Source organism: Eupeodes corollae, chromosome 2 (assembly GCF_945859685.1).
Source record: "Eupeodes corollae chromosome 2, idEupCoro1.1, whole genome shotgun sequence".
Lineage (NCBI taxonomy): Eukaryota > Metazoa > Arthropoda > Insecta > Diptera > Syrphidae > Eupeodes > Eupeodes corollae.
In genome coordinates, this window is record NC_079148.1 from 82,507,815 (window position 1) to 82,579,903 (window position 72,089).

At 34.5% G+C, this 72,089-nt stretch overlaps 2 protein-coding genes across 3 annotated transcripts; both read right to left on the reverse strand.

Annotated features, from left to right (window-relative positions):
• Positions 1 to 37,521: 37,521 nt before the first annotated feature.
• Positions 37,522 to 39,803, reverse strand: LOC129944603 (putative nuclease HARBI1). Its single transcript, XM_056054147.1, has 4 exons — positions 38,501 to 39,803; positions 38,278 to 38,447; positions 37,998 to 38,211; positions 37,522 to 37,931 (listed from the first exon to the last, which is right to left on the reverse strand). The coding sequence occupies exons 1-3, from the start codon at positions 38,815 to 38,817 to the stop codon at positions 38,045 to 38,047; spliced, it is 654 nt and encodes a 217-aa protein (XP_055910122.1). The 5' UTR covers positions 38,818 to 39,803; the 3' UTR covers positions 37,522 to 37,931; positions 37,998 to 38,044.
• Positions 39,804 to 69,212: 29,409 nt separating this feature from the next.
• LOC129944602 (piggyBac transposable element-derived protein 4-like) lies at positions 69,213 to 71,962 on the reverse strand. 2 transcript variants are annotated; one of them, XM_056054145.1, is made up of 2 exons: positions 71,228 to 71,962; positions 69,213 to 71,164 (listed from the first exon to the last, which is right to left on the reverse strand). In XM_056054145.1, exon 2 carries the CDS (start codon positions 70,529 to 70,531, stop codon positions 69,653 to 69,655), a length of 879 nt encoding a protein of 292 aa, XP_055910120.1. In that variant the 5' UTR covers positions 70,532 to 71,164; positions 71,228 to 71,962; the 3' UTR covers positions 69,213 to 69,652. The 2 variants fall into 2 exon arrangements, with proteins under 2 accessions (XP_055910120.1, XP_055910121.1); XM_056054146.1 differs by having other exon boundaries at positions 70,258 to 71,164.
• Positions 71,963 to 72,089: the final 127 nt, after the last annotated feature.

A 72,089-nucleotide genomic window follows, 5' to 3' on the forward strand; every position in this document is an offset into this window, starting at 1 on the left:
ACAATGGGCTCTCAACAGTTTCAAACCATTTAAATCTGCAGGACCAGATGGAATAATACCAGCCGAATTACAAAAGACTTCTGATATAATTGCACCAATCCTTGAGGCAATTTTAACGAGCTGTCGTTACCTGGTCCATGTTCCCTCGGCATAGAGAGAAGTAAAAGTTGTTTTTATACCTAAAGCAATTAAATGCTCCCAAGTCAATCCTTAAGAGCTACGACCTATAAGTCTATCTTCATTCCTTCTTATGACCTTGGAAAGATTGATTGATATCCATTTAAGGGCACGTATCGAAACAGGACTTCTGTCTTCGTCTCAACATGCCTACTGTAAAGGTTAATCGGTGGAAACAGCGTTACACACTTTATTACGCACCATCGAATATTCCTTCCATCATAAAGAGTTCACTATGATTGACATCGAAGGTGCCTTTAACAACGTTGACACATCTGAAATCACATCTGCACTAACATCTCTAAATGTAGAGAGTTCGCTTCGGGAGTTAATTCATTTGATGCTTACTAGCAGAATAATTAACTCAAAACTGTTAAACTCTTCTAGTAGACGATTCGTTATTCGTTAGTAGAGGGACACCGCAAGGTGGTGTTCTATCCCCTCTCCTTTTGTACCTAGTGGTAAATGAAATCCTAACTGGTCTGGATGCGGAGGGTTTCAGAGTAATATCATATGCGGACGACGTTTTGCTATAGCAGTTTCAGGAAAGCATCTTAACATCCTAAAAGAACTCTTACAAAATGCCTAGGACAGACTAATACTTTGGGCTGATCGGTGTGGACTGGGTATTAACCCACATAAAACTGATCTGGTCTTATTTTCGAGGAGATACAAAATTCCATTTGTCAACCCTCCCTATATTAAAGGAGGCTTAATACCTGGATCTTCTGTTCGACAAAAAACTAAATTGGAAACGCAACGTACAGGAAAGAGTCAAAAAAGCTACTGTAGCTCTCTTTTCTTGCAAAAAAGCTATTGGTAATAATGGGGGTTAACAACCCAGAATCGCACATAAGCTATACACATCGGTAATCAGACCGATTTTAACGTACGGTGTGCCAGTATGGTGGACTGCTTTATAGAAAGGTATAAACAGGGATAAGCTAAATAAAGTCCAACGCTCAGCCTGCCTATGTATACGCGGATCGCTTCGCACGACCCTGTCTGCGGCACTGGACACCTTGCTCTTACTTACACCTCTTGACATATTTAGCAAACAAATAGCTGCAAGCTCTGCTATTCGCCTCAATGCTTCGTCGCAGTGGACTAACAACAACATTGGCCACTCCGTAATTCTAAGGTACTTAGAATCAATTCCAAAGCATACAGACTACACCATCCCCGAACTACAATTCGACAGAAATTTCCAGATTTCTATACCTACCAGATCTTTTTGGGAGGATATGACGTTCTTGGAGGATGAGTCAATCCATTTTTACACAGATGGGTCAAAAACAAAAGAAGGGGTTGGTGGAGGTGTGTACTAAGAACGACTGAAATTAAGTCTCTCATTCCGACTTCTCAATCATTGAACCGTGTTCCAGGCGGAACTTTTGGCGATAAAAGAAGTCTTGTCTTGGCTCAAAGAAAACGTTATTGATATCCGTATTTTCTCTGGACTCTATCTCTACAAACTCTATAACAGTCCATAGCTGTGGATCATCTCTAATAGAGATGGCGCAACAGTTTAATATTCACCTTTGCTGGGTGCCGGGCCATAGAGACATTACATTTAACTGTAAGGCAGATGAACTCGCCAGGAAAGGTACAGTACAGCCCATCCTACCACGTTTGGCAAGTACTAGCAAACTGGTGCTAATTCAAGACGCTATGAGGAGGGCAGGCACCAGGTGGAACAACATCACCACGTGTCAAGTCACAAAAAAACTTCTGGCTAACACTGGATTTAAAACGTTCAAGGTGCTTGCTCTCTCTAAGCAGATCGCATATAAGCTCGATAAAAGGTGTCATAACCGGACTCTGTCTAATAGGAAAGCACGCCGCGAGGACCGCTAAACAGCCCAAAGGACCGCTAAACATTCCTTTTCGGTCGTAGAGTAGTTCCTTTCATTCCTATTCAATGACCGACTTAAATAACAAATGGCTTTTTCGCCATCCTCAAACTCCTGAGATAATACGGCCCCGATGCCATAGTCCGACGTATCTGTTTGTACAACAAACGGCCTTGAAAAATCCGGACATGTCAGAATCGGTGCCGTAACCAAACACTCTTTGGCTTTCCTAAAACTCTCCTCACATTCTTTTGTCCACTCAAATTTCTTACCTTTCTTTAAGAGATCGGTAAGAGGCCTAACCAAAATTGCAAAATTTGGTACAAACCTACGGTACCACGAAATTTTCCCTACAAAACTCCTAATTTCCTTCACGTTTTTCGGTGCAGGAATCCTAATCATGCTTTCCACTTTTTCCGGGTCAACATGAAGCCCGTTCCTATCAATTACATACCCTAGAAATTTTAAAGAAGGCCTACAAAAATTACACTTTTCCCTACCTACTTTTAAACCTGCTTCTCCTAACCTTTTAAAAACTTCTTTTAAAATTTCTAGGTGCCTATCAAAAGAATCGGTGACGATGATAATGTCATCCAAGTACACAAAGACGAACGGTTCTAAGTCAGGACCTAAAACGTCGTCAATAAACCTCTGCCAAGTTGCCGGGGAATTGTGCAAACCGAAAGGCATCCTCAAAATTGATACAGGCCACGCCCTGGCACGGTAAAGGCTGTGTACTTGCGCGATTCTTTCTCCATTGGGATCTGCCAATAAGCAGATTTAATATCTAAAAAAGACAAGTACTTCGCGTATCGAAGCTTGTCTAAAATCGCTGAAATAAATGGTAGTGGATAAGCATCCCTATCAGTAACCTCATTCAATTTCCTATAGTCAACGCAGAACCGATAACTGCCATCTTTCTTTTTAACTAGAAGAATCGGCGATGCTCAAGGACTCTTCGACTTCTCGATCACTTCAGCCTCCAACATCTCCTGGAGTTCCTGATCGATATGTCTCTGAATCACTGGCGAAACAGGATAATATCTTTGCTTTATCGGTTCCGCAGACGTCCTTATCTTGTGCTCAACTAAGTTGGTGCACCCTAAACCTTCGGTCATTGATTTAACAAGTTCTTCTAACACTAATTCTAACTCCCTATTTTCAGAATCGTTCAAATCCGATTTTTCCCTAATCGCTACCATGTCTGTCATCGAAGCCAATCTCTCTTGGCTCGAAAAATTCCACACACCTGATCTCAAATCCGGGATTATGCCCGATAGTGCCCAAAAATCGGCACCCAAGATCAACTGGTGTGGAAGATTCGGAATGACCAGACATTCTATCAAAAAGGATTTGTTCTCAACCTCCACTGGTAGAGAAACAGATCCAGCTACACCTACACCTGCTCCATCTGCTAACGCTACTGACCCAACACTACTCTTTCCTAACCTAAGCCCTAACTCTTTAAAAATTTTCCACCCGTCACCACCCACAATGGTACGGGAGGCTCCTGAATCAAGAAGTCCTAAAAACTTGATTCCATAAACCCTAACTCCTAAATATGGTCTAGTGTCCCTACCATTTGCCGCTAACGTGAAACTCAAATGAACTCCTACCCGCTGATCGTCAGCAGACGACCTTCCTAACGTCGACGAACTCCTTGTCCTGCTGACACAAGGGCCCGATTCCCATTTCCCGAACACCTACAATCTCTTCGAAACACTCCTACAGCTCCACAACCGAAGCAACGTTTCTGAAAATTACAAGCCAATGAAATTTAAATCAAACAAAGAAAATAACTCACAAAAGAAAATGGGTTCTTAATACCGGACGCGTCTCAAAAATAAATATATCTCTACTAAAAGAACAAATAAACAACAGAAACGAACTACTTATCTCTTGTTTCTATGTATCCTCTTATTCCCGATCCTCACACCTCGAATCTCAATTTCCTTCCTTTTTTTTTTTAAATCCTCGAACTTTAAATTTGTCTCCTTAACGATTTTTGTTTCTATGATTCCTCGACCTTTTTCCTTCTCTCAACTTGTCGCTTGCAAGGCTCTATCTAGAGTGCCTTCCAAGCTAATTTAAAAACTTATTCTTCCTCCCTCGACCATTCCAGACACACACACATTCATACAACACAAGCATCCGTTTTCGTGATTGTCGGTCACGGTATCGCGGCTTCCTGGAAGCTTTACGCTCATCAGGAAAGCCACCGTTGTTGACTCTCAGCGAAACTTTACTTCCACACACACAATCACGGTTTCAACAAGTTGTTGGATGAGTTTCCAAAACTTGCCGAAACATAATGGCGAGTTCAGACCCCTTCCCAACTATTCTTATTTCTCGAGAAAGTTCAAAGAAAAACAAAAATCGAGAAGAAGTCTAAACTAGGCATTTTCCTATTACAATTAATATTACACGCGAGATTCGAGGTGTGAGTTTTGTACCAAAAATGAAATTAAGCGACTTTAAAAACGCGGCGTTAAAAACCTATTTCTTTTTACAAAATATTAAATGTTAATTATTGATTCTACGTTAAGAATTGTAAATGTTAAATTAAAATGTTGTTGTTATTGTTGTCTAAGTAAGGGTCCGCCTGACCTCACACTTCTTCGGCTCATCCGCCGGCATTTTCGACCTTGTCGAAAGAACTCGTTCTCGAATCCGATCACCTGCTTTTGTTGCTTTTGCAAAATAACGGCAAGGTACACCTGTGGCTGATGAGACCATGGTTGCCCTCAACTTTGCCGATATTTTGCAGCCACAACGGGAAAAAGAAAACAGCCTAAGGCTGCTTTTTGTTGCGGTAAAATTTAACGTATCACTTTCTTAGTCCAAAGAAACAGCGGTTAGCAAAAGTTATTCTGCTTTTGATCTCAGCGCTGGTGTTGTTTTCTGCGTTTACAGCGGAGCAAAGGTAGACGAAGTCCTTCAAAGTTACATCTGTCGATTGCGACGTTTTGACCAAGAGGTCGGTGTTGTATGTCCTTTCTAGACGACAGCATGTACTTTGTTTTGCCCTCATTAACCGTTAAACCCATTTTTGCCGCCTCTGCCTCAATACTCACAAAAGCCCCATTGACATCACACTGAGTTCTTCCGATTATGTCAATGTCATCAGCATATGCCAGTTATTGGAAGATAGTGCCTCTAGTATTGACGTGTGAGCTCTGCACTCTTCGTTAGAGCACGATGTTAAAAAAATCGCATGAAAGCGCATCACCTTGTCTAAAACTTTTTTTGACATCGAAAGGTTCTGTTAAGTTGTTTCCAACCTTTATGGAGCAGCGTGAATTCTCCATGGTCATCCTGCAAAAACGGACTAGTCTGGCAGGGATGCCAAAACTAGACATGGCTCTGTACAGCTCGTGCCTGTAGATGCTGTCATATGCGGCCTTGAAGTCGATGAAAAGATGGTGGGTGTTGGTTTGGTGTTCTTGGGTCAACTGTGGACTTTTCTGGTCTAAAACCACACTGATAAGGACCTATCAGGTTGTTGACGATGGGTTTTAGACGTTCACATATTACGGCAGAGAAAATTTTATAGGCGATGTTAAGTAGACTGATTCCTCTATAGTTGGTGGGTCTCCTTTTTTCAGGATCGGGCAAACAATACTGAGGTTCCATTCATCGGGCATGCTTTCCTCCGACCATATCTTATAGATAAGTTGGTGCATGCTCTTAACCAACTTATCTCCAGCTGCTTTAAAGAACTTGGCATTCAAGCCATCCGTTTTTAGTTTAGTTTCAACTTTCGAACTTCATTCCTGCTTTTTAACCTCTCAACATCTTCGACTGCACGCTTCTCATGCCCTCTCTTTTTCCTTCTGAGAAGTCGGTGTTCCTCTCGATTCTTCTGCTTAAAGAGTTAATGAGCAGCTCTTGTTTTTTTATGCAGCTTTGCGTGTCTGTTGTTTGGCTGCATTTGCCTGTCGACATTCCTCATCAAACCAGGGGTTCCTTGTTGGTGGCTGTTTGAAACCCAGCACATCAGAGGCGGCTTCTTTGATTGCATCTTGGCACTGTTGCCACTGGTTTTCGATACATTGTGTTGGCGGCAGAGAACTTCGAGAGAGGTTACTTGTAACTCGGTCGGAAAAGGATTTGGCGATCTCTGGCGATTGTAGCCGTTCGACGTTGTACCTTCTCCCAGCACCTCCCTGTTTTGCCTTGGGTATGGAAATCCGAAATGCTACCTTGGCTACAACGAGGTAGTGGTCCGATTCGATGTTATCTCCTCGGAAAGTTCATACATCCATAATGCTGGAAGCGTGTCTGGCGTCGATCGCAATATGGTCAATCTGGTTGACGGTAGATTGATTTGGAGAACTCCAAGTTCCTTTGTGGATGTTGAGGTGTGGAACGCGTACTAGCTACCATGACGTTTCGCCCCGCATCAAAATCTATAACTTGAATCCATTGTGGGAAGTGTTGTCGTGCATGCTGTTCTTCCGGATTATTCCACCAAAGATGTCTTCCCTTCCTACCTTGGCATTTAAATCGCCCAGGACTATTTTAATATCGTAGCTAGGGCAGTGCTCATATGTTTTGTCTAGGAGCTCGAAAAACATATCTTTGGTGTTGTCCTCCGTATCTGAGGCTTGTTGGTGCTTCACAACTATGAAAGCTTTTACGGGGCCAGGAAGTCACCCCGACGGCACAACCCCCAACCTGGAGAGCCAGATCCTAAGTATAACTGCAAGGATGGGGAGCCAGATAAAACCGCTCCTTATAGGCCTGGGCTCCGAATAAGTCGAAGAAGCCCTATAAGGTGTTCACTAAGTAGTTCAACCTTACTGGAACTGTAGACGCCACCGTTGATTCCATCTCGCGAATTCCTCCGCTGCCGTCTGGATAAGGAGTGATGCCTTAGTGGAAACACCTCTCCCCACCTCTCTCGTTTGCTGCCCCAAACAACTCTCCACTGGGTTAGGAACCCAATCTCCAGTTGAGGTACTAGGCACCCGATGTTCACCACGGGGAGGTGAGAGTAGGAGTTGATAGACAGAGGTTGGTTGTCTACCATTTGAACATCCCGAGCATCGGATTCTAAATTTTAAAACGTGGAAGATATCTTCTTCGAAGTATCTTTACGTTCTTTGAATCTAGCCTTTACTTAAAATATTTTTCGATGGTGTGCTAATTGCACCGTTAAAAATTCTTGTCCGAGCTTTCTCATATTCCTGAAGACGGACATGTAGCGGTTTAATTCCATACAACTTTCTTTCTCTCACTTCATTTTTTATAATTTCTCGCTTTAAAATTTGCATTTTTATCTTACCCTCTTGCAAGAGAGGGGTTTCCATAACTCCATCATCGGAGGTGGAATTTTTAAAACCTATAAAATGAATAAAACCAACAACAAAAATAAAAAACAATTCAGACCTGTATCTCTTCAGGACCACAGAGAAGGGTTAGATGAAGTTTGGCCAGGTGCGAAGCTCGAGGTTGTCGCTGTGAAAGACATTCCTAGCAGATCTAAAGCCCGCATTTGGATACCTATCGAACCTGCTGGTATCGAGGACATTCTCGAGAAAAAGTCAAAAGTCGTAGACAGTCGATCCTGAATCGAGACTGAGGACGACATTAACATGATCCTTTTGAGCGACGACAAACTCTTGGGTTCATCCTCAGACTCAGAGGATCAGAACAAAACCGTGGTGGATATTAATCTGCCTAATTGTAGTTAAAATGCTGCAGTTAGTAAAGTTTAATCTCCAATACTCCATAAAGGCCTCGGCTTCACTTCTTCTCCGTCTGGCTAGTTACGGGGAAGACATTGTCCTGATCCAAGGCCATGGATTGTGGGATCCGTTGTTTGAAGACTCAGGACTCCTGGGTACTACACACTTTGTGTGACAGATGAAGGTGAACCTAGATCTTGCATACTAGTGAAACGTAGCATTAATTTATTTTTACTCCATCGTTTCAGTGACAAAGATACCACCGTAGCTAGGCTGGAAACAGCCAAAAGAAGTTTCTGGCTAGTGTCGGCGTATCTTGGCCATGACCACCTTGGCCCTCTTCCTGGAAAAACCCTGGAGAAAGTCGTCGCTGAAGCGGAATGGCAAAGGATCCGCCTAATTATTGGGAGCGATGCTAACGCTCATCCTACTGTATAGGGCAGTACGAATATCAACGCCAGAAGTGAGTCTCTTTTTGATTATATTCTTAGTATATCTCTTAGTAAGTAATGTTGGAAATGCACCAACCTTCATAACTAAAACTCGACAAGAAGTCTAAGACAAAACTCTTGTCTCCGATACTATACACTAAATGTACTTCTATCTGTGGCACGTTAGAAGAAACTTCTGAAGCCTCTAGGTTACGGAAAATTCTTTCAACTAGTCCAGCTATGCCAAGCTGCTTGAAAAATGCAGACGGCTCGTGAACAAATTGAAGTAATAAATCGCTGAATTTACTATGGGACACTCACTTTCCTAGTAGTTCTCTTACCGAGACTTGCAACAGTTATATACGTTCAAGTTCAAATACAACATACCCACAAGGTCTGATCACAAGGGATAAGCTACAATGGGCTCTCAACAGTTTCAAACCATTTAAATCTGCAGGACCAGATGGAATAATACCAGCCGAATTACAAAAGACTTCTGATATAGTTGCACCAATCCTTGAGGCAATTTTTACGAGCTGTCGTTACCTGGTCCATGTTCCCTCGGCATAGAGAGAAGTAAAAGTTGTTTTTATACCTAAAGCAATTAAATGCTCCCAAGTCAATCCTTAAGAGCTACGACCTATAAGTCTATCATCATTCCTTCTTATGACCTTGGAAAGATTGATTGATATCCATTTAAGGGCACGTATCGAAACAGGACTTCTGTCTTCGTCTCAACATGCCTACTGTAAAGGTTAATCGGTGGAAACAGCGTTACACACTTTATTACGCACCATCGAATATTCCTTCCATCATAAAGAGTTCACTATGATTGACATCGAAGGTGCCTTTAACAACGTTGACACATCTGAAATCACATCTGCACTAACATCTCTAAATGTAGAGAGTTCGCTTCGGGAGTTAATTCATTTGATGCTTACTAGCAGAATAATTAACTCAAAACTGTTAAACTCTTCTAGTAGACGATTCGTTATTCGTTAGTAGAGGGACACCGCAAGGTGGTGTTCTATCCCCTCTCCTTTTGTACCTAGTGGTAAATGAAATCCTAACTGGTCTGGATGCGGAGGGTTTCAGAGTAATATCATATGCGGACGACGTTTTGCTATAGCAGTTTCAGGAAAGCATCTTAACATCCTAAAAGAACTCTTACAAAATGCCTAGGACAGACTAATACTTTGGGCTGATCGGTGTGGACTGGGTATTAACCCACATAAAACTGATCTGGTCTTATTTTCGAGGAGATACAAAATTCCATTTGTCAACCCTCCCTATATTAAAGGAGGCTTAATACCTGGATCTTCTGTTAGACAAAAAACTAAATTGGAAACGCAACGTACAGGAAAGAGTCAAAAAAGCTACTGTAGCTCTCTTTTCTTGCAAAAAAGCTATTGGTAATAATGGGGGTTAACAACCCAGAATCGCACATAAGCTATACACATCGGTAATCAGACCGATTTTAACGTACGGTGTGCCAGTATGGTGGACTGCTTTAGAGAAAGGTATAAACAGGGATAAGCTAAATAAAGTCCAACGCTCAGCCTGCCTATGTATACGCGGATCGCTTCGCACGACCCTGTCTGCGGCACTGGACACCTTGCTCTTACTTACACCTCTTGACATATTTAGCAAACAAATAGCTGCAAGCTCTGCTATTCGCCTCAATGCTTCGTCGCAGTGGACTAACAACAACATTGGCCACTCCGTAATTCTAAGGTACTTAGAATCAATTCCAAAGCATACAGACTACACCATCCCCGAACTACAATTCGACAGAAATTTCCAGATTTCTATACCTATACCTAGGATGAGTCAATCCATTTTTACACAGATGGGTCAAAAACAAAAGAAGAGGTTGGTGGAGGTGTGTACTCAGAACGACTGAAATTAAGTCTATCATTCCGCCTTCCCAATCATTGAACCGTGTTTCAGGCGAAACTTTTGGCGATAAAAGAAGTCTTGTCTTAGCTCAAAGAAAACGTGATATCCACATCTGATATCCGTATTTTCTCTGATAGCCAGGCCGCTATCAAATCTCTGGACTCTGTCTCTACAAATTCTATAACAGTCCATAGCTGTGGATCATCTCTAATAGAGATGGCGCAACAGTTTAATATTCACCTTTGCTGGGTGCCGGGTCATAGACATTCCATTTAACTGTAACGCAGATGAACTCGCCAGGAAAGGTACAGTACAGCCCATCCTACCACGTTTGGCAAGTACTAGCAAACTGGTGTTAATGCAAGACGCTATGAGGAGGGCAGGCACCAGGTGGAACAACATCACCACGTGTCAAGTCACAAAAAAACTTCTGGCTAACACTGGATTTAAAACGTTCAAGGTGCTTGCTCTCTCTAAGCAGATCGCATATAAGCTCGATAATAGGTGTCATAACCGGACTCTGTCTAATAGGAAAGCACGCCGCGAGACTAGGCGCATTCTCAAATGACTTTTGCAGAAGCTGTATGGACGAGGAAGAGGAAGAAACGGTTGTTCATCTTCTCTGCACATGCCCTGCTCTAGCTCGAATACGCAAGAATTACCTCGGAGAATTCTTCTTTAACGATCTAAATGATCTAAATAATATTGTTATAATCAGCCTCTCACGTTTCGTAAGGGACTCAAGCTGGTTCCATTGAGCTTAGGAGAAAGCCTTAAGATTCATGTGGTATCACAATGGGCCATTAAACTGGCCTAAGTGTGTCCGTTTCCACCTTGGACAGCCACTTTAACATTAAATTACCTTACCTCTGTCCATGCACATCTATGCTTGTTCCGCTTGATCTCAACCCGAAGAACAAAATCCTCAGCGGTCATAGTCGTTGGTTGGCCATCGTACTTGAAGCCCCATCTATCCAATCTTATTGGATGTTGGGGTCTCGGATGCTGAGTTGGGCCGTAGTACTCCGGTTGGTAGCCGTATGGGTTAGGAATTCGCATGGGGGAAAAACATAGAGATCTGACGGGATTTCATCATGCATAGCGGGAAGATTACCTCTATCTTGATGTCTTCTCGTCGAGTCAGGTATTCGGCGACTTGGTTGATTAACAGGGACAAACGTGCTTCCACCTGGATCAACTGGAGGATACCGCTGCGGTGGTGGCTGGGTCGTCGGCACGGGTCTAGGCATCTGATCGGTAGAACTTGTCGGGTAGTAGACAATCCTTCTACCATGGCTAAGTTAATGTAAGCTTTTATGTCTTCTGGTAATAATCTTTTTTCCTTTGATTTTGTTACAGAAGGAGGTGGTCTTTGAGCTATGCTCTCAAAGATGTCTCTGGAATTACCAGAGCCAACTGCCTGGACTGATACTGGTCTATTACTAGTATCAGGCACAAAACCTATCGCTGGTTGCACAGTTTCGTTTATCGATCCGATTCTTTCCCTACTATGCACATTCTCCTCTCCCATCCCACTAAGATGACTTAACTGGGGAGGAAAAATTGAATCGACTGTGCTAAACGTTTTATAGCGAGCCAGATGTATACTTGCCCTAGCTGGTTGGTTTGATTCAGCTCGGATTTTCATATCAGAAATAAGAGGAGAATACATCATCTGCTGTCTAGAGGTATGGTCTAACCCTTGACTTGCCGACCTGGTTAATCTTGGTTGATTTATTTCAGCATTCCTTATAAGGCGGCTTATGCGATTTTCCTCTTCTTTATTGGAATAAGCCATCGTTACTCTGTTCAACAATCAGCGAGACCAATATAGCAAAACGAAAACAACAAAACCAAAAGTGGTGAGTTTGCAAAAAAAATATTATTATTTAAGCTAGTAAATCTTATTCCCTCACTAGTACAAACAAAATTCAACTATTTACGAAAACACCTATTTGTAATAAAAATGTATACAACTAACCTTACGAAAACAAAAATGTCAAAAAAATAAATAAATAATGTAACGCTGAAAAAAATGTAAACTTAACGTAACGGAATAAGAAAAAATGAAACAAATAATGTATACAACTAACCTTACGAAAATATCAAAAAAAAATAAATAAATAATGTATCGATGAAAAAATGTAAACTTAACGTAACTGAAATAGAAAAAATGAAAAAGATAAATTGAAAAAAAAATAAATTAAGAAAAATAAATTAATCAAAAAAAAAGAAGATATAAAAACTGTTAACTGTAAACTTGAACCAAACAAACCTATCATTGGAACAAAAAGATATATAAATAACAAAAAGTTTAATAAATAACCACAAAAAAAGTAATAAATAACTAAGAAATGTTTAATAAATAACGAAAACTAGTAAATAAATAATGTAAACGAAAAAAGCAAAGAAAAATGTTGTAAATAAATATTGAATTTCTCAAAAACCGTACTTACACTTACAAAAAAACTGTAACTATATCACTGTAAATATATAAATAACTTAAATTACAACTTGTAAATTATATTACTAACGAAAAATACTAAGAAACAATTAGAGAGAATAATAATAATAATAATAATAATAATAATAGAAAAATGAAAAACGAAAAACTAAAAACAATAGATAGCCTTTCAACAAATGTAACTCTAAAAAAAATTATTTAGGAAAAACTTTGTAATGGTATCTTGAAATTTTATTATCTAACCAAAATTAAATTAGTTTTCTATAATGAGGTCCTATGAGGTTTAAAAATCAACAGCAAGTTTGGTTAAGACAATACAACATAGAAAAAAAATAAAACTAGTACAACATAACTAATTTGCCAAAAAAAAATGTCCAACTGGTTGGAATACCCTTTAATAACGTTAGGCGCCAGTTTGTTGCGAGGCAAGAGGAGGTGTGGAGGAATGAGAAAAGGTACGGAAACATAAACGGACCGACAAAACGAACTATAGGCACATCAGGGCACTGCGGATGTTGTGCAGTGAGGCCATTACCCACCCTACCTTTACGTATCCGCGGTCAGTGTGGATACCCCCAAAATTGTTGTTCGACGTTCGGTTTCAGGTCATCGTTGTTTCACGTACACTCTGCACCCCTGAAAAGAATCTTAAGCTCTCATTGTTTCGCTTCGGCGAAACATAAAAAACTTTTTTTTTTCTATAGAAGTACCTTCTTTTTTATTAAGCTAATACGATTAACGAGCCCTAATTCCCTACCCCTAAAGAGCTTTCAGGAGGTATCTCTTAGGACCCTATACAACAAAAAACTTACGGGACCGGACACGAAACTTACACCAACCATTTCTTTACGCACCTCACAATCAAACATTAAGAAAAAAAGATTATGGAAATAAACAAAAAACAACTTCCACGCCGATGAATTAATGAACGAACTAATTTGTTAAATTTCAAAAAAAAAAAACAAACTTAAATATAGGACAATCACAAACACAAAAAGATCCACAGGGTATGTATGGTGATATATACATATAATATGTGGATGTTCGTATCGGCTGTGGGTAGCTATTTCCGCTCAAATTTTCTTTATTTCATACTCCTTTTTATTTTTCTTTAATTTTAAATTTAATTTTTTTATTCAATTTTGTTTATTTTTTAAATTTCCTTTTCGTTCAAGTTTTTTTAATTTCATTTAATTTCAAATCTGTCTTCTTTATTATTTTTTCAATTTTCAAATTTTAGTTGAATTTCGATTTTTATTTTTTCTAAATTTCCTTTAATTTCAATTTTTAAATTCTCTTTAACTTAAATTTTTTGTTCCTTAGATTTTTTCTTTCAATTTTAAAATTTTATTTAATTTAAATGTTTTTAGGTGGCGGCCCCGCTCTCCATAATATAATTCGGGTCGCCGGGAATCAAACTATTGAAAAAAATACCACTTAGTAAATCCCTATACTTCAATAATTTAATGTTATTTGCTTGGTTTTATCCCGTTAAATTTTTCACCAATTGAAATTCCACTTAGTTTCCACTATATTAAACGCCTTTTTTTCCTATAAGGAATTAATTTTTATATTTGTGTTTAAAACAAATTAATTAAAAAAACTAACTATATCAGAAATATAAGTTTGCTGGTCCAATTGTTTCTTGTATTTGAATTTATATCACTCTACCACTCTACTCCACTCCACTGTGTGGTACCTGTTCAAACGAGGGAGTGCTGAAATTATCATCTCACCCACACCGGCAAAACAAATATTCGGATGATGTATTCTATCTCTATAAGGGACACATCATCCGATTAACCTATCCACACAGTGTATAGCCCAACCAACATCCTCACACTCAAATAGTGGGAAACCACGTAGGTATCAGCGTCCCAAGAACCAAGGGTGCGTTCCAAAATTACGAGTGAAATAAACAACAACGAAAACAACACAGGACTAAAACACTAAAAAAATCCATACAAATAATTACCAAAACCTATAAATAAAAATAATCTACCCACCGCAATGACATGTATCAACAGAAAGTACTGAAAACTAAACACGGACATAAAACAAAGTTTCATTCACATGCAACTTTACAATGCAACCAACTTAAACGTCAATACACAAAACCCAATTCTCCTCCGGAACGAACTCATTGCTTTCCCATGTAATTTCTCTCCACTGAGGTATTGAGAATTTCCATGGAGACCAACAACGAGGCAATTGACAACTGTCACTCGGAATTGAAAAACAAACAACATAACATACAACCACATTTGGGTAAATAGGAAATTTAGTTTCTCTTATTTTGATTAATCTTTTATTTTCATTCCTATTTAGGATTATAGATATGGTTCCTGACCAGGCGTCCACAACACTCTTTAAAAACAGCTAATCTCTTTGTTAGGCAGTTCGCCGCCAATTCAACGCTGTCATTGTCTGTTATGACTCCACTTGTCAGTGATTCTATGGGGTCAATCTTTTTTCGTAATCGTACTGTGGTGAGAGTTCTAAAAGAATCTTAACCTACACAAATCCGCTGGTCAAGATGGTATCCAAGCTATTGTTTTGAAGAGGTGGTCTTCAACGCTGGCAAAACCACCACGGTGTAAGCTTTTTCATCTGTCCTACTCTTCAGGTCTCGTTTCGAGCGGATGTAAAACCGCATGTGTCCATCCTATGCCCAAAAAAGATGAACCTTCCGCAACTTCAGAATACGGAACGATTGCACTTACGTACCTTCTTTCCAAGTTCATGGAAACACTGATGAATCATTAGTTCAAGAAATTGATATTTCAAAAGCTTTTGATAGGGTTTCGCATCAGGCTCTCTTATCGAAAATGCGTGCTTTCGGTTTTCATGAATCCCTTCTTCGTTAGATTAGTAAGTACGTTTCTAACCATTCAATACAAGTTGTATTGGATAGATTCAAGCCTGAAAACTACAAAATAAATGCTAATGTGCCCAGGGCTCTGTTCTATCTCCAACATTCTTTCTCATTTTTATTATTGATCTCCTGCCTACAACTTCTAATCCAAAACATTATTTCTCTGACGATCTTACTCTTAGCTTTTCATATTCGGATGTGCGATGCAAGACGTTTTTCTCCCCCTCTGATCTGGCTGTTATCAACAAGACTTTTGTACGTTCAAAGCTTGAGTATAACTCCCATATCTGGACTGATGCTCCTGCAACTTATTTAAGCCTCTTGGACAGTGTTGAACGTAAGGCATTAAGATTGATTGGTGATATTACCACCATAAGATCATGTACGTCGCTTGAACATCGTCGAACATCAGTGTCTTGTCTCCCCCTTCTTTACCGTTATTTTAACGGTTTATGCTCTAGAGAAATAGCCAGTTGCATTCCTCCCCTTAAACAATTTAACCAAAATACTCGCTCCTCTAAGAATGCTCATCAATATACCTGTCGTACTGTCAAGTACATAAATTCGTTCTTTAACTGTACTACGTGAATGTGAAATGCTTTTGCACACTCTGTCTTTCCCAGCCATTAAGTGCATTTTTTGGAATTCTAAATATAGTACAGAGAGAACTTGCCAACAAAACCATCAGCAGTAGCCATATCTGTCAGAAAAATAATAAAAAAAACTCACACAAATAAAAGAAAGTATTGTGAAATCAAAAGTAAAAATTAATTTAGCAAAAAAACTAACTAGAACTAGGGTAAGGTTAGGTTATAGTGGCTGTCCAAGATGGAAACGGACACACTTAGGCCAGTTTAATGGCCCATTGTGATACCACATGAATCTTGAGACTTATTCCTAAGCTCAATGGAACCAGCTTGAGTCCCTTACGAAACGTGAGAGGCTGATTATAACAATATTATTTAGATCATTTAGATCGTTAAAGAAGAATTCTCTTAGGTAATTTTTGCGTATTCGAGCAAGAGCAGGGCTTGTGCAGAGAAGATGAAGATGAAGAACCGTTACCTCCACTTCCTCGTTCATACAGCTTCTGCAAAAATAATTTCTCGCGGCGTGCTTTCCTATTAGACAGAGTCCGGTAATGACACCTATTATCGAGCTTATATGCGATCTGCTTAGAGAGAGCAAGCACCTTGAACGTTTTAAATCCAGTGTTGGTAAGATGTTTTTTGTAAATTGACACGTGGTGATGTTGCCTGCCCTCCTCACAGCGTCTTGCATTAGTAGCAGTTTACAAGTAACGATTGGTATGACAGTATTTGCCAAACGTGGTAGGATGGGCTGTACTGTTCCGTTCTTGGCGAGTTCATCGGCCTTACAGTTACCTGGAATGTCTCTATGGCCCGGCACCCAGCGTGAATATGAAACTGTTGCGACATCTCCATTAGAATTGATCGACAGTTATGGACTGTTATAGAGTTTGTAGAGACAGAGTCCAGAGATTTGATAGCGGCCTGGCTATCAGAGAAAATACGGATATCAGATGTGGATATCACGTTTTCTTTGAGCTAAGACAAGACTTCTTTTATCGCCAAAAGTTTCGCCTGAAACACGGTTCAATGATTGGGAAGGCGGAATGATAGACTTAATTTCAGTCGTTCTGAGTACACACCTCCACCAACCCCTTCTTTTGTTTTTGACCCATCTGTGTAAAAATGGATTGACTCATCCTAGGTATAGGTATAGAAATCTGGAAATTTCTGTCAAATTGTAGTTCGGGGATGGTATAGTCTGTATGCTTTGGAATTGATTCTAAGTACCTTAGAATTACGGAGTGGCCAATGTTGTTGTTAGTCCACTGCGACGAAGCATTAAGGCGAATAGCAGAGCTTGCAGCTATTTGTTTGCTAAATATGTCAAGAGGTGTAACGTAGAGCAAGATTCCAGTGCCACAGACGGGGTCGTGCGAAGCGATCCGCGTATACATAGGCAGGCTGAACGTTGGACTTTATTTAGCTTATCCCTGTTTATACCTTTCTCTAAAGCAGTCCACCATACTGGCACACCGTACGTTAAAATAGATATGATTACCGATGTGTATAGCTAATGCGCGATTCTGGGCTGTTAACCTTATTTATTACCTATAGCTTTTTTGCAAGAAAAGAGAGCTACAATAGCTTTTTTGACTCTTTCCTGTACGTTGCGTTTCCAATTTAGTTTTTTGTCTAACACAAGATTCAGGTATTAAACCTCCTTTAATATAGGGAGGGTTGACAAATGGAATTTTGTATCTCCTCGAAAATAAGACCACATCGGTTTTATGTGGGTTAATACCCAGTCCACACCGATCAGCCCAAAGTATTAGTCTGTCCTAGGCATTTTGTAAGAGTTCTTTTAGGATTTTAAGATGCTTTCCTGAAACTGCTATAGCAAAACGTCGTCCGCATATGATATTACTCTGAAACCCTCCGCATCCAGACCAGTTAGGATTTCATTCACCACTAGGTACAAAAGGAGAGGGGATAGAACACCACCTTGCGGTGTCCCTCTACTAACGAATAACGAATCGTCTACTAGAAGAGTTCAACAGTTTTGAGTTAATTATTCTGCTAGTAAGCATTAAATGAATTAACTCCCGAAGCGAACTCTCTACATTTAGAGATGTTAGTGCAGATGTGATTTCAGATGTGTCAACGTTGTTAAAGGCACCTTCGATGTCAATCATAGTGAACTCTTTATGATGGAAGGAATATTCGATGGTGCGTAATAAAGTGTGTAACGCTGTTTCCACCGATTAACCTTTACAGTAGGCATGTTGAGAGGAAGACAGAAGTCCTGTTTCGATACGTGCCCTTAAATGGATATCAATCAATCTTTCCAAGGTCTTAAGAAGGAAAGATGATAGGCTTATAGGTCATAGATCTTTAGGAATGACATGGTAGCATTCTGCTTTAGGTATAAAAACAACTTTAACTTATCTCCATGCCGAGGGAACATGGACCAGGTAAAGACAGCTGGTAAAGATTGCCTTAAGGATTGGTGCAATTATATCAGAAGTCTTTTGTAATTCGGCTGGTATTATTCCATCTGGTCCTGCAGATTTAAATGGTTTGAAACTGTTGAGAGCCCATTGTAGCTTATCCCTTGTGATCAGACCTTGTGGATATGTTGTATTTGAACTTAAACGTATATAACTGTTGCAAGTTTCGGTAAGAGAACTACCATTAAAGTGAGTGTCCAATAGTAAGTTTAGCGATTCATTACTTGAATTTGTCCAGCAGCCGTCTGTAGAGGCTTCAAAAATTTCATCTATCGTGCCACAGAAGGATCGCCAAGAAGATCGCTTGGATTTCCTTAGTGCCGTTTTGTAGATTCTTAGGGATTCTTTGTAGGAGTCCCAATGAGAGGCTAGTCTTGCAGCTTTGGACCGCTTGAAAAGTTTCCTGCATTCCTTCCTGAGCGAGTCAAGCTCTGAGGCCCACCATTGTGGTTTCCTCTTTCCTTTTATGTGTTTAAGTGGACAAGCAATTTCTAGCGATCTGTTCATAGCTGAGGTAAGGTCATTGACTTTGTTGTTAAGTTCATTAGCGTTAGAGGAAGGACTAGATAATCCAGGTTCTCTGTAATGAGTTCCTGTATGAAGCCCAGTCAGTTTTCCGATAGTTTCGAAAAGTCAATGGACTCGGGTTATCACCCACATTTATATTGAACTGGATATATCTATGATCAGAGAACGAGTGTTCTTTGGATACTTTCCAGTCCAAGATCATATGGTGTATACTATCTGAGACAAGAGTTATGTCTAAGACTTCTTGTCGAGTTTTAGTTATGAAGGTTGGTTCATTTCCTACATTACTTACTAAGAGGTTAGTAACAAGAATATAATCAAAAAGATTTACCTCTGTCGTTGATATTCGTACTGCCCCATACAGTATGATGAGCGTTAGCATTGGTCCCAATAATTAGGCGGATCCTTTGACTTTCCGCTTCAGCGACGACTTTCTATAGGGTTTTCCAGGAAGAGAGCCAGGGTGATAATGCGCAAGATACGCCGAAACCAGCCAGAAACTTTCTTTGGTTGTTTCCAGCCTAGCTACGGTGGTATCTTTATCACTGAAACGATATAGTAAAAATACATTAATGCTACGTTTCACTAGTATGCAAAATCTAGGTTCACCTTTATCTGTCACACAAAGTGTGTAGTACCCAGGAGTCCTGAGTCCGCGAACAAAGGATCCCATAATCCATGGCCTTAGATCAGGACCATGGTTTCCCCGTAACTAGCCACATGGAGAAGAAGTGAGGCTGAGGCCTTTATGGAGTGAACTAGAACTAATTAAATAGGCAATTTTTAAGAAAAAATCTTAAGAAAACGTCTGGAAATTGAGATTCTATAAAAAAAATCATTTAACGATTGCTTCAAGGAGGGGATTTGTTCGTAGACTACTACAATAACATGTGGTGTTGAAGCGAGCTTGAAGATCGCCTCTATTCTTTATATACCTGAATCGAGTTGAAATGAGCTTGATTCGATCGGGGATCGGAGTCGAGTCAAAATTTGTGAGTAAAAACCTGTGTGGTTTTATAGATAATGCATAATGGTCTGTTTATTTGCATGTTTGTGTGCAAAAAATATAGTTTTGTTTTAATAAAATTAAAAAAAAATGGACATGCTGAATTTATCAGGTCTTAATTGTTTAACACGAATCAAACTATCTCATTTGCACTTCACACATCGAAACACCATTTGCATTTTAGGAAGTGCTGTCATTTTTAAATCTTCTTGTGTGGTGGAAAGATATATTTAATCTTAACTGAGATAAACCTTTGGTGGAAACATAGCAAAACTTAATTATATTTTCTATCGTTTTCTCTTGCAAAATAAGCCCAGTTAGTCCATTTTCATTAACAAAACTAAATAATATCAGTAACAGATTGATTTTTTTCCCCAATGGAAAACACATGTACATAACTTTTTTATTATCTTATACAATTTGTCTAAATTAATTTATTTGTTTTTATATTTTACATTGTTTTGTTGGTTTTGTTTTTTAAATCTTGTTTTTATTTCGTTTGAAAAAGGAAAATGAAAGAAAAATATTTAAACTATTTAATAAATTAACATTAAAAACAAGAGACTAATAAATTAAAAAGACAAACATAAATTATCACAGTGTAGCTCAGGTATTTATTTTATTGCTAATGCGTAGCTTACAATGGTGTTGTATCGATCTTCTTGAGTGTTCATCGTTCTTCTTATTTTTTGTTGTATGCGCAAGCTTTCAAGATTATACCTCGTCGTCATTCTCTTCTCTTTGTCGAGTACTCTTACATCATCGAAATTTGGTATGTGGCCGCTATCAATTATATGTTGTGATAGCCCTGTTGATGGTTTCTTCTTTTTTATGTCCGCTTTGTGTTCCGTCATTCTTATATCCAGTTGTCTTTTTGTTGTTCCGATGTAAGCCAAATTGCGCTACTCCCCTTCAGTCCCCCCGCAGCAAACCTCATAGACAACGTTGTGTTGTTGGTTCTTTTCAATCGGAGCTTTGGTGGGTTCGTGAAAATGTTCCTGAGTGTGGCATTACTACTGATTAGTGATTACCTGATTATGCTGTTGTTGTTTTATTTATCGGGGTTGTTGTTTGATTTATTTTCTTTTGGATTAGGTTGTTTATTATAAAATTTGTATAGTTATTCATTTTGAGAATGTATTTGATTTTGTTTATGTTGTCATCTTTGAATTGAACGTCGCTTATATCAAGTATTTTGTTTATAAAATTTGTTGGTGTGTTAATTTTTTGTGAATTAGGTTGTGTTGATAAGTAATTTATCATCCTTCTTGACGATGTAGGTTTTGGATACCAATTAAATATGATTCTATTGTTATTTCGGTGTATTTTAACGTCTAAGTAGGGTTGGCTATTGTTTTGTTCCATTTATATTGGAAATTGTATTTTTGTGTGATAATTGTTGAGTGTATTTAGTGTTGTTTTTTTATCTCTTTCTTTTGATATCGCAAATATATTGTCTACATACTTTGAAATGTGTCTAATATTTGTGTTTTTTTCTCTTAATTTTTGTTTTTCATTGTCAAGAAGGTCGTCGAGTATTATATCTGCTACTGTAGGAGATAAAAGATTCCCCATAGGCATACCAAATGTTTGATTAAAAAGTTTGTTTTCCTATTGGAAATAGTTATTTTCTTTTAAGCAGAACTTTATCATTCTTAATAACTTTTTTTTGGGATGTTTGTAAATTTTTCTATTGTTGTCCAGTTTTTCATTTTTATTTTTATGGCAAGGTAGGTGGGTATGTTGGTGAATAATGAGATGACATCAAATGAAACGAGTTTATCGTCTTCTTCTAAAATTATATTTGACGTTGTATTTGTCGGAAAAAATGTTTTTCAATATATCACCCATATATTTTGACATTTGGTAACACGGTACATTTGAAGAGGAAGAAATTGATCTAAGTGGCAGATTGGTTTTATGTATTTTTGGTAGTCCATATAATCTTGGTGGTATTGCTGCAGATGAATATAATTTGTTTTGTTGCCATTGGTCTATGTGATTACTTTTAAAAAGATCATTTACGATTTCATTATTAACTTTTTGTAGTTTTTGAGTTCTGTTCTTATTGTTTTGTAAGTGTTTCTGTCTTCTAAGAGATCATTTATTTTATTATTATAAACTTCCTTGTACTTTATTATTGTTTTACTTCCTTTGTCAGCTTTTGTTATTATTATGTGTTTTTGGTATACTTTTAGAATTAATTTGTCCACTGTAGTGTTTTTATGTTTCTCTTATATCAATGACTTTGTATGCTATTTTCTATTATTCTAATACTTTGTTCTACGTCTGCAATTATGTGTATGAGTGAAAAGTTTTCATTGTCATTCATTGAGAAGCCATTTAATCTCTGTTGGAAATTGAATATCAGTTTTGTTAACAAACCACTTGTTGTGACATTAACAGAAACAACGTTTAATTTACGAATTGTCGAATTTAACCCATCCTCTATAAATTAAATTAAATTACTGGTATGTTACTCAAACACGAGAAATAGATGGTGGTAAGAATTGTAACAGTATAAAAGAGAAGGAAGAAAAAGAGTGTTTCCTTTGACTGTAGCAAAGGGTGTTCGAAAAATAAAGGTATACCTATATCATTTTTTAAAGTAATTTTATTTAGGTCTTATGAATAATGTTTAACATATGTGTAACGCTTGTAACGCTTGTAAATATTTATGCTTATTGCTAGATTTAAAAAAAAAACTTTATAATAAAGTCCTTATTTTGGTTCTTACAGCAATTGTAATCAAATTCATTTTTAAAAATATCAAACATTTTAATTTCAAAATTATTACAAAAATATAAATTTGGAAAATTATTAATAAATGTTTGTTCGAGGCTCTCTTATGCATCAAAAAAATCTTGTTGTGGTCGTGTTAAATTTGCACCATCGAATTCTTTAAAATCTGTGAATATGGAAGACATATTAGGTTGCTGGCTCAGTTCCACTTCACACTTATGATTTTTGGCGGTATTTTTCAAAATATAACCTGCAAAATATGGTCTTCTGGATGGTTTTTCTTTAAATTGGGATGAGTTGAAAACATCAAATAATTTGTCAATTTTTTCAGCGGTTTTAATAGCTGTTGACGATGAAGCACCTATACTGGCAAGGGTATAAATATCAGCTGAAACGGTTGAACTTATTCACTGAGAAGCAAGTCTGACACTCATCTTGTGACAATGGTTTGGAAAAGTATGTTCATAAGTCAGCTTTGGAGCCATTTTAAATGCAGATTTTTTGTCTATTAAGTAAAAATCAATGACATCTTTCCAAGTTGCTTTCTTTTTACCAAGTGCAACAATGTCATATTGGATAAAATTACGCCAAAAAGATTTCAAAAGATGAGGGGTGTCAAACCAAACATGTAACACATTTTAGTATTTTCAACATAAAAGAAAGGTTTGTGCAAAGGAATGCCTAGAAGTCTTTTAGAAGTCTTGGTCTGAAATAACAAATTAACTTCAATCAATTCTTTAACACATTTGACTACGATTTCCTTCAATGTATTGGATGGACAAGAGGAATTGACAAAGTTATACCCAAGTAACTGATTATACCGATGAGTAAGGCCTCTTACCATTACAACAATGGTATAATTTACAGCTAAATGTGTTTTATTCTGTCCATCATCTTCCAATCCTATTATTGCCAGAATTAACTTTTTCTTCTCGACCGCATGCCAAACACTTTAGATAATGTTTACCCATAATAATTTGTATTTCAATCACCTTTAAGATACACAAGATACACCCTTTATTCAACTTACTGAAACGCTTCCGCACAAATGATTACAATTCAAACCAGATCGCCTTTAAAATGCTTTGTGAAAATATGTAAACAATTCCTATTCCACCCCCAATGACATTTTAGTGTTACCAACTAAAGTAACAAATATTTTTTCTTATACTTCGTTAAACATAGTATTTTTTTAATTTTTTAAAAGAACAAAACAAAGATGAAGTTGCAATTTTCATATTTCAGAAAGATACATTTATTTAAAAATTACATAAGAGGTATAACTTATAAAATAAAAAAATGACACATTAAATAAAAGAAGAGTAGAGGCTGGTCACATTCAATTAATGAAAAGCACAGCAAAACCACACACACACATGCGATCCCACTAGACGCAAACAAAGATCATTCACCGAAAGAACTAACGCTGTCGACATTTCCAAGAAAAATCATGCAGGTACAATGCAATGGGCGTTTTTCTTTTTTAGTTCAGAGCAGAGCTCGAACTGTGAAAAAAATAATTGTGTTTCTTTTTGAGCTCTGAGCGTTCAGAGCTTCAAATTCGTGTTTCTTTTTTAGTTCTGAACATGTTCAGAGCGCGAAGTCCTGTTTCGATACGTGCCCTTAAATGGATATCAATCAATCTTTCCAAGGTCTTAAGAAGGAAAGATGATAGGCTTATAGGTCATAGATCTTTAGGATTGACATGGGAGCATTCTGCTTTAGGTATAAAAACAACTTTAACTTATCTCCATGCCGAGGGAACATGGAGAAGGTAAAGACAGCTGGTAAAGATTGCCTTAAGGATTGGTGCAATTATATCAGAAGTCTTTTGTAATTCGGCTGGTATTATTCCATCTGGTCCTGCAGATTTAAATGGTTTGAAACTGTTGAGAGCCCATTGTAGCTTATCCCTTGTGATCAGACCTTGTGGATATGTTGTATTTGAACTTAAACGTATATAACTGTTGCAAGTTTCGGTAAGAGAACTACCATTAAAGTGAGTGTCCAATAGTAAGTTTAGCGATTCATTACTTGAATTTGTCCAGCAGCCGTCTGTAGTGGCTTCAAAAGTTTCATCTATCGTGCCACAGAAGGATCGCCAAGAAGATCGCTTGGATTTCCTTAGTGCCGTTTTGTAGATTCTTAGGGATTCTTTGTAGGAGTCCCAATGAGAGGCTAGTCTTGCAGCTTTGGACCGCTTGAAAAGTTTCCTGCATTCCTTCCTGAGCGAGTCAAGCTCTGAGGCCCACCATTGTGGTTTCCTCTTTCCTTTTATGTGTTTAAGTGGACAAGCAATTTCTAGCGATCTGTTCATAGCTGAGGTAAGGTCATTGACTTTGTTGTTAAGTTCATTAGCGTTAGAGGAAGGACTAGATAATCCAGGTTCTCTGTAATGAGTTCCTGTATGAAGCCCAGTCAGTTTTCCGATAGTTTCGAAAAGTCAATGGACTCGGGTTATCACCCACATTTATATTGAACTGGATATATCTATGATCAGAGAACGAGTGTTCTTTGGATACTTTCCAGTCCAAGATCATATGGTGTATACTATCTGAGACAAGAGTTATGTCTAAGACTTCTTGTCGAGTTTTAGTTATGAAGGTTGGTTCATTTCCTACATTACTTACTAAGAGGTTAGTAACAAGAATATAATCAAAAAGATTTACCTCTGTCGTTGATATTCGTACTGCCCCATACAGTATGATGAGCGTTAGCATTGATCCCAATAATTAGGCGGATCCTTTGACTTTCCGCTTCAGCGACGACTTTCTATAGGGTTTTCCAGGAAGAGAGCCAGGGTGATAATGCGCAAGATACGCCGAAACCAGCCAGAAACTTTCTTTGGTTGTTTCCAGCCTAGCTACGGTGGTATCTTTGTCACTGAAACGATATAGTAAAAATACATTAATGCTACGTTTCACTAGTATGCAAAATCTAGGTTCACCTTTATCTGTCACACAAAGTGTGTAGTACCCAGGAGTCCTGAGTCCGCGAACAAAGGATCCCATAATCCATGGCCTTAGATCAGGACCATGGTTTCCCCGTAACTAGCCACATGGAGAAGAAGTGAGGCTGAGGCCTTTATGGAGTGAACTAGAACTAATTAAATAGGCAATTTTTAAGAAAAAATCTTAAGAAAACGTCTGGAAATTGAGATTCTATAAAAAAAATCATTTAACGATTGCTTCAAGGAGGGGATTTGTTCGTAGACTACTACAATAACATGTGGTGTTGAAGCGAGCTTGAAGATCGCCTCTATTCTTTATATACCTGAATCGAGTTGAAATGAGCTTGATTCGATCGGGGATCGGAGTCGAGTCAAAATTTGTGAGTAAAAACCTGTGTGGTTTTATAGATAATGCATAATGGTCTGTTTATTTGCATGTTTGTGTGCAAAAAATATAGTTTTGTTTTAATAAAATTAAAAAAAAATGGACATGCTGAATTTATCAGGTCTTCATTGTTTAACACGAATCAAACTATCTCATTTGCACTTCACACATCGAAACACCATTTGCATTTTAGGAAGTGCTGTCATTTTTAAATCTTCTTGTGTGGTGGAAAGATATATTTAATCTTAACTGAGATAAACCTTTGGTGGAAACATAGCAAAACTTAATTATATTTTCTATCGTTTTCTCTTGCAAAATAAGCCCAGTTAGTCCATTTTCATTAACAAAACTAAATAATATCAGTAACAGATTGATTTTTTTCCCCAATGGAAAACACATGTACATAACTTTTTTATTATCTTATACAATTTGTCTAAATTAATTTATTTGTTTTTATATTTTACATTGTTTTGTTGGTTTTGTTTTTTAAATCTTGTTTTTATTTCGTTTGAAAAAGGAAAATGAAAGAAAAATATTTAAACTATTTAATAAATTAACATTAAAAACAAGAGACTAATAAATTAAAAAGACAAACATAAATTATCACAGTGTAGCTCAGGTATTTATTTTATTGCTAATGCGTAGCTTACAATGGTGTTGTATCGATCTTCTTGAGTGTTCATCGTTCTTCTTATTTTTTGTTGTATGCGCAAGCTTTCAAGATTATACCTCGTCGTCATTCTCTTCTCTTTGTCGAGTACTCTTACATCATCGAAATTTGGTATGTGGCCGCTATCAATTATATGTTGTGATAGCCCTGTTGATGGTTTCTTCTTTTTTATGTCCGCTTTGTGTTCCGTCATTCTTATATCCAGTTGTCTTTTTGTTGTTCCGATGTAAGCCAAATTGCGCTACTCCCCTTCAGTCCCCCCGCAGCAAACCTCATAGACAACGTTGTGTTGTTGGTTCTTTTCAATCGGAGCTTTGGTGGGTTCGTGAAAATGTTCCTGAGTGTGGCATTACTACTGATTAGTGATTACCTGATTATGCTGTTGTTGTTTTATTTATCGGGGTTGTTGTTTGATTTATTTTCTTTTGGATTAGGTTGTTTATTATAAAATTTGTATAGTTATTCATTTTGAGAATGTATTTGATTTTGTTTATGTTGTCATCTTTGAATTGAACGTCGCTTATATCAAGTATTTTGTTTATAAAATTTGTTGGTGTGTTAATTTTTTGTGAAATAGGTTGTGTTGATAAGTAATTTATCATCCTTCTTGACGATGTAGGTTTTGGATACCAATTAAATATGATTCTATCGGTGTATTTTAACGTCTAAGTAGGGTTGGCTATTGTTTTGTTCCATTTATATTGGAAATTGTATTTTTGTGTGATAATTGTTGAGTGTATTTAGTGTTGTTTTTTTATCTCTTTCTTTTGATATCGCAAATATATTGTCTACATACTTTGAAATGTGTCTAATATTTGTGTTTTTTTCTCTTAATTTTTGTTTTTCATTGTCAAGAAGGTCGTCGAGTATTATATCTGCTACTGTAGGAGATAAAAGATTCCCCATAGGCATACCAAATGTTTGATTAAAAAGTTTGTTTTCCTATTGGAAATAGTTATTTTCTTTTAAGCAGAACTTTATCATTCTTAATAACTTTTTTTTGGGATGTTTGTAAATTTTTCTATTGTTGTCCAGTTTTTCATTTTTATTTTTATGGCAAGGTAGGTGGGTATGTTGGTGAATAATGAGATGACATCAAATGAAACGAGTTTATCGTCTTCTTCTAAAATTATATTTGACGTTGTATTTGTCGGAAAAAATGTTTTTCAATATATCACCCATATATTTTGACATTTGGTAACACGGTACATTTGAAGAGGAAGAAATTGATCTAAGTGGCAGATTGGTTTTATGTATTTTTGGTAGTCCATATAATCTTGGTGGTATTGCTGCAGATGAATATAATTTGTTTTGTTGCCATTGGTCTATGTGATTACTTTTAAAAAGATCATTTACGATTTCATTATTAACTTTTTGTAGTTTTTGAGTTCTGTTCTTATTGTTTTGTAAGTGTTTCTGTCTTCTAAGAGATCATTTATTTTATTATTATAAACTTCCTTGTACTTTATTATTGTTTTACTTCCTTTGTCAGCTTTTGTTATTATTATGTGTTTTTGGTATACTTTTAGAATTAATTTGTCCACTGTAGTGTTTTTATGTTTCTCTTATATCAATGACTTTGTATGCTATTTTCTATTATTCTAATACTTTGTTCTACGTCTGCAATTATGTGTATGAGTGAAAAGTTTTCATTGTCATTCATTGAGAAGCCATTTAATCTCTGTTGGAAATTGAATATCAGTTTTGTTAACAAACCACTTGTTGTGACATTAACAGAAACAACGTTTAATTTACGAATTGTCGAATTTAACCCATCCTCTATAAATTAAATTAAATTACTGGTATGTTACTCAAACACGAGAAATAGATGGTGGTAAGAATTGTAACAGTATAAAAGAGAAGGAAGAAAAAGAGTGTTTCCTTTGACTGTAGCAAAGGGTGTTCGAAAAATAAAGGTATACCTATATCATTTTTTAAAGTAATTTTATTTAGGTCTTATGAATAATGTTTAACATATGTGTAACGCTTGTAACGCTTGTAAATATTTATGCTTATTGCTAGATTTAAAAAAAAAACTTTATAATAAAGTCCTTATTTTGGTTCTTACAGCAATTGTAATCAAATTCATTTTTAAAAATATCAAACATTTTAATTTCAAAATTATTACAAAAATATAAATTTGGAAAATTATTAATAAATGTTTGTTCGAGGCTCTCTTATGCATCAAAAAAATCTTGTTGTGGTCGTGTTAAATTTGCACCATCGAATTCTTTAAAATCTGTGAATATGGAAGACATATTAGGTTGCTGGCTCAGTTCCACTTCACACTTATGATTTTTGGCGGTATTTTTCAAAATATAACCTGCAAAATATGGTCTTCTGGATGGTTTTTCTTTAAATTGGGATGAGTTGAAAACATCAAATAATTTGTCAATTTTTTCAGCGGTTTTAATAGCTGTTGACGATGAAGCACCTATACTGGCAAGGGTATAAATATCAGCTGAAACGGTTGAACTTATTCACTGAGAAGCAAGTCTGACACTCATCTTGTGACAATGGTTTGGAAAAGTATGTTCATAAGTCAGCTTTGGAGCCATTTTAAATGCAGATTTTTTGTCTATTAAGTAAAAATCAATGACATCTTTCCAAGTTGCTTTCTTTTTACCAAGTGCAACAATGTCATATTGGATAAAATTACGCCAAAAAGATTTCAAAAGATGAGGGGTGTCAAACCAAACATGTAACACATTTTAGTATTTTCAACATAAAAGAAAGGTTTGTGCAAAGGAATGCCTAGAAGTCTTTTAGAAGTCTTGGTCTGAAATAACAAATTAACTTCAATCAATTCTTTAACACATTTGACTACGATTTCCTTCAATGTATTGGATGGACAAGAGGAATTGACAAAGTTATACCCAAGTAACTGATTATACCGATGAGTAAGGCCTCTTACCATTACAACAATGGTATAATTTACAGCTAAATGTGTTTTATTCTGTCCATCATCTTCCAATCCTATTATTGCCAGAATTAACTTTTTCTTCTCGACCGCATGCCAAACACTTTAGATAATGTTTACCCATAATAATTTGTATTTCAATCACCTTTAAGATACACAAGATACACCCTTTATTCAACTTACTGAAACGCTTCCGCACAAATGATTACAATTCAAACCAGATCGCCTTTAAAATGCTTTGTGAAAATATGTAAACAATTCCTATTCCACCCCCAATGACATTTTAGTGTTACCAACTAAAGTAACAAATATTTTTTCTTATACTTCGTTAAACATAGTATTTTTTTAATTTTTTAAAAGAACAAAACAAAGATGAAGTTGCAATTTTCATATTTCAGAAAGATACATTTATTTAAAAATTACATAAGAGGTATAACTTATAAAATAAAAAAATGACACATTAAATAAAAGAAGAGTAGAGGCTGGTCACATTCAATTAATGAAAAGCACAGCAAAACCACACACACACATGCGATCCCACTAGACGCAAACAAAGATCATTCACCGAAAGAACTAACGCTGTCGACATTTCCAAGAAAAATCATGCAGGTACAATGCAATGGGCGTTTTTCTTTTTTAGTTCAGAGCAGAGCTCGAACTGTGAAAAAAATAATTGTGTTTCTTTTTGAGCTCTGAGCGTTCAGAGCTTCAAATTCGTGTTTCTTTTTTAGTTCTGAACATGTTCAGAGCGCGAAGTCCTGTTTCGATACGTGCCCTTAAATGGATATCAATCAATCTTTCCAAGGTCTTAAGAAGGAAAGATGATAGGCTTATAGGTCATAGATCTTTAGGATTGACATGGGAGCATTCTGCTTTAGGTATAAAAACAACTTTAACTTATCTCCATGCCGAGGGAACATGGACCAGGTAACGACAGCTGGTAAAGATTGCCTTAAGGATTGGTGCAATTATATCAGAAGTCTTTTGTAATTCGGCTGGTATTATTCCATCTGGTCCTGCAGATTTAAATGGTTTGAAACTGTTGAGAGCCCATTGTAGCTTATCCCTTGTGATCAGACCTTGTGGATATGTTGTATTTGAACTTAAACGTATATAACTGTTGCAAGTTTCGGTAAGAGAACTACCATTAAAGTGAGTGTCCAATAGTAAGTTTAGCGATTCATTACTTGAATTTGTCCAGCAGCCGTCTGTAGTGGCTTCAAAAGTTTCATCTATCGTGCCACAGAAGGATCGCCAAGAAGATCGCTTGGATTTCCTTAGTGCCGTTTTGTAGATTCTTAGGGATTCTTTGTAGGAGTCCCAATGAGAGGCTAGTCTTGCAGCTTTGGACCGCTTGAAAAGTTTCCTGCATTCCTTCCTGAGCGAGTCAAGCTCTGAGGCCCACCATTGTGGTTTCCTCTTTCCTTTTATGTGTTTAAGTGGACAAGCAATTTCTAGCGATCTGTTCATAGCTGAGGTAAGGTCATTGACTTTGTTGTTAAGTTCATTAGCGTTAGAGGAAGGACTAGATAATCCAGGTTCTCTGTAATGAGTTCCTGTATGAAGCCCAGTCAGTTTTCCGATAGTTTCGAAAAGTCAATGGACTCGGGTTATCACCCACATTTATATTGAACTGGATATATCTATGATCAGAGAACGAGTGTTCTTTGGATACTTTCCAGTCCAAGATCATATGGTGTATACTATCTGAGACAAGAGTTATGTCTAAGACTTCTTGTCGAGTTTTAGTTATGAAGGTTGGTTCATTTCCTACATTACTTACTAAGAGGTTAGTAACAAGAATATAATCAAAAAGATTTACCTCTGTCGTTGATATTCGTACTGCCCCATACAGTATGATGAGCGTTAGCATTGGTCCCAATAATTAGGCGGATCCTTTGACTTTCCGCTTCAGCGACGACTTTCTATAGGGTTTTCCAGGAAGAGAGCCAGGGTGATAATGCGCAAGATACGCCGAAACCAGCCAGAAACTTTCTTTGGTTGTTTCCAGCCTAGCTACGGTGGTATCTTTGTCACTGAAACGATATAGTAAAAATACATTAATGCTACGTTTCACTAGTATGCAAAATCTAGGTTCACCTTTATCTGTCACACAAAGTGTGTAGTACCCAGGAGTCCTGAGTCCGCGAACAAAGGATCCCATAATCCATGGCCTTAGATCAGGACCATGGTTTCCCCGTAACTAGCCACATGGAGAAGAAGTGAGGCTGAGGCCTTTATGGAGTGAACTAGAACTAATTAAATAGGCAATTTTTAAGAAAAAATCTTAAGAAAACGTCTGGAAATTGAGATTCTATAAAAAAAATCATTTAACGATTGCTTCAAGGAGGGGATTTGTTCGTAGACTACTACAATAACATGTGGTGTTGAAGCGAGCTTGAAGATCGCCTCTATTCTTTATATACCTGAATCGAGTTGAAATGAGCTTGATTCGATCGGGGATCGGAGTCGAGTCAAAATTTGTGAGTAAAAACCTGTGTGGTTTTATAGATAATGCATAATGGTCTGTTTATTTGCATGTTTGTGTGCAAAAAATATAGTTTTGTTTTAATAAAATTAAAAAAAAATGGACATGCTGAATTTATCAGGTCTTCATTGTTTAACACGAATCAAACTATCTCATTTGCACTTCACACATCGAAACACCATTTGCATTTTAGGAAGTGCTGTCATTTTTAAATCTTCTTGTGTGGTGGAAAGATATATTTAATCTTAACTGAGATAAACCTTTGGTGGAAACATAGCAAAACTTAATTATATTTTCTATCGTTTTCTCTTGCAAAATAAGCCCAGTTAGTCCATTTTCATTAACAAAACTAAATAATATCAGTAACAGATTGATTTTTTTCCCCAATGGAAAACACATGTACATAACTTTTTTATTATCTTATACAATTTGTCTAAATTAATTTATTTGTTTTTATATTTTACATTGTTTTGTTGGTTTTGTTTTTTAAATCTTGTTTTTATTTCGTTTGAAAAAGGAAAATGAAAGAAAAATATTTAAACTATTTAATAAATTAACATTAAAAACAAGAGACTAATAAATTAAAAAGACAAACATAAATTATCACAGTGTAGCTCAGGTATTTATTTTATTGCTAATGCGTAGCTTACAATGGTGTTGTATCGATCTTCTTGAGTGTTCATCGTTCTTCTTATTTTTTGTTGTATGCGCAAGCTTTCAAGATTATACCTCGTCGTCATTCTCTTCTCTTTGTCGAGTACTCTTACATCATCGAAATTTGGTATGTGGCCGCTATCAATTATATGTTGTGATAGCCCTGTTGATGGTTTCTTCTTTTTTATGTCCGCTTTGTGTTCCGTCATTCTTATATCCAGTTGTCTTTTTGTTGTTCCGATGTAAGCCAAATTGCGCTACTCCCCTTCAGTCCCCCCGCAGCAAACCTCATAGACAACGTTGTGTTGTTGGTTCTTTTCAATCGGAGCTTTGGTGGGTTCGTGAAAATGTTCCTGAGTGTGGCATTACTACTGATTAGTGATTACCTGATTATGCTGTTGTTGTTATTAGCTGTTGTTGTTTTGTTTATCGGGGTTGTTGTTTGATTTATTTTCTTTTGGATTAGGTTGTTTATTATAAAATTTGGATAGTTATTCATTTTGAGAATGTATTTGATTTTGTTTATGTTGTCATCTTTGAATTGAACGTCGCTTATATCAAGTATTTTGTTTATAAAATTTGTTGGTGTGTTAATTTTTTGTGAATTAGGTTGTGTTGATAAGTAATTTATTTTCCTTCTTGACGATGTAGGTTTTGGATACCAATTAAATATGATTCTATTGTTATTTCGGTGCATTTTAACGTCTAAGTAGGGTTGGCTATTGTTTTGTTCCATTTATATTGGAAATTGTATTTTTGTGTGATAATTGTTGAGTGTATTTAGTGTTGTTTTTTTATCTCTTTCTTTTGATATCGCAAATATATTGTCTACATACTTTGAAATGTGTCTAATATTTGTGTTTTTTTCTCTTAATTTTTGTTTTTCATTGTCAAGAAGGTCGTCGAGTATTATATCTGCTACTGTAGGAGATAAAAGATTCCCCATAGGCATACCAAATGTTTGATTAAAAAGTTTGTTTTCCTATTGGAAATAGTTATTTTCTTTTAAACAGAACTTTATCATTCTTAATAACTTTTTTTTGGGATGTTTGTAAATTTTTCTATTGTTGTCCAGTTTTTCATTTTTATTTTTATGGCAAGGTAGGTGGGTATGTTGGTGAATAATGAGATGACATCAAATGAAACGAGTTTATCGTCTTCTTCTAAAATTATATTTGACGTTGTATTTGTCGGAAAAAATGTTTTTCAATATATCACCCATATATTTTGACATTTGGTAACACGGTACATTTGAAGAGGAAGAAATTGATCTAAGTGGCAGATTGGTTTTATGTACTTTTGTGTAGTCCATATAATCTTGGTGGTATTGCTGCAGATGAATATAATTTGTTTTGTTGCCATTGGTCTATGTGATTACTTTTAAAAAGATCATTTACGATTTCATTATTAACTTTTTGTAGTTTTTGAGTTCTGTTCTTATTGTTTTGTAAGTGTTTCTGTCTTCTAAGAGTTCATTTATTTTATTATTATAAACTTCCTTGTACTTTATTATTGTTTTACTTCCTTTGTCAGCTTTTGTTATTATTATGTGTTTTTGGTATACTTTTAGAATTAATTTGTCCACTGTAGTGTTTTTATGTTTCTCTTATATCAATGACTTTGTATGCTATTTTCTATTATTCTAATACTTTGTTCTACGTCTGCAATTATGTGTATGAGTGAAAAGTTTTCATTGTCATTCATTGAGAAGCCATTTAATCTCTGTTGGAAATTGAATATCAGTTTTGTTAACAAACCACTTGTTGTGACATTAACAGAAACAACGTTTAATTTACGAATTGTCGAATTTAACCCATCCTCTATAAATTAAATTAAATTACTGGTATGTTACTCAAACACGAGAAATAGATGGTGGTAAGAATTGTTACAGTATAAAAGAGAAGGAAGAAAAAGAGTGTTTCCTTTGACTGTAGCAAAGGGTGTTCGAAAAATAAAGGTATACCTATATCATTTTTTAAAGTAATTTTATTTAGGTCTTATAAATAATGTTTAACATATGTGTAACGCTTGTAACGCTTGTAAATATTTATGCTTATTGCTAGATTTAAAAAAAAAAACTTTATAATAAAGTCCTTATTTTGGTTCTTACAGCAATTGTAATCAAATTCATTTTTAAAAATATCAAACATTTTCATTTCAAAATTATTACAAAAATATAAATTTGGAAAACTATTAATAAATGTTTGTTCGAGGCTCTCTTATGCATCAAAAAAATCTTGTTGTGGTCGTGTTAAATTTGCACCATCAAATTCTTTAAAATCTGTGAATATGGAAGACATATTAGGTTGCTGGCTCAGTTCCACTTCACACTTATGATTTTTGGCGGTATTTTTCAAAATATAACCTGCAAAATATGGTCTTCTGGATGGTTTTTCTTTAAATTGGGATGAGTTGAAAACATCAAATAATTTGTCAATTTTTTCAGCGGTTTTAATAGCTGTTGACGATGAAGCACCTATACTGGCAAGGGTATAAATATCAGCTGAAACGGTTGAACTTATTCACTGAGAAGCAAGTCTGACACTCATCTTGTGGCAATGGTTTGGAAAAGTATGTTCATAAGTCAGCTTTGGAGCCATTTTAAATGCAGATTTTTTGTCTATTAAGTAAAAATCAATGACATCTTTCCAAGTTGCTTTCTTTTTACCAAGTGCAACAATGCCATATTGGATAAAATTACGCCAAAAAGATTTCAAAAGATGAGGGGTGTCAAACCAAACATGTAACACATTTTAGTATTTTCAACATAAAAGAAAGGTTTGTGCAAAGGAATGCCTAGAAGTCTTTTAGAAGTCTTGGTCTGAAATAACAAATTAACTTCAATCAATTCTTTAACACATTTGACTACGATTTCCTTCAATGTATTGGATGGACAAGAGGAATTGACAAAGTTATACCCAAGTAACTGATTATACCGATGAGTAAGGCCTCTTACCATTACAACAATGGTATAATTTACAGCTAAATGTGTTTTATTCTGTCCATCATCTTCCAATCCTATTATTGCCAGAATTAACTTTTTCTTCTCGACCGCATGCCAAACACTTTAGATAATGTTTACCCATAATAATTTGTATTTCAATCACCTTTAAGATACACAAGATACACCCTTTATTCAACTTACTGAAACGCTTCCGCACAAATGATTACAATTCAAACCAGATCGCCTTTAAAATGCTTTGTGAAAATATGTAAACAATTCCTATTCCACCCCCAATGACATTTTAGTGTTACCAACTAAAGTAACAAATATTTTTTCTTATACTACGTTAAACATAGTATTTTTTTAATTTTTTAAAAGAACAAAACAAAGATGAAGTTGCAATTTTCATATTTCAGAAAGATACATTTATTTAAAAATTACATAAGAGGTATAACTTATAAAATAAAAAAATGACACATTAAATAAAAGAAGAGTAGAGGCTGGTCACATTCAATTAATGAAAAGCACAGCAAAACCACACACACACATGCGATCCCACTAGACGCAAACAAAGATCATTCACCGAAAGAACTAACGCTGTCGACATTTCCAAGAAAAATCATGCAGGTGCAATGCAATGGGCGTTTTTCTTTTTTAGTTCAGAGCAGAGCTCGAACTGTGAAAAAAATAATTGTGTTTCTTTTTGAGCTCTGAGCGTTCAGAGCTTCAAATTCGTGTTTCTTTTTTAGTTCTGAACATGTTCAGAGCGCGCTCTGTGAGTTCAGAATAAAATAACAGAGTAAACGGAGTAAAATGCTGAGCACAAACAATTTGATATCTGAAAGCCGGGAAATAAAAAAAAAATCATCATCAAAACAATAAAAATGGCGGAAGAGGCTGGTTGCTCTGGTGTAGAAGGTAAGATAATTTTGGAAAAACTAATTGCATATAGCATTTTTATGAATCAAATTTATTTCAGGCGTCAAATGGACCAACGATATGACTGTTTTTCTGATTAATTTGATTAAGGAGAATTTTGAACGCCTTCAAACTAACATAAAAAAAACTATATACCAAAAAATAAAATAATATATAATTAGAATATATAAAAATATAAAAATATAAAAATAACATTTGAGCAGGTCGACTCCAAATGGAAAGGCCTAAAGCGGCAGTGTACAAAAATAAAAGAAGAAAACGACACAACAGGAAACATGAGGAAGTATTGGGTGCATTTTGATTTAATGCACGACATACTTTTTCGAGCACCCGAAATCCATCCGCCGGCTGTAATTTGTTCCGAAGATTCTGACGTTCAAGTGGCAGAACACTTTGTAATAGAAGACCCAGAAACTTCCAGGACTAATTATAGCATCAGGAAGAGGAAGAATAATAAAGTCGAGGATATGATAGAAAAACGGCATCGAGAGAGGATGGAAGTCTCGAATAGGTTTTTAGACTTATTTGAAAAAATGATTGATAAAATGTAGCAGTTTTTTGCTTACTTTTTTATCCTTTTCTTAACATGTCATGAAGTATTTTATTTATTTTTTATTTTTTTAAATGTAGCAGTTCCTTTTTCGTTATTTATGAAGTGTTTTTTTTTTTTCTTTTTCTAATGAAGCTCCAATGTGATAAACTTTTTAAATGAAGTTTACTTAAGTACAAAAATAAATAAAGTGATATTTTTCTTTGTATACAAATATAATTCTTGTTTTATTTTATCATATTATATAGATCCATATGAAAAGATAAGATTTTTTTTCGAAATATCCAATGGAATTGAAAAAAATACTTTTTTGTTATCATATAGCTTTAAAATAATATATTCATCAAACTTTCTCTTTTTGTTTGAGCTGTTTGCGATAGAGTCCGCTTCACGGTCATTGTCAATATTTTCGTCGTCTTCAAGAATGATGAAGTCTTCTGCCGTATCGTTGTATGCTATACATATATTATGTAAAATACATGAGGCCATAATTTTTCACAATTGATATAGGCTTCAGTGAATTTATACTGAACAGTCTCCTCCACCTGCCTTTCAGCAATCCGAATGCGCGTTCAATTGAAACACGACATTTGGAATGAACCCTATTAAATATTTTGTGTTCATCCCTCAAACGCCCATTATCCTTGTATGGAGTTACCAGCCACTGCTTCAGAGGATACGCTGAATCTCCCAATAGATGCTGCTCTTCATGTATGTAGAATTGACCTTCAATAAATTTCATTTAATTAACTTAATATGTTGAAATAAATAAACTTAATTTAGCAAGACAACCTGAGTTGATTTTATCTATTATTTTTGATCTCCTCAATAAGAGCGCGTCATGAATTGAACCTGCTTCGCCAGTATAGCAGTACGTAAACTCCAGTCTGGTTGCAAACTCCTTGCAGTAGAACCGAATGGAATCCTTTCCGATTTATATAGGAGTTGGGGGATATAGTCGGTGCTCTAATTGCTATATGGCAACCATCTATGGATCCAATTACTCCTGGAAATATTTAATTTCAAAATAAATAATTATATTAAATAATATTAAACAAATTGTGATTCTTACCTGGTAAACGGGTTTTCCGCAAATAATGCGCAGACGTTCTGGCAGCCTCATCTGAATTAGGCCATTTTATAAACCTCTTCGTCCTATTTAATTGAATGAGATTATCACAAATGCTGGTGATAATTCGGAATACGTTTGCAGTGCAAACGCCGAATCTATCTGCAATCGATCTATAATCATACCTTTAGTTAAAAGTATATTGTAATAATACATTAATACAAACCTCATGCATTCGGGATTGCCTAAGTACCATAAAGTTATCATAATTTTTTTTTCAATATCGGTAGATTCCCTACCAGGTCCATAATTATGTTGTTCCATAGCAAGAAGTTCTTGGCACAACATATCAAATACATTCGGATTCACTCGAAAATGTTGTTTGAAAGTCTTGTCAGAGAATCTCGACACCACTTCTTCGGCATACTTCTCATTTTTTATAATTCGCCTTGAATTAATTTCCACAGTATTGTATTCATCTTCTTCATCTTCATCATCAAAAAACAAACTAAATGCTTCCCTTAAAATAATAGCTTTATCCATTTTTGTTGAACAATAAACTAGTTTTACTCTTCTGGATTAACAAATATTTACGTTTGATAGTCTGACATTTAGAGTTGGTTAAACATCGATAGTTTCCACTTTTGATAGTATCGATAGTTTTGGGAAAACACTATCGATACTATCGATGGTTTTACTAAATATCTTAAAAAGCATTTAAAAAGTCTTTTCTATTAGGTACACATCTTTTGAATAATAAAAAATGTCTGTAGTGATTGAACAGAAAAAAAATAGCCTTGTGGTAAAATAATTTGAAAGTATTGAAACTATCGATAGTGTGTTCGATAGTTTTTAGAAACTATCGATGTACGCGATAGTTTTTTACTATCGATAGACTATCTATGTTTAACCCACACTACTGACATTTGACATTTCAAATCATGACAGTTTAGTGCTCAAGTTGTTTCATAATTAAATCAGAGAGCTCTGAACATACTCTGCTCAGAACTCTACTCTACTCTACTCTGTTCGCTCAGAGTATGCTCAGAGCTCAGCTCTGAACTAAAAAAGAAAAACGCCCAATAATGGAAAAGAGAACATTCAACAAATCTCACGATTCATTATTTTTAAGAGAATAAATGTAAATTAGTTTAAGTTCTAACTTTGCTCAAATAAAGATGTGTTTTTTAACTCCAATAAATATAAACAAATTTAATTGGCGCAAAACCGGTGTGGCTCGAGACAATATTAAAGCAAGCAAAAGTCGACGTTAAAACCTCGCCGCGTGTGTTAAGTAACAAAAGAATAAGATGACGTAAAGCACCTCGCCTCGTTTGTGAAAAATAATACTAATAAAGTGTAAGCCGACGCAGATCTGCCTCGCCGTGGTGTGTGTTAGTGTGTGAAAAAACTCTCAGCCAAAACGCGAACCCGTCACCAGGTTCATACAAACAGGAGTCGGTTGACAAATTGTAGCCCACGAAGGAGTGTGTGACAAATAGTAGTAGCTGCAAAAGCGAAGAGGAGCAATGTTGATCATACCAGCGAGGGAGAAAGTACTCATGGTGTTTTTACTGTAAGACATATTTTATAAAAATTTTAAATCAATATTAGTAACTTAGTAAATTATTAAATTAAATCAATTACAAATTCAAACAATACATATTTTTCAAAAAAATAATAATTTTTAATTTACGGTGTTAAGAAAAGAAATTTTACGAAATAATAATAATTTCTAATAGAAATCAACATATTTAACAAAAATATATATATTTATAGGAAAAATTAATACAAATTACCGTTAAGCTAGAACTCAGTTATCCTTTTACAATTTAATTTTCACAACCATTGAAATCTAGTGATTATTTTCCACACTTTCTTATCAAATTTAAATAGAGTCATGGCAAACCCAAATAACCTTAATATAAACCCTATAAACCCTAATCCTCCTAACCCTCAATTAGATAATCTGGCTGGAAACCCAGCACTTACAAATCTTATTTTTTCTATAGTAAGCCAAACCCTTCGAACGGAAGGAAGAAACTTAGTTTATTCAATCTTAAATCCTAACGCTGATCAATTCGCTGGAATTGACCAGGCTTGTAACCCCGACCAAAGAGGAAATGTTAATGACCTCGATAAAATACCAGACGTGGTAAGAAGCTTAAGGGAAGGGAATGATAGGATACGTAAGATTTATGAACACTTAAGAGGATCTGCAAAATATTACGGAATTATTAACGTAATAAGAAATAAGATCGTTGGTCATGCAGACCACGTCTTAGAATCATATAATATACCATTAAATTGGGAAAAGATCTCCAGATGTTTAACCTCTGCGTAATGCAGGATAAGCGGGATTTAGGTACCTTAGAGTACCACTAACATCCCTTTTCCAAGGCTACTCCTCCATTCAAGACTTCTTGAAGTCTATTCACATCTTTCACTGATGCTTAACAAAATATCTTCAATGGATGTCAGTCAGGAAGCCTTAAATCTATTAATGCACGCATATAGGGAAAATGCCTCAGACACATTTGTCAGATGATTAAAGGGTGATATGCCTAGACTCCTATGCATACGAGAGCCCTCAGATCTACCCCAAGCTTTACACTTTCGTCTGAAGCTCGAAAATCAACATTTTCGAACCCAATATGCAGTTGCAACTACCCCCAATTTCAACAACAGTTCTATCCACCATTAGGTCAACAACCTACAAATTGGGCTTACCCACAAGGCTTTAATAATTTTCAACCGCGACCGTTAGTACCACAAAGACCCCAACAACCTTCTTTCCGACTCAGTCGTCCACAGTTACAGAACAATCGTCTACAGATGCAATATGCACAAAGAACCCAACAACCTTATGCGAATCATAATCGCCAAAAATGCAGTATGTTTCAAAGCCTCAACCGACACCAGTACCGATGGACACAACAACAATAAGGACAAATAATATTAACTATATTAATTAAACCTTGCAAAATATTGGCCACCAGCAACTAAAAGAACAGTAGCAGACCCACCATCAAATCAAGTACACCCCAATAAAATGCAAAGGAATTTCCATTTGGAAACCATGAACGAAGTAGAACCTGAAAACAGTTACGAGCAGGACATCGAATATGAAGATCAACAATACGGCCAGACTCTTTAAGAATACACTGATTCACTTCCTCAAGAACATGAAAATTCCCTTCCACAATCAAATACAGATTTCTCAAACGAACAGTATGATATGGAATACAATGATATTCATTTTTTAGATTAAGCTGTTCCTCTCTTCCATACTTCTAATGCAGAACGAAGGGTGGAGCAATAATAAAAATCCTAATTGACTTGACACCGGGTCAAATTTTACATTCAACCTTGTCTCGTATCTAAACCACGTACAAACGAAAAACCATTTTACGCTAATTCTGTAGGAGGAAATATCAAAATTACACAACATACCTTTCTAAATCTTTTCGACCTCAATGACATACAAATTAAATTTTTCTTAATGCCTGAGTTAAGATCTTTTCATGCCATTCTAGGGAATGCCAGCCTTAAAGATATCTCGGCTATAATCCATATAAAAGACAACTTCATGATTATATATAATCAATCTCTCTCTCTTTCACATCTAAGCGTGAGAGAGAGAGAGAGAGAGAGAAGTGAAAGTCAAGTTTTTTAAGTGCTCTAGTTTATTTATTTTAAAATTTTGAATTTTGAGTAATAAAAATTAATATTAACTTAAAAAAATAATTTAAAAAATTTTAAGGTAAAATTCGCCCGCAAAAAGTGGAACCCTAATTATAGAGTCACCCAAAAGGTACGATTTAATTAAATCTTATACTTTTCACAAAAGGTAGCCATATTTTGTGTGTGTGTCTAACTTTATGCAATCGAAGAGAAAGTTGGGGGAAATATCTCCATATAAGTCCCCATAAAGCAAAAAATCTACACTTTTTAAACACTTTTTACTACATAATAAAACCAACATGCAAGCAATGACTTAAAATCCATTCTCGATATTTGCCTGGTTGAGCATCTAAAAAATATTGCCACTAAGTCCCACATATCTGCCATTTCCGCTGAAATACAGATGTTGCGGTCCCAAAACCAGCAGCTTACGGGATGTTTGCCCATTGTTGAGAACGATTGCGAAGCAATCGAAAGACAACTGGAAATTCTACACGAAAAATATAACGAAAATACTTTTGTATAGCATTTTCTAATTAGAGGATCGAAATTAAGAATAACCGATTATTTGTTTTCCCATGATTTGTTACGAGCGTTGAAAATAACAACAAGTCATGAACTGTCATTTATCAAAACAACTTTTAGTGAGGACTCAATGTGCTTTTCTGACAACATAAACGTCAGAGTTCATAAAAATAACGCCATTGCGTTGCAAGAGCCATCTGTGAGCCACTTTATGAACAATGAACATGGTTCGGCTCCGAGGTTGACCCAACATCATCATTCAACTTAGGATAGAATTGCCGTCTGCCATGAAACTAATTTTAATTTGTTTGATTTAAATATTTTTTGCTATAATGTTACTGGACTTAAAAACAAATTATTAATGTCAGAATTTTTTAAAATAGTTTTAAGCTATGACATATTTATATTATTGGAAACATTTGTGGAAGAGGGTAAAGAGTTACAATATCTTAAGTATCTTGAAGGTTTCAATCTTCGATGGTTGCCATCTATTAGAAATAATAGACTTGGTAGAGCTAGCGGTGGTATTCTATGCGGTATAATAAACAACTTTTTAAACAAAAATATCAATTTCAAAATTAGCGAAAACCTAATAATAATAGAATGTGTCATTGACACAAAACATTATTTAATAGTTCCTTTGTACCTGAATTTCAGTAATTGGAAAAGTGACTCTGAAAATTTGCAAGACTTTCTACTAAACGAAAATAATGGCAACATTTTAATAATTGGAGATTTAAACAGTCGGATAGGTGATTTCCAAAACTCTCCTTCTACAACAAGTCAAGTTTTCATTCAAAAGGGGATCTTTAGATGAATGTACAAATTTAAATGGAAAATGCCTGATAGATTTGATCGAGGATTTTGTTTTTTTTTTTTATCTGGAATGGGACCTCCATAAGTGATAATGCTGGCAATTTTACGTTTATTTCCAATCAAGGTTGCTCTATAATCGATTACTGCTTAGTCAAAGGGGATTGGCTTGACATTGTGAAAGATTTCAAGGTTTTTCTGGTTAATTATTCAACTCACCTCCCCATTTGTGTGTCGTGTGAATTCAAAACCCAAGAAATCAATATCCGACTTCAAAATGTAAATGGTTGCAACAGACTACGTTGGATTAGAAATAAATCGGATATTATTAAGAGAAACTTAAACCAGCATTCAATTATTATCACAAATCAAGCTACACACAATTGACGAAGCAACAGATTTGATATTAAGCACTATTAGAGAGTCAGCAGTTACCTATTCAATTAATAGAGGAAGCGTTTTTAAATCTAGTTGGTATGACGAGGAATGTAGGAGAAGTAGAGAAAAATCTTTCAAGTTTTTGAAACTTTTTAGGAAAACGAATAATTTGGCTTTTAAATCCTTGTATTTGCAGTCAAATAAAGCATTTAAAAATATATGCAGCCGTAAAAAACAACTTTCTCTCAACAACTCAACATTAAATCTTGTACAGAGCAGAGATTCTAGAGTGTTTTGGGCTAATGTGCGTATTTTAAGTGGGTGCAATAAGTCGCCTGTTATTTGCATTAGTGTCGATCAAATGGCATCGTATTTCGAAACACTTCTACTTACTACTTAGTTCACTGCGGAAGCTATTCACTCAAATTCTTTACTTAAGACTTGCTAGTTGGGCTAAAAGAAATAATAAAATAAGCTGTTTCCAGGCTGGGTTTCGTGCTAATCTCTCCACAGTGGACCAAATCTTTACTCTCACTAGTGTTGCTAGACGCTTTATAGAGAAGAAAACAAATCTTTATGAATTTTTCGTTGATTTTAAAGCAGCCTTTGATACCATCAACCGAAGCTCATTATTATTTAAACTTTCATGCATCGGTTTATCAACAAAATGTATACAAATGTATGAGCAAGTTCTCTCAAATACGACAGCTGTGGTTAAAAATGGCATGAGCACGTCGAAACAATTTAGGTCAGAAACAGGTGTCCCACTGGGTTGCATTTTGAGTCCCTTGGTTTTCTCGCTCTTTATAAATGACATTGAAGATAATTTACCAGGTGGTGTTGTTTTTGGTGATCTAGTTATCAAGGTGCTCCTTTATGCGGATCATTTATTTTAACTGATAATCCTGTGACGCTTCAACTCCAAATTTGAAACAATATTGTGATTTGTGGGACCTTCAAATACATACTGCGAAGTCTAAGATCATGATATTCAGACACAATAATTGCAGTGCATGTAATGACCGTTCTTGGAACTTGAGCGGTTCAAATATAGAAGTAGTTAAGGACTTCAAATATCTAGGTTTCACAATAGCACACAATCTGAACTTTCAAAGTCATATAAGAGATAAATTGACCTCAGCAAAAGCAACTATTAACTGTATGTGGTCAAAATTTTTTTCAATAATAAAAATATAGATCCGGCTTCGAAATTTAAAGTGTTCGATTCAACCGTTAAAAGTTGCCTTGGCTATGGAAATGAAGTTTATGGCTACATGCAATTAGACGAAATAGAAACTATCCAAAGATATTTCTTCAAGCGAATCTTAAGACTCAAATCTATTTCCCCCAATTATGCCATATCTAAAAGCGAATGCAGACTATATAATCAAAGTCATGCTAAGATCTAACAACAATTTGCAGAAAAGGATTCTCCTCACAGCGTTACGTTACAGATACACACCTTTTAAAGATTGGAGTGGGTTGGCCTCAGAATATAACTTTCCTTTGACGTTTTGTTTGGATAATCTAGATTCGTGAAGGAATGAACTTTACGATTGTGTTTCTGTTATAGATGACAGTATTTTTCAGACTTTTCTCAATCGGGCAAAGGAGTCCGAATCTAGATCATTATACAGTAAACTTAATTTCTCTTTGGGGGAAGCAAATTATTTTCTAACCGAGTTCCCTTTTGTTGAGATAAGTCTGATATTTAAGGTTCGCACGGAGATGCTTGAGCTTAACTATAGACTCTACAGAAATTATATAAATCCTAGCTGTACATTATGTAACCTTAATCAAATTGAAAATGTTTTCCACTTCCTAGCGTTATGTCCGATCTTACAAGAGATCCGGCGTTTTTACTTCAATAAGAGCTTCCTTTCGTTTGAGGACTGTCTTGGAGTTTTAAATGGTGAGGGTGGTTGAAAACTTCTTATTAGTTTTTTCTCTGAAGCTCAAGATATATGTTAGTAGTTTTTTTTGCTAAATTAAAGGTCTTTAACATTTGTTATTGTCAAATCAAAAATAACTTCTCTCTCAATGTTTAAAATTTAGGTATAACCGGCCTGTATTTTTGTGAAGAAAAAATAAAGATAACAATAATAATAATAATTATTATCTATGTATTATCTAAATAATTCGATTAAAGTTAAAATCAAACAACTAGTCGCACAATCAGTTAATACGATTAACATCAGAACTAATCACATGTCTATGAAACAAAAAACAGATGTCCAGAACTTAATAAACAAATACCCCACTTTATTCGATGACCCAAATAATAAACTTTCTTGCACCACTGGCGTAAGGGGAGAAATTAGAACTACCACAGATTCTCCTGTGTATTCTAAATTTTACCCATACCCAATGGCACTGAAAGAAGAGGTTGAAAACCAAATAGAAGAACTTCTTAAAGACGGTATTATTCGACGTTCAAGATCGCCTTACAATTCACCGGTGTGGATTGTACCAAAAAAGGCTGATGCTTCCGGGAAAAAAATACAGACTAGTAATAGAATATCAAAAATTGAATTCAATTACAATAGCTGACCGATACCCAATTCCAGAGATAAATGACGTTTTATCCAAAGAAAGAAAGAATAACTGGTTCACAGTTCTTGATTTAAAAAGCGGGTTTCACCGGATTCCCTTAAAGGAATCGGATATGGAAAAAAAATGCTTTTTGAATTAATCATGGTAAATACGAGTTCACTAGGTTGCCTTTTGGCCTAAAAAATGCACCCTCAATAATTCAGAGGGCTCTTGATGATATCTTACGTGACCACATTAGCAAAAAATGCTACGTGTACATTGATGGCATTGTTATCTTCAGTCAAGACGAGGCTACTCATCTTGAAAATATCCAAAAAGTCTTTAAAATCTTAAATGATGCTCATATGAAAGTACAGCTCTACAAGTGCGAGTTCTTTAAACAGGAAACAGAATTCCTTGGATTTATTATCTCTTCCAAAGGCATCAAAACAAATCCGGATAAAGTAATCGCCATAAAGAATTTTCCGCCTCCAACAACATTGAAGGAACTACGTTCTTTTCTTGGTCTGTTAGGCTACTACCGCTGCTTCATTCGAGACTACGCGAAGTTAGTTAAGCCCCTGACATCCCTTTTAAGAGGGGAGGATGGCCGTGTTTCAAAAAACACTTCAAATAAAAACCAATTCACCTCGACGAAAATGCAATCGAAGAACTCAATAAATTAAAAAAATCCTTGGTTTCCGATGATGTAATACTAATATATCCTTTTGAGTTTACAACAGATGTCTCGAATTACGCGATAGGTGCCGTGCTATCACAAAAGTAAAAGCCTATTAACTTTATTTCTAGGACATTAAGTAAAGCTGAGGAAAACTATGCCACTAACGAAAAAGAAATGCTTGCCATCGTATGGGCATTGGCCTCTCTCAGGAATTACCTATACGGTTCGGCAAAAATTCGTATCTTTACAGACCACCAACCGCTCACTGGTGCACTTAGCACAAATAATAACAACAGCAAACTCAAGAGATGGAAAGCATCTTTAGAAGAGTTCAACTATGAACTAAAATATAAACCAGGAAGAACAAACATAGTCGCGGATCCAGAACACCTCCAATAACACAAATCAACTCCCTAACACCTACGATTCATAGTGACGAATCACACAGGTCACACGGTTTAATTTATAGCGTAGAATCCCCAATAAACTGTTTCAAAAAACAAATTTTATTCCAAGAAGGTACACCACCTAGCCAAAATTTCCAAATTATATATTTGAACTATCATAGACACACTATAATCGAACATATTTATACCGAATCAAATCTAATACAAATTCTAAAAAAGTGCCTAAACCCATCATTAACAAATGGAATAAAAACAGGCGAACACATAATGGGTTCAATACAAAATATATATAGAGAACATTTTGTTTCTTACAAGATTTTATTTACTCAGATTCAAGTTCAGGACGTAGAAAACGAACAGGATCAAGAGCCTTTGGTTATGGATGAGCATAATGGCGCTCACAGAAACCAAAAAGAAAATAGGATTCAAATATTGGAAAAATACTTTTTCCCCTCCCTTAGTAAAAAATTAAAAAATTTACGAAGCTTTGTCTCATCTACTTTTTCCCTTCCCTTAGTAAAAAAATTAAAAAATTTACGAAGCTTTGTCTCATCTGTAAACAGAACAAATACGATAGGCATCAAAATAAAGTTCCAATACAATCTACCCCCATCATTTTTGTCAACGAGAAATCATTTAATTCAGCCTCTATTCTATTCATGCTTAAAAACGAATTCGGAATCAATATTTTTACTACACCTCCCTACACAAGCACATCTAATGGTCAAATAGAGAGATTCCATTCAACTCTCGCTGAAATTATGAGATGTCTTAAAGCTGAAAAAATTTATAAATCCTTTACGGAACTCTTAGAAGCAGCTGCTAATGCATATAACCTTTCTGTAAATTCTGTCACAAACAATAAGCCAATCGATTTATTTTTCAGCAGAAACACGAAAAATGCAGCACAAATCAAAGATGCACACTTAAAAAATATAGTTAAATTAAAGTCTAAACAAGAAGCTGATATAACATACCATAATAAGAAAAGGCTTGATTTAAAATAAGTCCACAACTGTTGTAACCCATTCAAGCAGAGTCATTCACAAATCCAATATTATAAACTAATTCCCATTTCCTATTTTTTCCTCTATCCAACAGATACCTGCTTAACCCTATCAAAGGATCCTTTAACATCTTAGACTATTCCAATTCCCCGATCATCATCCTAAATAATGGCCATGCAAAAATCTCAGAGAATAATATAAAACTCATACATACAATAGAACTTACTCCCTATGAAAACTGCGTCTCCGAAGCACATCCCCTTATCCTGAAACGAATTTCCAGAACCAATCCTTTCTTCCCAATAATCCAGCACGAAATACAACAAATCTTAGATATTATTAAGAGTTTAAAAATTAACAGATCAAAACGATACCTAGATTTCATAGGAACCGGATGGAAGTGGATTGCCAGTACACCGGACCACGATGATTTTAAATACTTAAAAATAAGATAAACAATTTAATTGAAAATAATAATGAACCAATAGTAATATGCGAAGAGTATACAAATCGGATCAATACACTTACTAATATAACAAATTAAACACGATTAAAAAAGATAGTATAATTGAATATCAATATAATGTTGTTTTATTATTAAAGATTAAACTCATAAGAGTAGAGCTAACAAATATTGTATATGCAATTGAATTTGCAAAAGAAAATGTCATTAATTTTAATATGTTATCAAGAAATGAAATAAAGTCAATCATAAGTAAAATAGACAAAGAAATGTTGCCTTACGCAAATTTTGAACAAGTAATAGAGTTTGCAAATGTAAAACTTGCCTCTGATTCTAAAAATTTACTTTATATTATAAGCATTCCTAAAACAGAAAAAGAAATGCACGAAAAATTAACACTTATACCAATTATAAAGAAAAATGGATTAATAAATAAAATAGCACATAGAAATATTTTAAGAAACGAAAAACATACCTATGGGTTGTTAAATAATTGTAAAGAAATAGAAGAAATATATCTTTGTAAGAAAATAGATTTATTAGATCTAAGTAACGATAATTGTATAATTGGATTATTAGAAACCAAAGTTGAGTCTTGTAATTCTACAAATAGCCAGCATATTGACAAGGTCAAAGAAATATCGTCAGGTCTAGTCGTCTTCAACCAATTTAATGGAACAATAGAAGTCAAAAACATAACCCGAACGTTTAATGGAAACTATGTCATCAAATCCAGTAATGAAACGATATTCATCAATAACCAACAGTACACTTCCCAAGAAATCATAAATATCCAACCCCTACCACCAACATTGCACCCAACTTCAGAAGATTTAGCAGTCGAAGAGGTACTTTCACTCCAACTAATGAAAGAACTGAATACTAGAAATACGCATTATCTTACGAAGATTCAACTTGAAAAAGAAGTACACCAGATAACAACTTATAGTAGGGGAGCCCAAGAAGGATACCTAGTACCCCATTGAATACCTCCACCAAGTATTAGCCCCGTATATGTGGCCGCGCGTCAAGGATAAAGGATCAGATTAGTAAAAAAAAATGATCATCTGAAATTCTTGAGCGCGTAAAATTAAGGTAGGGTAAGTTAGTTATATGCTAAAAAGTGTATATTCCACTAATCTGACAATTTTCGTTTGACGATAAGAAGTAGGCGGGTTATAAACTTGTAAAAAAAACGTTATCTTGACTTTCTCGAGCGTGGTTCAATTTTTTTTTATTTTGAAGGTAATAATTCAACGTTCACAAATAATATATAATCTGACGATTTCCGTTAGCCGAAGTGAGGGTAGGGGCAATCAAAAAAAATAATTATTTAAAATGGAAAAAAATAATTAAAAAATAACGGTGATACTTACAATTAAGATGTATACATTTTTTAAAGCCAACATTCTGTTTTATTAGCCAGTTTTTAATTTAAGTCAGAACTATGCGTAGTTTTTGAAAAATTTAATTTTAAACTCAAAATTTAAGTAAAAAAAGTTAAAAAAAACGGTTTAAAGTGTAATTTTTGAATACTTCAAGATTATTTACCTTTGTTTTTATTTCAGAATTTATTGTTCTTAATTGTTTTTGATCAAAAACTGAAAAGTAGATGATTTCATGTCTTTTAGTTTTTGAAAAAATTGAAAATAACCACAACTACTTTTTTAAATTAATTCTTTTTTTTTTTGCTTGAGTGGTCTTATTTTGATAGTAATAATAGTAGGTCTGAATGTGGGTGTATGCAACAGTGGGGTGTGTGCGAGTTTGGGTGTCGCCACACCGAGGTGTGTATGGGGGCATGATGCCCCCTGCAACCCCTCTGCTTGGGCACACTATTGGATTTGGAGTGGGTCCAAGGTGCAGTATGTGCAAGGTGGGGAGGGTGAAAGGCGCGATGGTTGCAAGATGGGGTGCATGCAAAGTTTCTTTTGCATTTAAATAAGCTGGATTTAAGAAAAATTAATTTATCTCAAATACTTAAGCAAGGAAAAAAAAATAATAATAATAATAATAATACAACAAAAAAAATATTTCCATTGTCAGATTAGCCGAATCCCTCCAGATAATCGTCAGATTAAGAGGCAACACGTTTAGGGTATATAAATGAACCATGTAAATCAAAATCTGACGCGCTCGAGTATTTCAAAATGCAAGTTCTAATAATGGCCGCGAGTATGGGTCACATCCAAATCGTCAGATTATTACATAGGAGCGATCTTTTAGGTTCACTTAACATCCCCTTTGAAAATCTAACGGGATCGGTTAAATTTTGTTTTTTACCGTTTTCAACCCTTACGTACGACCACCCCCATCATGGAAATGGTCAGATGAACATACGTATATTTTCAAAAATACGTAGAACATGGATGCTATTAATATCTGACGCGCTCGAGTATGTCCATGCAACTTAGACCTGTGTCAATCGTGATTGATTCGGTCTTTATGAACCGTTCATAAAAACGATTGAGTGAATGCAATCGTAGTAAACCAAATCAATCGTTCTCAATGTCAATCGTTTCATCATGCTGTCTTTCGTTTTAAAGTGAAAGAAATATGTTTCGTTCATCCAACTTATTCTTATTTTCAAATGAAATGATATAAAATGGGGATTAAACATAGCTTTGAAACAATCAATCAATTATTTCAATACTAATCGTTTTAAAGACCGAAACTGAATGAAAATGAAGTACCTTAACCTTACCTACTATACTGCAAAAAGTTCCATATAGTTCCGCACGCTTATTTTCCATTCAAAACCAAAACGAAACAGAAACCTAAATGATTGAAAAAGTGAACGATTAGAATAGAATGAAATTTGCCCATTTTATTCGCATCCAAATGAAGCAGATACCAAAACGATTGAAAAATTGAACGATTGAAAAGAACGAATCATTGAACTGAACGACATATGAACGATTGAATCTTTTAAAATGAACGATTGACACACCTCTAATGCAACTGTTTTTTTTTTACATTTTTGAAAACTTATAGCCGCTCCCCCCACAGATGAAAGTGTATATATGATATAGCATTTTTTTGTTCTTATCACCTAAGCTTCGCATTCCAATAGGTCTCTTTGACGCTCGAGTAAATTCCGATTTAGCATCCTGGGCTCCCCTACTATTACGTGATAATTGCAGCCGTATATCTCATATTAATATTCACACAATATAAATCCAGAAAAGCAAACAATAACCCGAAAGTAACACCACCAATGATAGCGATAACAAATCAAGGTGAATTATATCATCCATCATCCTTACAGAAATATCCCAGCATCTTCAATATCATGTAATGCGTGGACATTATTTTAAGAAGGGAGGAGTTAACGCAAACAAAGTTCATTCACCGAAAGAACTAACGCTGTCAACATTTCCTAGAAAATTATAACATTAGCTATTTCAGGTAAGGATTAAAATTGATACATTTGACCTGTTTTCACTTATAATAATTTTTTGTTTTGTTTTATTGTTCATTTTTAATTGGATTAGTAGGTGCTGCATATGTGTAGAGAGTGTCCCTACTCATTATTAGATATACTCTGGCTATTGTCTACTCCAGATTTAGAATTTTTTTATGAAATTTATATTCAATATTTGTTAATCATTTATGTATTTGTTGAGATGTGAAATTATTTTTTATTTTTAATGTTGTATTTGTGATATGTTTTGGTTATTCCGTACTCTCTACATTTTATTAAAAATTTAAGTCTCTATTTTAGTTTGATTAGTCTTCTCTTCTGTTTGCTGTAATGTTTTAATGTAATGCATGTTTATATGTCGTATTTAATTTTAATGTGTTCCAAGAATTGTTTCATAATGTCAGTGATCTATAAAAGTTTTGTCAGCAGGCCCTCCAATAATATTTATATATGTATGTTTTATGTGACCAATTTTTTTTTGAATATTTGTAGATTTATGTTTGGTAATGCAAGCTGTTTTGGTCAATTGATTTTAAATGCAAATAAAAAACTTTATTTCATCTTTTACCTAACGTTTCGTCGCCGTTTCGTTTTTATTATGATCTTTATTTAACATTATGAAAAAAAAAATGTTTATTTAATATTTTATACAATTAAATTAAAAAAAGGAAACTTACATGTTGTTTAATTGTTGTTGTATTTCACATTGTTTTGTTGGTTTTGTTTTTTAAATCTTATTTTTATTTCGTTTGAAAAAGGAAAATGAAAGAAAAATATTTAAACTATATTATGAAATAACATTAAAAACAAGAGACTAATAAATTAAAAAGACAAACATAAATTATCAAAGTGTAGCTCAGGTACTTATTTTGTTGCTAATGCGTAGCTTATAATGGTGTTGTCTCGATCTTCTTGAGTGTTCATCGTTCTTCTTATTTTTTGTTGTATGCGCAAGCTTTCAAGATTATACCTCGTCGTCATTCTCTTCTCTTTGTCGAGTACTCTTACATCATCGAAATTTGGTATGTGGCCGCTATCAATTATATGTTGTGATAGCCATGTTGATGGTTTCTTCTTTTTTATGTCCGCTTTGTGTTCCGTCATTCTTATATCCAGTTGTCTTTTTGTTGTTCCGATGTAAGCCAAATTGCACTACTCCCCTTCAGTCCCCCCGCAGCAAACCTCATAGACAACGTTGTGTAGTTGGTTCTTTTCAATCGGAGCTTTGGTGGGTCGTGAAAATGTTCCTGAGTGTGGAATGATGCGCTTTCTTGTTTAATGATTGAATGTAAGCTTCTACCGTCTGTTAACTTTGTAATATAGCGCATGCTGAAGTCCCTGATTATGCTGTTGTTGTTTTATTTATCGGGTTTGTTGTTTGATTTATTTTCTTTTGGACTAGGTTGTTTATTATAAAATTTAGTTAGTTATTCATTTTGAGAATGGTTTTGATTTTGTTTATGTTGTCATCTTTGAATTGAACGTCGCTTATATCAAGTATTTTGCTTTTGAAATTTGTTGGTGTGTTAATTTTTTGTGAATTAAGTAGTGTTGATAAGTAGTTTATCATCCTACCTGACGATGTTTTATTTATTTATTCAGCTTAATACAAGCTATCATAGCCTAAAATAACTTAACACTAGCTTAACATGTTTTTTTTTTTGCATTTCTTGTTATCACTTTTAACATTAATTCATGTGGGCCCTAAGGCCCACATAAAAGCTCTTTAATGTACAAGAACTAACAATTTTGATTTCATTTGACTTAAAATTACAAGGGACGGGGAATTCGGACTCAAAAAGGGAAAAGGTAAAGGGCATCTTTCAGATGGGATTTGGAAATGTTGAAATCGAAGACTACCATAGCAAAGAAAAGGGAAACAGATCGCAGATTTCGAGGGTTAGTCTTAAGATGAATATCACTCAGGAGTGCCGGGAATCTATATTGCCCATTAACAATTGGTGAGCAAATAATATATCAGCGTTTTTGCGGCTAATATATAAGGGCTGCAAACCTATAAGTTTTAGTCGATCGGCATAAGAAGGCAAGTTGGATATATCATCCAAGTGGAGGCCACGTAAGGCAAATCGAACGAAACGTCTTTGAACATTTTCAATTCTGAGTGAATAGTTTTCATAAAAGGGAGACCATACTTGGCATGCATATTCAAGATGAGGACCGTCTAGGGAACTGTAAAACGCTTTAGTTACATAGGGGTTGGAAAATTCTTTTGACCATCTCTTAATAAAACCGAGAGATCTATAAGCTTGGTGTTTGTCACACATAATACTAAGATCTCTAATAGAATCGACTACGTTGACGGCGTCATTAAGGAAGTAGTATACTCTATGAGATGGGATTTGTTTGCGCGAAAAGGTCATTTGTTTACATTTACCTGAAATGAAATTATGAAAAAAAGATATTAAGATCATTTTGTAAAAGTAAGGAATCAGATGGAGTAGAGATAATCTTAAAATTTTTCTTATCATCCGCAAACATTAGGATGTCTGAATATTTTAATTTAAGGCAGACATCGTTAACAGATAAGACGAAGAGAAGGGGGCCAAGGTGACTACCTTGTGGGACTTCAGAAGTTGCATGTATAGGATTGGAGACTGAATTACGGAAAAGGACTCTATAAGTTCTATTCGCAAGATAGGAGCTTATCTAGTTTATAAATATATATGGAAAGCCTAGGGCTCTTAGTTTAAGATAAATTATCTTATGGGATATTTTATCAAAGGATTTGCTGTAATCAGTGTATACAACATCAACTTCTTTGCCATTCTCAAGGGCTGACAAAAATTTGGATATGAATTCAATTAAGTTAGTCGTAGTGGATCTACCTTTAAGAAAACCATGTTGAGCGGGGGAGAATTAAGGCTTGCAATGGAAATAAACGGAATCATAAACTAAGCTTTTAAAAAGTTTTGGAATGCATGAAAGTTTAGCAATAGGTCTATATATGTTAATTTCAGTTTTAGTGCCTTGTTTATGAATGGGAAATATAAATGAATCTTTCCATATATGAGGAAACACACCTTGGGAAAGAGAGAGTTCAAAGAGTGCAGTTAGAGGCTTTGACAGAGAATGCATACATTTATTTAGAATAACTGATGCGACGCCATCAGGATCAGGGCTAAAGTTTTCTTTTTGGCAAGTACCAATTCTTCAGTTATTGTAAACGATGAAAGGGTGGTTTGAGTGCAACCATCTTAATAACTAAAGTAGTGTGGATCAGGACCATGCAGATGTTTAGTATACGATTTGCTAAAGTAATTAGTAATTAGCAAATAGATTTGATATGGTTGTTGGATCAGAGGAGATTATTTTGCAGAAACTCATTGAAGGTGGAAATACATCATATTGACATTTATGAACTTGAAAAATTTCCTCGGATCAGAAAGAAGGTTATTTTCCATTTGGTTAAGGTATTGGTTATAAAGGGATTTCCTTAATTCAGAGAAAGAATTATAGGCGAGAAGATAGTTGTTGTGATCAGTATCAGATTTGCACTGTAAAACGATCTTCCAAAACTTGTTACGGGTAATTCTTAGGCTACGGAGCTCTCTGTTGTACTAAGGGGGAGTAGAGGTGAAATCTTTTCTACGAGAGAACGGTACTGATTCTTCAATACAGTACGAAAGAATCAAATAAAACCAATTTGTAAGGGACTCAACTTTTAAGTGGAGGGATCTTAATTCAAAGTCGGCTGAGCTAAGAAGATTGTTAAGTTTGGAAAAATCAGCCCTACGAAAATAATAAAGGTAATTTTCCATTTCAAAAAAGTTTTTTTTAATTTAATGGGGAAGGAGAAATTAAGGGGAGGATGATAGCGATCCAAGGTTGAGAGAAGGTGAGGGCTCGGGGAGACAACACAGTTATCGCAATCAGATGAAAATATGAAATCGAGGTGTCTCCCCATAAAGTTTGCTACTTCAGAAGAGATGTTAGTTGGAAAGAAGGTTGTATTATCATTTGAGGAGGACCAATTGAGATGGGGAAGATTAAAGTCTCCAAGAACGATGATTAAATCATTAGGTTGCACTAGTTTAAGCAGATAATCAATGGCAGTTATATTTGGAGGGAATCAGGAGCTTGAATCTTCTTCCAGACAATTGAAGACATTCGCAGATATTGACACAGAATTCTCGTTTAAAATAGGAGCAAATCCATGTAGCATCAGCATATCTGGGACAATTATCCTTCCGACCACAACAGGGGTGCTATAACACCCCAGTCATTTTTTTTTAATTGTAATTTTGATTTTGCTTCATTCTTTTTTCTACCGTTTTTCGTAAAAATATTTGTTTTTTATGAATTAAGTTTTTATATGTTTTTAACAAAGGATATTAATTGTATTGTTTGAATAAAAAATGTATGTTTTACTTTAAAGTATTTTGTTATATATATTTTCTTGGCTTGGGTGTTATGTCACCCCTGTTGTGGTGTATGTATATTTTAAAAGTGTTGTGATCGGAAGGTTATTAAGCACGAACTATGTATTATTAGCAGATTCAAGCATGCTTAGTCTCAAATTCCAGTCTTCCAGGAATGGCCACATTTGTTGATCATTTCGTCCTCCGCAATGGTATTCACTGAGGTGGTTTGTCACAGAGGATCAGCAGACAGGTTTGCTGCATGAATTTCATCACGAATGGATACGTTCGCGATATCACACGACGGTATGCCGGGGTGTTTAATAATGTCGTAGAGAAGAGATTCAATTTTTTGAGATTAACATTTAGGCTTTCAAGTTCGCGATACACACTCGTATATTTCTGTTCTTGATTGCTAATAGCGTAAGCAATAGATATAAGTGCCGTTGAAACCTGAGAAAGCATACAATTAAAGTTTTCAAATTTGTTGACGAGTCTAACGTTTGAAACTTAACTCCTTTGATTGGAGGAGGGGGAGAGCCGGGATGAAGAACTTTGCAAACAGCAATCAATATTTGATTTCAGTAGGTTTAACTGTCCTTAACACTATTACAGACGTGATCAAATTTCTTGGAGAGATCAGAAATTTGATCTTGACAAACGGAATGTTCGTTAGACAGGGATTCTTTTAGACATTTAATTGCAATCATAATATCCGACACAGATATTTTATTGCATTCATCGCAATAAAAGGCAAAATTGCGTTTGGTATGTGTAGGTATACACTTGCCTTTCTGGCCAAGCCAGCACAAGAGGGGTGTAAGTATTTCCCACAAAGGCCACTGCACTTCAATAGTTCCGCGTTTGAGTCAACGATGACACACATTTTATTGGCGCACGACATAATTAAGCAAAAAAGAAAAAATATGGTTTTTTGTTAAGGTTTTTTTTTTCAGTTGATTTTAATTTTTTCTATGCTTTTAGTGCACAAGAAGAGAAAAAAAAAGCTGGTGTAATGGGAAACGGCGAAGGGGAGTAAAGTAGGTCGGGTAAGAATATCACACGTGCTGCGAGTATATTGATAGTTTTTTTTAATTTGATTTGTAATTGTTTATTGGGTCATTAAAAAGGTGGCAAAGGGCAACTGAGGAGCGAAAAGAAAATGCAACTGCACTTGACGAAGGTAAATTTCAGAATGAAGGTTTTGAATACCAATTAAATATGACTCTATTGTTATTTCTGTGCATTTTATCGTCTAAGAAGGTCAACAACAATAGCACACAAAGTCATTGATTATAAGAAAAACATAAAAAACACTACAGTGGAAAAAATTCATTCTAAAAGACTACCAAAAAACACAAAAATTTCTACACGCACATAAAAATAAAATAATAATAACAAAAGCTGACAAAGGAAGTAAAACAGTAATAATGTACAAGGAAGATTATAATAATCAAATAAATGAACTCTTAGAGGATAGAAAAACTTACAAAATAATGAAATCGTAAGTGATCTTTTTAAAGGTAATCACATAGACCAATGGCAAAAAACAAATTATATTCATCTGCAGCAATAGAACCAAGATTATATGGACTACCAAACATCCACAAAACCATCTGCAACTTAGACCAATTTCTTCCTCCTTAAATGTACCGTGTTACCAAATGTCAAAATATGTGGGTGATATTTTGAAAAACATTATTTCCGACAAATACAACGTCAAAAATTGCTACGAACTTAAATACAAATTACATTACATAATTTTAGAAAAAGACGATAAGCTCGTTTCATTTGATGTCATCTCATTATTCACCAACATACACACCTACCTTGCCATAAAAATAAAAATGAAAAACTGGACAACAATAGAAAAATTTACAAACATCCCAAAAAAAAGTTCCTAAGAATGATAAAGTTCTGTCTGAAAGAAAATAACTATTTCCAATAGGAAAACAAACTTTTTAATCAAACATTTGGTATGCCTATGGGAAATCTTTTATCTCCTACAGTAGCAGATATAATACTCGACGACCTTCTTGACAATGCAAAACAAAAAATGAAAAAAACACAAATATTAGACACATTTCAAAGTATGTAGACGATATATTTGCGATATCAAAAGAAAGAGATAAAGAAACAACACTAAATACACTCAACAATTATCACACAAAAATACAATTTCCAATAGAAATGGAACAAAACAATAGCCAACCCTACTTAGACGTTAAAATACACCGAAATAACAATAGAATCATATTTAATTGGTATTCAAAACCTACATCGTCAGGATGATAAATTACTGATCAACACAACTTAATTCACAAAAAATTAACACAGCAACAAATTTCATAAACAAAATGCTTGATATAAACGACGTTGCTCTATGTGCCATCTCATGTTGATATGAGGAATTTAAGCATTAAGCGCTGTTTTTAAAACTTTAATAGAAAAACTGACCCACCTCGTACAAATTTCGGATATGCGGCAAATAAGCACGAACAGAACCGAAAATATGTGGTCCATGGAGCATAACTGGTTTCTGTAACTTTATTAATAATAGAGATAGAGCAATGGAAATAGCACCAAACGAAAGAGAACATGCGAATAAGTAACTGCATCTTTAACTCAGTTTCCCGAAAAAGTGGTCTTTGGGGCATTTAAACATTCAGCCGGTGAAATATTCAATAAAAAATTGGTCAGATAAGACATACATATATCTAGTATCTACTCTATGAGTTTGGATAACCTCGAAAAGCCTTATATGTATGTAAAGAAAATGTATTATCTTTAATATAATATTTTATCCGAATCCGAACCCTAGTTAAGAAATCAAAGCAACAGAACTCTCTTCTGTCAAATTTATTAAAATGTAAACAAAATCAAATAAGAGTTATCAAAGAAAACTAAAACGTGTTTTTGTAGAGAGGGAATATTAATAGTTAAATTAAATAAAAACTTTAAATGTCGTTTCTGTATTTACAGGTAAATACAAAATTGTAAATTAAAAAACAAGAACAATAAATAAACTCTGTATTTACAGCAACTTAATTAAGTTTTTATTAATTTTGAACAACATTCCCGGATAGTTTATTACAACATTATAAAACGACATTTTTGTTATTGGCAAACCTTTACAAAATGGAAAAATTAAAATTTGAGTTTATAGTCAAAAGTTCCGAAGATGGGAAAACAAATGTAATAACATTAAATTCTTTAACCACGACTGATGGAAGAATGTTCAAGATCCCAGAACAATTCCAGCCGGTCGGATGTCACACACTACTTAAAGAGACTGAAACTTACAAAAAAGTGAAAAATTCATTACAAAGAAGACATCAAAAAAGAATAGTCTGGATTTCTTTAACAAAGGAATTAAAAGAAGTCTATGTTGATGAAGATGATAATGTTCAATTTAACAATGTTTTCTTAGAGGAATTTCAAAATGAAGTCCCACCTGGTTCATCGGGAATCGGTACATTAGAAGAATCCTTGACAAATATTTTGGAAAAAATGTCTGTAATAAAGCTTCAAAAAACAAATGAAAATTCAATCGAGATACCAAAGCAAAACAATTTAAGAAAAATATCGGACAAATTTATGATCGAAAAATTCTCTGGAAAAAACTCGAATGTAATTCAATGGATGGAGATCTTTGAAACTGAATGTAGACGTTTCGATATACAAAAAGATGAAGAGAAAATTGAGATTTTTCGATTATTTTTGGAAAAATCCTGTGTAGATTGGTACAGTTCAATGTTGTTGAAGCATACACTGTCGTCGCAATGGATACAATGGAAAGATGAGTTTTGTGAAACTTATGCCGACGTAGGGTGGACTCCAATAAGATATGCAATGGAATTTAAATACAAAGTAGGTTCGTTGTTAGAATACGCTGTAAAAAAAGAAAAATTATTATTAGAAATTAATAAGACAATAGATAAACGAACTTTAATTGATCTCATTGCGGTAGGGCTACCAAGTTATATATCCGATAAAATTGATAGAAAAAATTTAAATGAAACCAAAGATATTTTTAATGAAATCAGAAGTCTTGAACATATGGTAAAAAATAAAACTTTCGATAAGAAAAAGCCAACAGATTATATAACTAAAACAAACGATAACAAGAAATCATGCAGGATTTGCGAAAAATTAAATAAAGGTGTTAGATTTCATGCTGAATCTTCATGTTGGTTCAAAATAAAACAAAATGATAAAAACGATAATATAAAATGTGTTAACAATTCTGAATTAGAGTTAGAGTTGAATGATGCAGATCAAAAAAACTAATAGTTACACCATTAATTAAAGTCAAACTTGTTTTAAATAACACTTTAGAGACATTCGGAATATATGATTCCGGTTCAAATGTCTCCTTAATTAACTCAAGGTTAATAAAATTGAAATCGCAAAAAAAAAACTAAAACTACGAAAGGTACAGATTTGATAACAATTAATGGTGTTAAAAAAACAAATGGAATGGTGAATATTAAAATTAAAATTTTTGAAATCACAAAAGAAGTTGATGTATTTGTAATTAACAAAGAAAATTTTAAATACGATTTTCTTATTGGACTAGACCTGATACAGAAATTTAAACTAACTCAAAATGAAAAATTAGAAATTAAACAAGAGTCACTTGAAAAAAACAAACATGCTGATATTGAAACCAAAATTTTAAACAGTGTTAATTTTAATGAACATTTGAATATACCTAATTTTGAAATTTATAATGTAGATTATAAACAGAAATCAGAAATATATGAATTAATCGAAAAATACAAATCAATTTTTGCTAAAGATAAATATGACGTAGGCCAAGTTAAAGATTATGAAGCTCGTATTGACTTAATAATTGACAAATTTTGCTGTAAGAGGCCTTACAGATGCACAATCGATGATAAGAAGGAGATAGAAGAACAAATTTCAAAGCTGTTAAAACAAAACTTGATCGAGGAGTCATACAGCCCGTTTGCTGCTCCAGTGACACTTGCCTATAAAAAAGAAGAAAATAAGAAATCAAGACTCTGTATAGACTTTCGGGACTTAAACAAAATTGTAATCCCGCAATCACAACCATTTCCTCTGATTGAGGACTTGATGGTGAAAACAAGAAATTGTAATTTTTTTTCAACATTGGACATAAATTCGGCATTTTGGTCAATTCCTCTGCGCATTGAAGATAGACGAAAGACTGCCTTTGTGACACAGGAAGGACATTTTCAGTGGACCTGTTTACCTTTTGGATTAAAGACATCACCAGCAATTTTCCAAAGAATTCTGAGTAATATAATACGAAAACATAAGCTTACAGATTTTACGGTAAACTATATTGATGACATTCTTATTTTTTCTAAATCTTTTCCTGAACATATATTACATTTAACACAATTATTGAATGCAATTATGAAAGAAGGATTCCGATTAAAACTATCTAAATGTACTTTTGCATCTGATTCTGTGAAAGATTTAGGGCATATATTAAAAAATAATTCAATATGTCCTGTTAAAGATAATTTAATATCAATAAGAAACTTTCCTGTTCCCAAAACACAAAAAAACGTTCGACAGTTTTTGGGAAAAATAAATTTTTATAATAAATATGTTCCTAATACTGCAATTACGTTAGATCCATTACATAACTTATTAAGAAAAGGTCAAACTTTCTCATGGACGAAAAAATGTCAAGAATCATTTGAAAAAATGAAGAATTTATTATGTTCACAACCTGTCTTAGCTATATTTGATCCAGAATTGCCAATAGTTATCTACACAGATGCAAGTTTAGAAGGCATAGGTGCCGTGTTAAAACAAACACAGCCAAATGCAGAAGAAAAACCGGTTGCTTACTTTTCGAAAAAATTAAATGAAGTCCAGAAGAGAAAAAAAGCAATATATTTAGAATGTTTGGCAACTAAAGAAGCAGTAAAGTATTGGCAGCACTGGCTCATTGGTCGAAAATTTACTGTGTTTTCTGATCACAAACCGCTTGAAAAGATGAATATTAAGGCAAGAACAGATGAAGAATTAGGCGACTTAACTTACTATCTATCGCAATACGATTTTGAAGTTATATATGCTCCAGGAAAATACAACCTAGAAGCTGACTGCCTTAGCAGAAACCCAGTGTTAGATTCAACTGAAAATGAAGAGGAACAATTGAAAATTCTAAATTTTGTAAGCCTTGAAAATATTCTGATGGATCAAGAAAAAAATGAAGATTTAAAAAACAAAAGAAACACACTAATACGGAAAAATAATGTATACTACAAGAAAGTTAAGAAAAAAGAAAAAATTTTACTGTCCGAAGACTTAAGTGTTGAGCTTATAAAAAAAATACATGAACATTACTGTCATATAGGAATACAACAAATGCAGAACAAAATAAACCCTTTTTATACAGCAAAGAATTTAACATTGAATATAAAGAAAATATGTAAAGAATGTGAGATTTGCATCAAAAATAAGTCAAGGGGACAGGATAAATTCGGTTTAATGCATCACTTCGGACCTGCGACTAAACCGTTCGAAATAGTTTCCATTGATACAATAGGTGGTTTCGGCGGATTGCGGTCCACTAAGAAGTACTTACACCTTTTGGTTGATCATTTTACGAGGTATGCATATATTTTGACATCGAAAAATCAAAATTCAAATGATTTTATAAGACTTATTAAGAAAGTAACCGACTACAACGAAATTGGCATGATTTTAACAGATCAATATCCAGGTATAAATTCAAAAGATTTTAAAAAGTTTCTGCAAGAGAAAAAAATACCAATTATATTTACTGCAGTAAATGCACCATTTTCGAATGGTATAAATGAACGACTAAACCAGACCTTAGTGAATAAAATAAGATGTAAAATAAATGAAAAAAAAGAAAAACATCAGCCTGGACTTCTATAGCCCATGAATGTACAAACATGTATAATGAAACTGAGCATACAGTAACTGGGTTTGCTCCAATATACTTATTAAAAGGTTTAGATGCTACAGTTCTGCCAAATGAATTAAAAAAGAACAACTATAATTATTTACCCCATGATAGAAAAATTGCACTGGAAAGGACAATTAAGTCTCATAATTACAACAAAAAGCAATTTGATAAAAACAGAAAAGATTATAAGTTCAACGTGGGAGACCTGGTTTACGTTGAAAATGGAAATAAATTAAATAGAAAGAAAATGGATGAACTTAAAATTGGACCATACAAAATCATAGAAAAAATATCAAATTCAATTTTTAGAATAGATACAGGACATACAAAATCTGAATCAAACTTGTTTCATATAACAAAGCTTATTCCGAGGTTAGAAAATTAGAATTTAATACGAAAAATAAAAGGAAACATGAAGAATAACTAAATAAAAAAAAAATTTAAATAAAAAAAAAACAATAGTTAATAATATAATTGTATAAAATTAATTGATCTTATGATTATTTTCTACCCTGGAGGGGGAGATGTAAAGAAAATGTATTATCTTTAATATAATATTTTATCCGAATCCGAACCCTAGTTAAGAAATCAAAGCAACAGAACTCTCTTCTGTCAAATTTATTAAAATGTAAACAAAATCAAATAAGAGTTATCAAAGAAAACTAAAACGTGTTTTTGTAGAGAGGGAATATTAATAGTTAAATTAAATAAAAACTTTAAATGTCGTTTCTGTATTTACAGGTAAATACAAAATTGTAAATTAAAAAACAAGAACAATAAATAAACTCTGTATTTACAGCAACTTAATTAAGTTTTTATTAATTTTGAACAACATTCCCGGATAGTTTATTACAACATTATATGTATTTTGTATCTAAGTTAACACAGAACATAACGGAAGTGCTGACGATTTATCTGGCTCGCTGAAACAAAATTCCATAGAAAAACAACCAGGTAACAAATACTGTGGGAATGCAAGCATTAACAAATATTGCAAAGTTGCATTTCTTCATTTTATAAGTAAGCAACAATAAAGTGAAAAATTATTCTTAAGTTCAGTTGTAGAATACAATTCAATAAATAAAGGTCAGAGCAATCTGCTCTGCAGAAAAAAATATTGTTTTAGAAAATAAAAATGGTGTTTGATTAACTGGCGCCCAACCTGTGTGGCTCCGAACTTTACGCGTTTAATTTGTGCAAAAAACAGTACGCGTCTAATCTGTGCTAACCATTGCCATTATTTTGCGTGTTATTTGTATCCTGTCCAGAAGAATACGTGTTTGAATTGTGCTAACCATTGCCGGCGTATTACTCTATGTCTGTGCAAAAAATCGCAACAATTCGTAAACGAGTAACTAAAGCAAATCCAAGAAAAGAAGCCCTCCAGTAACCCGATAAACATACGGAAAAAAAGGAGCAGTAGTCAACTGCAGCCGCTTGGAAAAGGAGTTGAACCACCAGAAAACTAAGAAATTTGTTAATCAACAAATATGAAGTAATACATTATACTTTTAATGTTAGTCTATTGAAATCACATTTATCAAATAAAAGAAAAATATATCTATTGAATATTATAAAAATCGAACCAAAAAAATTCAAGTGTTACAAAACAGTTAACCTAATGATGTACAAAAAAAATAAATGAATTAAAAATAACAGATAGATCGATATCTGACCAGTTAAAGAAATTAAAAATAAAGATAAATTGATAGTGAAAAATATATTGATATAAACTTATTAAAAGGTAAAACACATTTTATAAAAACGACTATTCCAAACAATTTAATAAGACCACCAATGCAAAATCAAGCTCCTCCTGCTCCCGCTCCCCCTGTTTAAGCAGGGCAAGCTTTTAGTATTAACCAAACTGAATTAGTACAGCCTATCACTAGACTATTGGACGACACCATACATATTCAAGGACGACAAATATTCAACTCAATTATGAATACCGCAGCAGACATCAATAAAGAGATAAACCAACCAATACATTTAGCTGACAATAACTTAAACGACCTAGACAAAATACCGGACGTTTTAAAAAGTCTCAGGGAATTCTCTAGTCCGACGCACTAATTTAATTCACAAGAGTTACATCATGAATATAGAGAGTAATATTAAAAAAGATTGTAACTCATTCTGGTCGTTTGTCAACACGAAAAGGAAATCAAATGGATTTCCCAAAAATATGTCCTATAAGGATACCGAAGGGTCGAATATTGATTCTATTCTTGAATTATTTGCAAACTTCTTCCAATCGGTATACTCAACTCCTGATATTATCAATCATTCTTGTTTTCCCAATATACCAAGTGAGGTTGATATTGGTGATTTAAAGCTAAGTAGTTCTGAAGTGCTATCAGGACTTAAAGCATTAAAACCAAAATTTGATTCTGGAGCTGATGGCATCCCTGCTATATTTCTCAAACGTTGTGCTTCAGCACTTTGTATTCCTCTTGTTTGTATTTTTAATAAGTCCCTTTCCGAAGGAGTCTTTCTCAACACATGGAAAACTTCATATCTAGTTCCAATTCATAAATCTGGATCTAAGAATATGATAGAAAATTATAGAGGTATCTCTAAGCTCTCAGCAATACCTAAATTGTTTGAAAGTATTGTAAAAAACAAAATTGAATTCTTAACCAAGGAATCTATATCTGAATTCCAACATGGTTTTATATCTGGGCGATCCACTACAACCAATATGGTACTATTTTCAAGATATATTATAAATTCCATTGAAGATAAGTATCAGGTAGATGCGATTTATACAGATTTTAGCAAAGCTTTTGATTCTGTGAATCATAACATTCTGGTGCAAAAACTGGAAATCTTTGGTTTCCATTCTAAGTTTTTAAGTTGGATTTCATCTTACCTAACGGGCAGGTCGCAAAAAGTTATCATTGATAGCTCTCTTTCAAAATCTATTTCATGCACTTCTGGCGTCCCTCAGGGTAGTCATTTGGGTCCTCTGCTCTTTAATATTTTTATTAATGACATTGCGTCAACTGTAAAATTCTCTAAGTGTCTTTTATATGCTGACGACTTGAAATTATTTTTGAAGATCAAATGTGTTGAAGATTGCCACCTCTTACAATCTGATATTAACCTAATTTCGAATTGGTGTACTGCTAACAGTTTAAATCTAAACATAAAAAAATGTAATGTGATCACATTCTTCAAATCTAAAACATCTATTCATTTCAATTATTTAATAGAGGCTAATACACTTTCTCGAGTGGTTAAAATCAAAGACCTTGGCATAATTCTAAGTTCAAATTTTTCTTTTAAAAGTCATATTGACTATATTGTCAGCAGAGCCAATTCACTTGTTGGCTTTATTAAGCGCAATTGTGTTGATTTTAGTGACCCTTTTGCTTTATTGTCGCTTTATACATCTCTTGTTAGGTCTGTATTAGAATATGCTGATGTTATATGGAACCCAACTTTTAGCACTTATTCTGATCGAATTGAAAAAGTCCAAAGGCGTTTTACAAAATTTATATTTTATAAAATGAATTGGAATTTTTCACCAGATTACAGAGCAAGATGTATTTTGTTGGGTATTAAGTCTCTTGAATCAAGACGAAAAATTCATGATGTAATGCTTGTGAGGGATGTGTTATGCTACCATGTAAGATGCCCTCAACTTCTTTCGATAATACCTATCTACGCGCCGCTAAGATCCTTTAGATCAGTAGATTTACTTTATGAACAGTTTCACAGAACAAACTATGGTTTTAATGAGCCGGTCTCTAGAGCTATCATTAATTTCAATAAAGTTTGCCATTATGTTGACTTAAGTAGTTCGAGAAATTGTTTTAAGGAAAGTGTTTTGCTTTTATTTATTTTTTAATACTGTATATAGATATCGTTAAAAAAATAACATCAATTATTGTCATTATTTTAAGAATTCTTTAGTCATAATCTGTTAGCTGTAAATTGCTTGTAGATGTAAATAAATAAATAAATAAATAAATAAATAAATTCTAGCAAAGCTCTAGATACCTTTGTCAGGGGCCTTAAAGGAGATTTACCACGGTTACTCAGTATAAGAGAACCAGTAGATCTTCTTCAGGTCTTACACTTATGCTTAAAGCTACAAGATGTAGACTTTAGAGCGCAACATGCTAATAATTTACAAAGTTTTACAGAAGAAGTTACCAACAAACACCTTCAGTTCATCCTAGACGAGAAAACTTTCAAAAACCAACACTAATACCGGCTCCCAGACGTGAATTTTATCCTCAATTACTTAATAACCCCAGGACTCCTCAACCACCACAATTTAATAGGGATGTGCAATACCAACCTAGGACCCATCAGCAACAACAGACAAGGGTTCCACCAAATCAACGACCCCTTCCACCAAAACCGATTTCGATTGATTACTCCTTAAGAACTCAAAAGGTGAACTACCAAAATTGGCCAAAAAACCAACAGTTCAATCAAAACCGTTAACATTCGAAGCAAACGCACCCTCCGCAAAAGATGCAACGAGTCTACCATACTCAATCAGATGATGAAAAACCTTTGGAAGAGTATGAAGCAGAGATCAAAAATGAAGACCAAAACTACGATGAATCGCTAGAAGAATATGTTGAATCGGAAGAAAATAATAACCTAGAGCAAGACCAATCAGAAGAATTAGACGACATTTATTTTTAAGATTGAAGTCCTCTTCGCTTCCCTTTTGAACACATTTCCAGAAGCGGAGAGATCCTGAAATTCCTTATCGATACTGGCTCGAATAAAAATTACATTCAGCCTCGATACATAAATAATCCTATTCTTAATGAACGTCATTTTTTTGCTTACTCTATTGCAGGTAGCATCAAAATAACACACCACTCACTTATTCAACTTTTTGCCCCCAGACCGATAAAATAAAATTCTTCATCCTCCCCAGTCTTATCTCATTCGATGGAATTATAGGACACGACACTCTTAAACAACTAAATGCAATCATCCATACAGAAAAGAATCATATGCCTCTTCACCCTAGTTCCACTCACCCAAGAATTTCAATTCCTCTGTGACAGCATATGTCACAATTTGTTAACAATATAAATATTAGAACCGATCACATGAATAAAAATCAATACACCCGACTTATTAATATCATTCGTAAATGTCCTAATCTATTTTCTACTATCCCATAGCACTCAAGAACGAAGTCGAAAAAGAGATTCAAAAATTATTAGAAGATGGTATTATAAGGTCATCAAAATCACCTTACAATTCTCCAGTTTGGGTAGTCCCCAAAAAAATAGACGCTTCAGGAGAAAAAAAATCAGAATGGTAATTGATTACCTCAAACTTAACACATTAGCTATAGCCGACAAATACTCGATTCCTGAAATTTATGAAATTCTGGCAAACCTTAGTAAAAACCATTAGTTCTCTATAGTAGACTTAAAAAGTGGCTTTCATCAGATCCTACTGAAAGAATCTGATATAGAAAAAACTGCCTTTTCGGTAAACAACGGCAAATTTGAATTCACCCGCCTTCCATTTGGTCTCAAAAACGCTCTATTTTTCAGAGAGCCTAAGACGACATCCTAAGAGATCTTATCGGAAAATGTTGTTATGTCTACATTGCTGACATTGTCATCTTTGGTAAAGACGAAGACGAGCATTCCACAAATCTTTAAAAAGTCTTTAACAACTTCACTGTCCAACGAATCATATGTGATTCATGAAATCCATTTTGTCCCGTGTTTCCTACGTCCATGAATCACATATGATTCAAAAGTTTTATTAATTATTCTACGTCCCCATACAAAGTGATCAAGCAACATCTCCACGTCCATATAATTTGTTTAGAAAATAAAACTTCAGTATCACGTCCAATGAATCACATGTGATACGTACATTTTTTTTGTACCGTGCTTACAGCGTCCATGAATCATATCATCTCAATGACATAATTTTGATGTAAATATGTTGGCTATATATAGCCCATAACATAGCTGCAAAAAAATTTGGAAAAATGTTTAAGAAAACGCATTTTTTCATCAATGAATCTTTATATTTTTTTGATCAAATAAATTGAAAAACAACAAGAAAGTAATACAACAATTGGATACAAATTAAACAAATAACAATAACAATTTACATTTTTAAAGTTTAGACACTAGTCCTCTAATGTTTAAAGTTAAAACATGTTAAGCACAATGCCTTATTGCATTGCTTGCACTCTGTATTTACCTGTTTTGCTTTCAAGGCAGCTATATGACCATCTCTCCTCAGGTTCTTATAGCACAAAGCGCAACGCTTTCGCATAATTTTACCATTTGAACGTGGAAGTTCCGTGAGAAAATGTTGGCTTGGATGTAATATTGTTGGAGGAATTCTTGAGATATTTGTTGCGGATGCACAAGAACCGAGCAATACTCTCAACTGCATTTCTTGAGCCTGCAACATGGAAATTGGACCTTCGTCTGCTAATTTGTTGTATATGCATCTAGCATTGATGACTGCAACTCGGAACAAAAGGTCTACAGCAACTTTTTTATACCACGTGAGGGTTTTTCGCAATGGCGAATGAAATGCAGCTAATTGATCTGCTATATCTATGCCTTTTTTAACGCCATTGTAATCTATTACGGCATTTGGTTTAATTTTTTCACCATTCCATAGACTTACTGCTGACGATTCATTTCCATAGCAAGTAGATAGCATAAGGGCATTCCTTGTATCATGCCATTTCAGCACCGTGATGCATCCATCCTTTTGTTGAGCAATGCTTTCATTTCTTTTCAATTTGTGCTTAGTGACGTGTGGTGGAAGATCTGCCCGATTTTTTCGTATTGTTCCACATAAGTCCGTGTTGCGATTTTTTAAATACGTTGCTAATGGTAAACTGGTATAATAATTGTCGGTGACAATCATTCGTCCCTCACCTAAAAGGGGTTCACACAATCTGACAAGAACAGATCCCGGCTTGTCTAACCCTTCCATTGCTAAAGATGCTCTTGGATATATTTCGTACGACCACGTATAACTATCAACTGTGCACATTTTGTAGGCTCTTATGCCATACTTACTTTGAAGGGTTGTACGTTTAACGTCGACCGTGAAACTTGATTACCGATTCATCTACCACAAGTATTTCGCCAGGAGTATACAATGACCGGAAGTTTGATAGCAGTTTTTTTATTAGAGGATCAATTTTGTATGTTTTATGTGTCCTTTCTTGAAGCAAAGGAGAAGCAAAATGCCAGCAACGCAATATTAGTGAAAAACTTTTGTATGACATTTTTATCATATGCATAAGCGGATAATTGTATAATGGGTCCAGTTTCCAATAGTGCTCAATTTTCGGCAAGTTAACGACACCCATTAGCATAACAACACCAAAAAATTGCTTCATCACTTCAATCTCCACATCTTTCCATCGTCGTAATCGATTAAATGCAGACGTTCGTGATGATCTTAAGATGTGGGCATATGTATTGGTATGTTCAACCATTTCCATGACAATATCCGCTGTTAGCAATTTTTCAAAAATTTTTACAAAATCAATTTTTCCATTTTCATTTGTGATGGCATCAATTCGATGAATCCCAGAAATTCCAGTAAATTGCTCTCTGCCAATTGGTAAAACTTCTTCATGCCAAACGAGCTCAGTGGCATCGGGTGAGATTCCATTGCCTGATTTTTATATATATAAAAACGCATTGCTTAATCTGATGTCATAAGTTATTTGAAGCATACCACAAATTTGTTCTTCATCATCTTCATTTTCAGAAAGATCATACGACGTGTCAGTATCAATTTCTGTTGGTTGATAATCTGATTCACTTCCAGAACTGAAATCCTCAATTTCCATGTCCATTTTCAAATTATGTAGGTATATTATATGTACGTCCTGTGACTCCTTTATTACAAATATTTTTAATTTTCTTCATGTTTGTAAGGAAAAAACCTAAAGATGACCTGATAATTTCAATCTAATTTATGTGCAGTGTTTTTAAAACATGCTTTTAAAGTGTATAATCACGTCTAATGAAGAACTATAACGTAATAATCCCTTATAATAATTTTTTTTATGAATCATATATGATTCGTTTGACGTAGTGATATGCTATGAACACTTACTACGTCCATAAATTATATATGAACATAAAATTAAACTATTTTTTTAACAACAATATAAGAAAGCCAAAGGTAAAAAAACGATTTCACTATTCAAGTCAATCGTAATGCTTTCGACCAAAAAAAAGGCTGGACGTGGAGAATATTTTGAATCAATTTGTATAGGAACGTAGAACACTTTTCATATTTTTCTTATTTTGAATCATATATGATTCATGGACGCTGGAAACACGGTACAAAAAAAGTTCTATGTATCATATGTGATTCATGGGACGTGATGGTAATGTTTTTATTTCTGATAGGAAATAGTGAACGTAGAGATGGTTTTCAATCAGTTTGTATGGGGACAGTGAAGTTGTTAATGATTTTGAAGAAGACTTATCGACCGAAGATTTGACGGGTTGGAGTTGTCCTTTCCCTTTTTCGGGAGAGGATGAACCACAGCAGTCTTCCAATGCACTGGATAATATGCATTATTCAG

What these genes read in the sequence shown, in the direction of transcription:
- LOC129944603 (XM_056054147.1), bottom strand. Translation starts at nt 38,817, where the DNA reads ATGGATAAAGCTATTATTTTAAGGGAAGCATTTAGTTTGTTTTTTGAT. An exon ending in GGCAATCCCGAATGCATGAG is followed by an intron (nt 38,448 to 38,500) that starts GTTTGTATTAAT and finishes GTATGATTATAG; the next exon opens with ATCGATTGCAGATAGATTCG. An exon ending in GCGGAAAACCCGTTTACCAG is followed by an intron (nt 38,212 to 38,277) that starts GTAAGAATCACA and finishes AAATATTTCCAG; the next exon opens with GAGTAATTGGATCCATAGAT.
- LOC129944602 (XM_056054145.1), bottom strand. Translation starts at nt 70,531, where the DNA reads ATGTGCACAGTTGATAGTTATACGTGGTCGTACGAAATATATCCAAGA.